The sequence below is a fragment of the Miscanthus floridulus genome, chromosome 8 (genome assembly GCF_019320115.1).
Source record: "Miscanthus floridulus cultivar M001 chromosome 8, ASM1932011v1, whole genome shotgun sequence".
In the NCBI taxonomy this organism is placed as follows: Eukaryota; Viridiplantae; Streptophyta; class Magnoliopsida; order Poales; family Poaceae; genus Miscanthus; species Miscanthus floridulus.
Window position 1 is genome coordinate 155,377,668 of NC_089587.1, and position 72,089 is coordinate 155,449,756.

General features: G+C 43.1%; 2 protein-coding genes across 8 annotated transcripts in view; both read right to left on the bottom strand.

Moving 5' to 3' along the window:
- Nucleotides 1-48,967: 48,967 nt before the first annotated feature.
- LOC136477410 (inositol polyphosphate multikinase IPK2-like) lies at nt 48,968-57,620 on the bottom strand. Of its 5 annotated transcripts, XR_010764011.1 has the most exons (3): nt 56,614-57,620; nt 54,152-56,067; nt 49,808-50,292 (listed from the first exon to the last, which is right to left on the bottom strand). XR_010764011.1 is itself a non-coding variant. In XM_066475565.1 (2 exons), exon 1 carries the CDS (start codon nt 57,618-57,620, stop codon nt 56,649-56,651), a length of 972 nt encoding a protein of 323 aa, XP_066331662.1. In that variant the 3' UTR covers nt 48,968-49,785; nt 56,614-56,648. The 5 variants fall into 5 exon arrangements, 4 of the variants coding, with proteins under 4 accessions (XP_066331662.1, XP_066331660.1, XP_066331661.1 ...); XM_066475565.1 differs by lacking the exons at nt 49,808-50,292; nt 54,152-56,067 and adding an exon at nt 48,968-49,785; XM_066475563.1 differs by lacking the exon at nt 54,152-56,067.
- An 11,485-nt stretch (nt 57,621-69,105) lies between these two features.
- The window catches only part of LOC136473802 (inositol polyphosphate multikinase IPK2-like), a 4,341-nt gene continuing 1,357 nt past the window's right edge, over nt 69,106-72,089 (bottom strand). The window contains exon 2 of one of the 3 annotated variants that reach the window (XM_066471438.1): nt 69,106-69,431. The gene's annotated coding sequence lies outside the window, so the exon portion shown is untranslated. Of the gene's footprint in view, nt 71,896-72,089 lie in introns of all 3 variants that reach the window. The other 2 variants (XM_066471436.1, XM_066471437.1) reach the window with 2 other exon arrangements.

Below are 72,089 nucleotides of genomic sequence, written 5' to 3' on the forward strand. Positions count from 1 at the left end.
AGTTAGCAAAGTTTAGTCTTTGGAGTTTTCAAAGTTGTTTATGAAAATTTGAAGTAATTGAAAAAGGCGTAGATTCGTTAAATTTTCCTTGAATCAATTCAAAAGTTGCATTTCAAAATCTAGACCGAATTAGGAGATGGTTATAAAAGCAAAGTTGTAGAACTTTTGAATTTTGAACAACTTTTATTTTTGGAGATTTTTGAGTTGTTATACAAATTTGGGAGTAATTTGGGATTTAAAGCGAGTGGCAGTTCTGTAATTTCGGTGAACAGTACCCGCGGGCGACACCTCCTCGCCGGCGTGCTTCGATCAGCTTCTGGGCGCGACTGTGGCCGCCCTCGGTGTCGCGCTGGCGCGGAGAGGACTCCTACGTGGTTTCCTCTTGCTTCCTGGCCGTCATATATAGCTTGTGCCGTCGCCGTTCTCCTCCTTTTCATTTTCCTCTGTTCGCCGTCGCCGTCGTCCATTCTTGCCGACGCACACCACCTCCACCGCTCATCCTCTGGCCGAATTGAGCGCGCTGAAGCTTCGCCACATCCATGCGCAGCACTTTGACTCGCTCCCGCCGTCCAACGTCGTCGGAGTCATCAGCGAGCCGTTTTCTTCCTCGCGGCCGTCCGTCAGTGGCCGTCGAGCTCGCCTCCGCCGTGGCCGGCCTACTCCGGCTGCTCTCACTCATTTCTCTCTCTTGTTTTGCGCTTACCTCTGTGCCGTGATGCTCACAAGCAAACCGGTTGCTCAGTCTTGTCCACAGGACACGTCGGAACACAGCTTGCCGCCATGTCCACCACTGTAGATCACCGGTGCACGTGGGCAGCCCTTCACCGGCCATCTCCGGCAACAATTCAGTCCACACACGGGTGTGCACAGGTCCTTGCTTGCTCCAGCACCTCTCCTTTGCCGCCTGCGAGCATCATCCGTCCGAAAATCGAGTTTCTCCGGCGTCCTCTGTTCTTTAAAATCGCGACCAGGGACTTCGTCTTAGAATTCGAGATTTGTGAGGGGCTTTTCTGTGAACCGCAGACTCATGTGAATAGTGTCTTTTGGACCTGTTTGCTTTGAAATCGGCTGGAACTTTGAAAATTCATAGTAATTCATAGGAAATTCGTATCATAGCAAATGAGGACTTTTTGGAATCCTTGTAAAATTGTCTATGCAGTAGATCTATAATATGGCATGTTTTAGTTTAAAGTTTTAGCTGCAAAAATAGATTTGTGCAGTAAGGTTGTAATGCTAGTTGAATTTGTTATTTTCCATAACTACAAATCTAGGGCTCCAAATGAAGTGAAATTTTTGTGGCATGCTACTCATGTGATAGTTGATGTGTGGTAAAAATTTCATGAGTATTGGATGAAGTATGAGTGAGTTTTTGGTTTATCTCGCTCTCACATGATTTCTTGCAATAGCAAATTGTCTTTTTCATAGAGGCAGCTATACTTATGCAAATGGTATGAAATTTGTACAGTAGACTATTGAGAGGATATGTGAGCTACTGTAATTTTTGTAGAAGTTATTGTGCATTTTTGGTATATGTTCATAAATACACCTTAATGTCTAAATAAATTAAGAAATGCTTTAAGAAAATTTATTTAGAGGTGAGCACCATGCTTTCTGGTGTTCTTTAGGTCATGTGTGAAATGTTGGTAAAGTTGGTTTTGCCCAATTATGTGTTTGCAACATAAGTTAATAATTATTTTCTTGCAATTGTCGTTTCGGGACAGTTTTTGGGACTGTTTGGATTACATCATGATAATGATGTTTTTCGAGAAACTTGTTAATAACAAAGTTGTAGATAATTCATGTATCTAGCTGCTGTTAAAATTTGGTGGTATTTGGCCTTGTGGTTTGTGAGTTATGCCTGTTTAAAGTTGGGTTTCAGAAATGGCTGCTCTCTAGTCATTTGGGGACCAGTTTCTGTAAATGGGTATAATTGACTTAGTTAACTTGAGAATCATGCTAAGATGATTAAAGATGAGTTGTAGAAAATTTCATAAGCTTTCCAGAATGTCTTGTTGCATGGCTATTGGATTTGTATAACTCTAGTTATGATCCAAACATGAAGCTGTTGTTTCCAGTCCTGAAATAGACATATGTTAGTTAAATAGTAAACCTTGATGACTTAGGTTTTGTTTGAAATTTTGATTGAGTGATGACCTTGGGTCATTAGCATAAGATGATTCTTGGTACTTAAAGTAAGTAGTTGGGTTTATAAAAAAGGTTTAGTTAGTTTTGACTTGTAACTGTACCGTGAAGGAAAGTTGTATTCAAGTTAGTTAATCTTTTATGCTTTCACCAATGCACCTCCATGCATCATGTCATACAATCCATCATGCTAAAGCATGCATTATTTATTTACGTGTAGTGCATACGTGAGTGAGAAGGTTCGCGTTGACTAATCTTCGGATGAGTGTCATCATTCAATGGTGCTCGCAGTTGATCAAGTGTTGGAGAAGGTTCATCCATCAATGGTGATGCTGTCAAGTCTAACTCCGTAATCTCTCTGTGGAACTAACCTTTTCCGTCAACGAAGGCAAGCCCCGGATGCATTTAAACCCTACCTTGTGTTTTACAAATTGATTTCGCTTTTGCTTTCATATACTGCATTAAGTGATTAGGAGTTAAGTGAAAACCTAATTGATGCATGACCAACCTTGTTTTCCTTATCTACCTTGTTAATCGTTTTAATTCGTATATGGCTAGTTATGCTTAGTCATGCTTAGATAAATAAAGGTCGGGTGATTACATGTCACCTGCGAGTTTTAAATGGAACTTTGGTTACTTATGTTATCATGTGATATGGGAATATGGAGTAATAAATCTAGACCGGGCGGACTCGGTGTGTGTGAGCCACAAGACCTGGTAATGTCTTGTGAGTGGGTTCTTTCCGCCTGTGTCGATTAAGGCCCGTACCGTTGTTGAATTGCATGAGGTGAGAATTTGTAGTACTAACCACATACTCCGGTAAGCCTTAACTTGGCGATTCTATTATGAGAATGGCTACTCGCGCACTGGGAGTGGAGAGATGGCGGGAATAGCGTGTACCCACGTGGCTGAATGGGCTGGAATTGAGGTGGAGTACTGTATTCTCGGGTGGCGCGGACCCGTTCTTGTTTTAGAGGATCCGAGGGTAGGTTGATATATGTGAGTCGGGGACCTACATATGTCGTGTGGTCTGGAATCCCCAGCTGGGTTTAATCGGTTCGAATCGTCGTTGCTCCTCGGTTATGGAGACTCAACTCACTGTTCATCATCGTAGTATTAATAACTGGAACTTGAGGATGGTCTGAGAAAGTGTTGGATATGAAGTTTTATGATCTCATTACGGATCGTGTCAGCTTTGTATATGATCTTATGAAGTTTTAAATGTTGACAAAAAGAATTTCGTTAAAGAGCTTTTACGCAAAAGAACTTTGATTATTGCTAAAGCCATACCTTGAATCCCTGAGCCTGCATTCTTGAGTTCTATCAATTTTTATTTCGGTTAAGTCTTGTTGAGTACTTTTGTACTCAGGGTTCGTTGACCCTTGTTGCAGGTGAGCCTCATGAGCAGGTCTGTTTTGGACCGTGCTGCATGACGGTTGTTTGATCCGATGATGATACAGTAAATTTGTGGCCCTTGGGCAGGGCAGTTTAATTGCGTGTTTTGTATTACGTTATAATGCCACTCCACTACTACGGTTTGGAATATTAATCGAACTTAGTTTATAAGGTTTGAAACTACTGTTTTGTAAACTAAGTTATTGTAAGACTTCTGCTATATTACTCTGATGTATCTATTTGAATAAACTGTTGTAATACTGCAATGACTCTGTAATGGGATCCTGCTCGGAAATCGTGGATGATTCGGGGTTCCACGGGGACACCCGACAGTCTTCTTAAGTTACTAGGAACATATGCATAGTCGTCAGAGGTTGTTGGACAGTGACAGGTGCATGTGGGTCCTATAATTTAGGAGGTTCTGCCACACTGGCACACTTAGATAAAATTTCAGATTTGAACCCACCTATATATAAGTGGCTATAAGTTGTCAAAACTGATTTTCGCAAACAAAACCTTTATTTTAAATACACATATGACATGTTTAATGTTGAATCTAGCTCTGATGCCAGCTGTAACAGAACCGACCAATTTATAAGAGCACAAGTACGAAAGCAATCACCGAAGTGATCGAACCATCATACTTGAACCCATATAAACCCGGTAGTCAACTGAAACCATGAAGGATTTCAAACCAACTTGCATACAACCAAGATCACAGTAATTCAACATAACAAGCCAAATGTTACATCCATTTCACAAGTAGTTCACAAGTACCTCATACATCAGAGTTCATATAGTTAATACAAAACGAGTTCACAAATAGTGCAAAACGAGTTCACAAATAGTGGAAGCAAAGTAGTTTGAGACCATCACACACACATAGTTCAAATACAAGCCAGTTCCATAGTCATATCTAGCAAAAGTAGTAAGATAAGATAACATAGATGATCATGCCTATGATCTGGTCTTCATCCCCTGTAGGGTGGAGACAATACTTGCAGTAGCCATTATAGAGCATGTCATCTGCAACAAGGGGGAAATAAACCCTGAGTACGAGAATGTACTCAGCTAGACTTACCCATCATAAACCAAAAGTAAATGACACCAAGGAGTATGCAAGGCTTTATCGGTGGATCTTGCTTGACAACCATTTTGCATAAAAGCTTTAGTGATATGAGAGCATAATTTACATTATTAGTAAGCAGCAAATTATCCAAATTAACATGTCAACTAGATTAGCACCTGTACTAGAGCAAGCAATTGATTTAACTCCAAACATTAGTAACCATATCCGGTATAATGATGTATCATCATCATCATCATCATCGATTTAACCATCAAGTTCCATTAAGTGCATCTACGTTGCCGCTGCTCAGTCAAGTTCTCACTATCCGGGAGAGACGGCGATTTGAATCGATTCCTATCCAGCTGGAGGGGTATTCCTAACACAAACCTAGGCATACCACGTGAAGGCAGCCTTAGGTCACCTTTGGTACATCTCAGGAATCACGTCTCCGAGCAGCGCCGCACCCTCAGGGAGTCCACTCTGCCAGGTGGTCAATCTCACCTCAGACTTACACCAATAGCTCTCCGCACATCCTTACTACCGCCAGGGTGCACACTTTTACTTCTCGGTCTTCCGGCCTGAGTTGAGCTACTCGGCTTCGCCGTCGGAATGAGTTATTCGGCCAACTAAGTGATAGGCATACGTTCAACATGACATGAGGACGTACAGCGAATCGGTCCTTAACCGACACAGATGGGGATAGATCCACACCCAAGACCTCCTTGCCTTGTTGCTTCTCTATCGACATCCCGCCCGGTCACAATTCATTATTAACACATGGTTATTTTTCACGATAGCAAATATAGCCAACCATGACCAGACATTATCCTAACTTGCAGGTGGTAAGAAATCACCTGACTTTTACCAGTCTAAGCAAGGCTAAGCTTTGATTTGCTCCTGGACCTAAATAGGATTCAGGGTACGTTTACTGGACAAGGAATAGATAAATATATGCAACAAGTGTTTGCATCCAGTTCCTATCACTTAATGCATCACAAATAAAGATACTCAAAGTAACCATTCTTCGGGGGCCTGCACCTCCAGCTCCTGAGCTTGCTACTGCTCCTCCGGAAGTACTTGCTCGAATTTCAGAAGCGTGACTCCCTCCGGAACACCTATTGCATGCATATGCATAGTATAAGAATCATGCATGCACAAGAGATGGAAGGTGATGATGAAATGTACAGCCCTGTATGGATGGACGCATGAAAGACATGATGATGCAAGATTAACATCGATTTTACCGAGTAGGTGCATATCTCTTTTAGAAAACAAAAACGGCACACTCACCAAGTTCTAATAACATAAGATAAAGTTGTTCATCTTCAGTAAGAGGTCTAGCACCTGCAACTAACAATTTATCTTAATTAGCCTAGCATCTAAATCATCACATCAACTCATATAAAGCAAACAAGTCATTCACTGCACTCAACAGTTTTCAGGCTGCAAACAGCAGCTACAAGTTTGATCCATAACTGGAGTTCTATAGATCCAAATACCATGATTTAAGACTTTCTGTAAAGCTTATAAAATTGTCTACAACTTTAGTTTAATCACCAAAGTCTAATTCAAACTCAAATTAGGTCACACAGACTGATCTTGCAAAACTGTTCGTGGATTCCAGAGAGCAAGCAGTTGGGAGTGCTGCCTTCCAACTAACATAACTCTCAAACTACGTGGACAAATGTTTTGAAATTTTAACACAAGCTAGATAAACAAGTTTCCTACCACTTTGTTATTGACCACTGTCCCAGCAACCCAAATTATCATGGTGAACTTTATAAAGTTCCCAGAACTGTCCAGAAAGACACAATGCAAGAAAATAATTATTAACTTACGTTGTAAACATACAAACGGACACAACCAACTTTACTAACTCATCATAAATGTTGAAATAACACCAGAAAACATAATGTCCATTCCTAAATAAATTATTTTCATGCCTTTAATAATTTATTTAGAGACTTAGGTTAAATAATAAACATATGTCCAAAGTGTATAGAAAATTCCACAAAAATTACAGTAGCTTATACATGTCTCCCATAGGCTACTACATAAAGTTCACATCATTTGAACAAGTATCACATCCTACAGAAAAATGACAAGGCATAAAGGCTTAAAATGACATAAATAGGAAACCCTAGTGAAAAGTGTCAAGCCAAAAATTTTATATTTTTTAGGTTCATCATAACATAATAACACTATACAAAAAGTTTCATGCTCACTGGATACATATTTTTACCATGAAAAATAGCACAAGAATCTCCTAATTATAAAAAGGGAAATTAATAACTCAAAAACTATCCATGCAATGACTCTCAAATTTTTACCAGAGCTTATACTCATCAAGAATAGCTCACCATACAAATTTCATAATTTTTGGAGCGCTGCAACTCTAGATATGAGTGAAACAAGTTTGCATTCATTTAAAAACACATTTTAAGTTCCAATTTAATTCTCCCAGAAACTTCACTACAAGTGCTCATGTTATATTTTTTCTAAATACTACACTTCACTAAGATCCTAACAAAATTGGAACCCCCCAATTTGGATCTACCAAACAGGAGATATAAATTTTACAAAACAACATCAAAATATGAAATATTGAACTAGCTTTCTGGATCTGGGCCACTGACATTCGGGACCCACGAAACAGAAGGACCCACACGTCAACGACCGAAAAACAAGGCACGGCAGGAATCGGTGCGGGATCGACGCCATCTCACCGGCGGCGACTTCTTCGGCGGACCCGAGGGCACCGGCATGTTCCACATGACAAGCCGTACCTATCTATGTCATTCCTGCAACCACTACCAAGCTCTAGCTACGACGACGACGGCAATGGCGGACGACAGCGAGGCCGCAGCGGAACTCCAGCGACGGCGAGCCCCTATTTCCCCACCCAAGCTCAGTATGAGCTACACGGGTTCACGATGAAGCTATTTGAGAAGAGAAAGGGGAAAGGGGGAGCCTCTAGTGCTCCGGCCACGGTGAGCTCGATCTCCGGTGAGGTCGAGTCATGGCGGCGGTGGATTCGGTGAATGTGCCATCTACTCAGCTCGATAGGTTCGACTAGAGGGTGGATGTGGTAGAGGAGATGGTGGGGAAGCTGTGGGCGAGATAGAGCAAGGCGAGACGCGGTGGCGAGCGTGTGGGAGCTCGACGGAGCTCACGGCGGCAATGGTGCTTCGCCGCGGGGAAGAAGAAATGTGACCTCAACCATGACTCACCAGCTCAATGGTGAGGTGGACGCGCTAAAGGGGACTACGGTGGTGCTGTGGACTAGCTAGAGTGAGGAAGGCATGATGGCGAGGGTGCACGGGCTCAGCGCAGCAATGGCAGACGGCGCAGCTTTGCTTCTGGCAAACTAACGAGGCGAGACGGACGTGGGTGAAGCAAATAAGCAACCAGCAGGCGCGTGGCATTGTCGTGTCCGTGATGGCCTGACCGGTGGGGCAGCGCTAGCGTATGGCCGCCACTTGGCTGCCGCAGCCTGACGGTGTCGGCCAGCTGGCCCGCCTGAACCCGTCCATCAGAGAACGCCGAGACCGACTGACAGCGAGTTTTCCAAGCTTCCAAATTCAAAAACGATGGCGAGTTAGCAGAACTTCCTTGAATAAAAGTTGTAGAGCTACGATAGGGCTACAACATTGATTTAGAAATGATCAGCTAATTCACAAAGGATCACGAGTTAAATCACTCCAAAGTCAGCCACTGCAAACTGGAAACGCAGTAAACACTTAGAAAATTTCCTAAGTGTAGAATCAGCCCCCAAATCTGAATCATGGGCCATGTTTGGGACTATTCCACACATTTTCATGACTTGACCTCTAAACAAAATTTGTTCCATATAAAATTTGCTACAACTTTGCTTTGGGTTGCTCAGACATGCAAACATTCTAAGGCACTGTTCCAGTTCAGTCAAACACAAGCATTCAAGAGGAGCATCTAGTCAAACTAAACCCTAAAAGCATAATTAGGCAAAGTCATTAACATGAACAATGTTCCTAATGACATTCTAAGTGTAGCTAAGGTATTTTAGTTCCCCACATTCATCACTTGCACTCAATCACACATGATCATAAAGCATACATACAATGAAACTTAAAAGACAATAGCATGTTTCACATGTTTCATAGCAATGTTTCATATAGAAATGCTTATGCATGAATGAATGATGCTTATGCTATGTAATGCAAGTGCAATTCTGTGAGCCTAACACCTAGGGTGTTACATTGTGATCATTTCTTGTTGAGTACACATCCGTGGTATGGTAACTAGTTGCCATATGTAAGCATGATTTTGGTTAATGTCAATCGACGGAAGGGGAAGGCCACTCATGACTACTACTACTATTGATACGAATGTTGTGACCGAGTGCACTCTGTACGCAATAGTTTTACTCATAGATTTGTACTATATAGTGTTCGATGAGATCAAATGTGCCGCATTCAGACTTTCTTGCAAGCGCAGTAAAATATGAGAATAAAGCGAATGCGGCAGGAAAGCTGGACACAGGAAGTGAATCGAAAAAAGAACTTTTGACCACTATGACACACTGGAGACATTCTTGCATTCGTAGTAAAAGTCAACAGCTTTGGCTCCTCTGTTCTGTGTTAGATCGAGGCAAGACTTGTTCAGATGAACTTCTCGCTGCATGGTTCTTTCAAGTTCAACAAATTTTATCAAAGACATGAGTTGCCGTTAACAAAGATCAAAGGCCCTCATGAATGTTTAGCAAATTAAGTTTAAGATCAAACACAACCAGAAAGAAATCAGCAGCGAAAAGAAACTAGCTACAAAATGACCAAACGACTTGAGCTACACCATGCTCAACAGAGTTTAACCCACCTAATACAAAGTGCAGCAAAAGTTCACACATACATGTATGTAAATAAGAGTTCACATATTTGCAAGGGCGTCCCACAGATAAAACCTAGTCATGACTACAAGTACTACTGGTATGTCCCATACATCAAGGGTCGAGGCAGGCGTGCACGATCTCATCCACATCCACCTTTGCTAAGACGGCTCTGGCGACCATCTTGAAACTCTCGACCAGATCGACTATGTCAGCGTCCTTCGATTCTAGCAAAAAACCCTGCTCCGCTACTCGGACGTTAACCGCTACGCTAATCTAAAGCTGGACAGTAGCCAGCGCCGTGGTAGCCCCTTGACGAATGGCTTTGATCACCATGGCTTGAAGGTGGGCTAGTAGGGCTTGGAACGGCTCCTCTGATGTGAACAAATTATCCACTGCTCGCATGGGGAAGCCCGAGTTAATGGCAGCTCGCACACACAGAACGAGGGTATCAACCTACGTCCTCAAATCTACAAGAATGTTCATCATGTTTTGGCCCTTCTCTAGGTGGATCTCATAGTCGACTTGCGCCTTGGAGACCTCTATCATGGAAAAATGAAGTGCGTCGCGTGTGGCGTCCAACTCAGTGCGTAGCATCTCGATGTTCAGCCTGGTCGATGACAAATCCGCTTGCGCCTCACGGTAATCATTCAATAATTGTTGGTACTCTACATCATCTGAGGATTCACGCTCTTCTGACGATTCACCCACATCAGAACCAGAGGGTTGTGCGGGGATAGTCGGGCTCGATGGTGGCAAGCGGCAATGGGACGGCTCTCCGGCACCACCGAGGGAAAGCCCCATGACCGGGGATGGCGAGGCCATGGAAGAAGCACTACACAATGCAAGCCAAGTTCAAGACCATATAAGATAAGGGGGAGAGCGATCTGATTGCGAAGGCAAATGACTTTTACCAAACTGACCGGCGCAGCATGGCACAGAATCGTGGGCGGTTGCCTCCATCGAGGGAGCCTCACAGGTCTGGTTTCCAAGCGAGACCACAAACAAAGAATCGGGCTCTAGGGCCAACGAGGCTCGGGACACTATCATGGCCATGTCCTCCTATTGAGATAGTAGGCAAATTCCAAATACTAGTTAAATTAAACAGCATGAACACAAATACTAGTGTGAGCATTGCTCGCATACTCTAGTTAAATGAAGATAAACAATATGAACGGCAGTACGGTGGTGATCCACCTCCAAAGGGGGAATTGGCAGGTGAGAGATTACGCCAACGAGAGATCCATCTATCGGTGGAGGATTGCTAGCGTGGAAGGCCTCTGGGGCCTCTCCATCGATATACGACCTTGTTGGCTCCGCCATGGTCCTAGCAGGAGGCATTAGCGGCACAGTAGGGTGGAAGGCAAAAGCTTTGGGAGAGAGAAGGCAGTAGGTGTATAACCTTCCCTCTCGCCCCTTGTCTCTACTGTTATAGTTTGGGGGCCATCGACCACCTCACGCCTGAGACTTTTGCGTGGGTGATCAGTGGGGCTTCACCCTGTCATGTCAATGCAACGGGCCAAAAGCGACATCCCCTACTGTAACAGGCTACTGATGCCACCCACGCACGCGTGCCTAGGTAAGAATGTAGGACCATGTCGTTTGGGTAGTCAAGATTTTAGATGGCCGAACCTTGTGTGATCCTATAAAGTATAAAAATTCTAAATAAAAATAATCTTTGATGCATGGTTCTTGCAAGTTCAAATCTTATCAAATATACGAAAATAAGATGAGTTGGGTTCAACACAGATCAAAGCCACTCCGTAGGTAATAGTTTTACTCATAGCTCTGTAATGTATTGTGTCCCATGAGATGAAATGTGTCGCATCAGACTTTCTTACAAGCATAGTAAAATATTAGAGTGAAGTGAATGCAGCAAGAAAGCTGGACACAAGAAGTGAACTGAGAAAAAGAGCTTCTGACATGCTTGAGACTTGAATGTCTGGTGCAGTTGTGATAGGTCTTTTCTATACTTATTTGATTCCAATCCAAGCAGTCACAGCAGTCGATGGGCATACTGAAGAGTGAAGAGTGAGATGTGTCTAGCTCGATTAGATTTGGTCTATCAGTGATAAAGTCAGAGTGAGTTAATTCCCAACTACTAGTACTTGCGTCACCATTACTTGCACTTCTCCATCTTCGGCTGGCCTATTTAACCTGAGTCTAGATGCACCTCGTGGGCTCAATCCATACACTCTTGAATCCACACACTTGTGAGCCCATCATCTTTCTTGATCGCCTAGAGGTGCTACTGCAAGTTTTGCGAGGTGCTCCTTCTCCATCCTTTACGAGGTGATGCTATTGAATAGGAGCTTGTCCTAGATGATTGCAGATCTTTTTGTAGATCTTGTGTTAATAGAAGATCTATAATCATCTGGTTCCCTCCTGTTCAGGAGCTCTATACTCGATTGGGGGTACTTCAAGTTTGCGAGGTGCTTGTTCTTCAAGATCGGGTGCTTAGTGCATCTCCAAGAGTTTCTAATAATTAGCCAATTAGTTGTGTTATTAGTCCATACTTGTTTGTATCAATGGCTCCTCTGCTCTAACTTAGACTGAGGCGAACTTGCTCCTCGCTGCATGGTTCTTGCAAGTTCAACAAAGATATTTCATAATTAATCTAATGATATTTATTTGATATCATAAACCATGAAAATGCATTTTGCAAGATTCAAGAGAGATATTTCATAATTAATCTAATAATATTCAACAAGAACCATCACAACAAGAACCATCATCGCATATACACATGGATGGTAGAAAAGTTCATGTCATCCCTTACCTTGCCATTTGGTAAAATCTAGCCTATGTTGTTTCTCAGTGGCTAGACAATCCTACGCGCCAACCTAGATTTAAAAACAGGGCCCAAACTTAAAATTGTAAATGACACAGTAACAACCATCATAGGAAAATGAGGAAAAACGAGACTTGCTCATATGAACTTGTCGCTACCATGGTTCTTGTAAGTTCATCAAATTTTATCTAATACATGCAAATAAGAGGAGAGCAGTGCCATCCCACTACTCAATATCATCCAACTACTGCCAAGACATACTAGTTCTAACTACAGATGATTAACATGACTTCATACTAGTTCTAACTACTAATATGTCCCACAGATCAAATGTCGAGGCAGGCATGCAGGATCTGCTCCATATTCAGCTTTGCTAAGATGCTGTTGGCGGCTGGCTAGAGGCTCTCGATGAGATCATCAATCTCATTGTCGTCCGATCCCAGTGGAAAACCCTGCTCCACCACCTAGACATTCACCGCCTCACCAAACTGAAGCTGGGTAGCGGCCAGCATCATGGCAGTCGCTTGACGAATGGCTTCGGACACCATGGCCACCTTGTCTTCTCGTGCCTAGGTGGCTTCTTGCTGGGCCATGACAAGTGCGGCACGCGCGGCCACCAAGTCACCAAGCAGCATGTCGACGTGTAGCCTGTATGCACACAACAACATTCAGACCTCGTGGTAATGCTTCAATAACTTACAATATTTTTTGTCGCCTAAAGATTTGCCCACTTCAGAACCAGAGGGCTATGTGGGGACAGACGGGCATGGTGGCGGCAAACGGCGATGGGACAACTCTCTAGCCCCACCAATGGGAAGCCCCACAACGGGGGGCGGTGCCGCATGGAGGAATCACTGCACAATGCAAGACAAGTTCAAGCCCAGATGATAAGGGGGAGAGCGATTAGATTTAGAACGCAAACGATTAACCAATCTAACTGGTGCTACATGGCATGAAATCACCAATGGCTGCCCGCATCGGCGATCCAGACCTGGTTCATCGCCAGCACATGATGTCGGGCAATCTTCTTATCGATGGTGTACATCCCGTGTGGGTGGTGGTTGGCCCATGGGAGGACATGCTCCCTAACGACAGACTGTGTCCAACCATGGGGCGCACACTCTAGGCAAAAGCAAGCCATAGCAGATGGCATGTATCATTAGCTTCTAGCTCTTGGGGACAAGAGTTGCATACCCATGCCGATGATCACCCATCGAGTCCATCATAATGCAGCCTAGAGAGTGCTCGGACATGTCCTCAGTGGATGTCGAGCGAGAGCAGGAGGATGCATGAGACCTATTCATGATAGGGGCCAGCAAGAACAAAGGAGTCCACGCAGCCTACGATGATGGTGAAGTGGAGCGCACCAGGAGTGGCGATGGTGAGGGAACCACCGGTGCCACTGGTGCCAGAGTCATCGTCAAGGATGATGGGGAGAGCAATGGCAATCTAGGAGACAATGGACAGGAGCACAATGGGAACACCGGTCTCCCATGACTAGACGTCGATGCCGCCTCCACTAACACCAAAGCAGGGCACCCCATCCGCCCCACCTCCTCCAAAGTGGGGAGAGCTAGTACACTAGAGAAAGTAGGGACTAGATCTGGGCAACCCTTCCTCAAGTAGTGCTTCATGGGCATGGCCTTAGTGGCAAGCGACGGGGAGGCGGAGTTTGGGACTTTACGTGGCGATGCAAGGGTTTTTTTGCACAATGCAAGGTGGAATCAAACAATGGGAGTGAGGCTAGGCTTTATGTATACATAGGGCGGACCTTCTATATGCTATGAAGTATACATGCTTTATGTATACACAGAGCGGCATTTTATGGATCAAGATTCTTGATTAAGCTCATTGTTAGATTCGGTATAAAATGCTATTCTATTTGCATGATTCCATGAGATCTATTGTGATGTTTTGGATTATACTCATGTGATTGCATTCGTGCGAATTAGATAAGATTATGTTCAAATTGGTATGATCTTTTATGTCATAGATGTTGTTACTATTTCCTATAAAGTTAGTCAAACTTAAAATTATAAACGACACAGTAACAAGCATCATAGGAAAAAGAGGAAAAACTATGAAGGATACTGTCCGACACGTTCAAATGTACTGAGGCCCGACTTTCTTACGCGCGTACAGGGGTGCATGCTCATACGGAAAAAATACAATCAGCACCAGCAGACTTTGAACAACAAAAATACACATATAAGTTGATGTGGTTGCCAAATTAAAATAAAGTCACCAACCATAGATATACATGCATATATGTTTAACATAACTTAACATGCACTAATTCAGAATTAATCTACCACATTGATGCAAATAACTTATCGCACTCCCATGAGATCCTACACTCCTCGCTGTAGAACCAAGACCACAACTCCCATACTTAAAATCTGATGGGCTCGCCATAGCTGTCGCCTGTGCACTAATGATGCCCGTCCTGGCGATGAACGGGGCAAAGACCGGGCACTACATCATGTGGCACCATGTCCTGCCACCGCTAGTACACATCTTGGTAGAACTACAGAAAGGTCTGGTTCTTCCATGGCAGTGCAGCCGTCCTCGCTTCATCAGCACCTTCAAGCTCCCTCAATAGGCGTCGGGCAATGTTGTCATTACCGCCGCCGGTATTGGACCTATAGAGCACGAGGGCACAGACATACATACCAAGTTTATACCCTACCTCGGTGGAGTGCTAAAGCCATTCCATCAGCAGCGTCAATGACCTACGGGCTTCCACGAAGATAGGACGCATGCCAACAAGGAAGCAGGCCTCTAAGTTGCCCACACTGGCCAGCCTGGTGGTGAGCAGGGTGCGATAGTCATCGTTGTAGTAGTGATGCTCCTATAAACCTTGACGCTGTAGTACCTGGCATAGTGGTATGCGTCGGCCATATTCGGCGGTGCTACACACCCTGTGCATGAATGTGTAGGTTGCCCATAGGCTAGCAAGGTCATCCATGGGGGCATATGACTGTCCAGCGATGCGGCCAGCGATGTCTATGGCCAACTCCATCAGGAGCTGATCCATCATGACGTAGCCGAGGATGAAGCAGAGTCAGAGCGCGCGCGATGAACGACGATGGATGAGGCGTCAGAGCAGAGTGTGGATGCACGACTACGACAAGGCGCAGAGCACTAGGGAAATAGGGCCAGCAGTTAATGTAGGCAGAGACTCCACATTCTTGAAGGATCACGTGTGCCATCCAATGTCACAGTTCTTTCTCAAGGAACCAAACGGTGCCTCGCTCGAGTTTCAGGCGTTAGTGTAAACGTGTCTCAGGAAAGTGCATCGTAGCAAATCTTGTGTTAACAGAAGATCTATAATCATCTAGTTCTCTCCTATTTAGGGGCTCCATACTTGATTGGGGGTTTTTCAAGTTTGCAAGGTGCTCATTCAGGGGCTCCATGTTCCCTTGTTCTTGGAAAATTAGTAGAGGAGTAAACAAAGTTCCATTCGATGTATATCACGTTGCATGGTGCACTAAAGTCCGGCCCATGTTGTTTCTTAGAGGTTAGACAATCCTACGCGCTGACCTAGATTTAAAAATAGGGCCCATACTTAAAATTGTAAATGACATAGTAACAAGCATCACAGGAAAATGAGGAAAATGAGACTTGCTCATATGAACTCGTCGCTGCATGGTTCTTACAAGTTCAACAAATTTTATCTAATACATGCGAATAAGAGGAAAACAATGCAATCCCACTACTCAATGTCATCCAACTACTACCAATACATACTAGTTCTAACTACAGATGTGTCGGTGCAGAAAGTGACCAACTAGTGAATATTTGTAGTTTTGCTGTACGTTGTGATCGAAGGTGGCCTAGCACTCAATAACATAGGATTTATACTAGTTCAGGCAATGTGCCCTACGTCCAGTCAGGGTCGGTTGGTGACATTATTCCTGAGCCCAGGTGCTTGAAGTTTGCAGTGGGGTTACAAACGAGGAGAAAGATGGGGTGTACAAGAGGTCCGGTTAGCTCTGGTCGGAAGGGCCGAGAGTGACAGGAACTTGGCTATGGTGTTCAAGTGGGTGCTTGAGGTCCGAACCTGGTGGTTTTGTGGTTGTGAGCTATCGATCTAAGGAACTTTGGCCAACTAGAATTCATCCTCTTTGTTGGAGGAAGCGCACCCCCTTTTATAGATGAAGGGGACGGCTTTACAAGTGAGAGGGTGAGGGTACGTATGCTACCGAGCCTTGTTGCCCACGCCTACCGAGCCTTGTTGCCCACACCAACGGGTACAAGATAGTGGTAGGCACCTACAACACTGTTGCTATCACTGTAGAATGTCAGATGCACACGGGAGGTCGTGCTGCCTTTTTCAGGGATGGTGGACATTGGTACTTGCAAATACTGTTTGATGCCTAGAGGCATGTGAGGAGTCTTGCTATGTTCACCCGGTATGGTAAATCCTGGCGCCTATACCGCTATCGATGCCCAGAGGCACGTGGGGGGCCTTACTGTATGGGATTTTTAGCGGCCCCTACAATACTGTAGAGGGAGATGTCGGCACCTATAATACTATTCATGTCAGGGTGGCTGCAGAGTACTGTTTCATGCAGGGTATGGTCCCTGATATAGTGGTTTTGACTTGTGAGCCTTGCCTTGCCTTTCTCCACACGTCTTTTAGTTCCTACCGAGCGGGCGTCCCCGGTCGGATGGCTCTAGTCGGCTCTGAGTGCGCCGGTCGAAGAAGAGCGGTGAGCAGGGTTCCTATGATCCCCGGTCAGAGATGCGGGGTTAGAGCCAGAAGTAGTGTTTTGGGCCAGGCCTTCCAATCGGAGAGGCCATCCGGTGGCGGCTGGAGTCGAAGCGAACGCTCTGGTCAGAGAGGTGGGCCGAAGCAACCGACGAGAGGGCGTTGTTTCTCTTTGGCCAAACCTTCTAGTCGGTGACTAGGCCACCCTTCCAGTCTGTCATTTTAGACTCTTGGGCAGACCCATGAGTTATGCACTGTCTGCTCGGGCCGAGCCTTGGCGTGGAAGCCAGTCCACAAGGGACCCCGAGTTTATGAACCCGACAGGAGCCCCCGAGCAATTCGGGCAGAATCATCCAGGGGATTTTTTGTCTTGCTGGCGGGTGCGTGCGAGTGCACCCGCGAGTGTAGCCCCCGAGCCCCTGGGCGGTTCGGGATGAACTGTCTGGGGGTTTCTTGCGTTATCAATGGGGGAGTTTTTATTTTGAGACAGAGTTTTGTCGCCCAAGGTGTTGTTGTGTAGCCGAGGCGGTTCTTGGTTGTTATGAGAGATTAGGAGAGAGGGAGCTTATGGATCCTGGCATCGGTGCACGCCGTGGATCGAGCGAGTGAGTTAGTCAAGGGTGTTGGACAAGATAGAGCTTCACTGATCCTAGCATCGATGCGCGCTGTGGATCGGGTGAGGCAGTTAGTTTTGGATGAGACAGAGCTTCACTGATCCTAACATCGATGCGTGCCATGGGATCGGGTGAGGCAGTTAGTTTTGGATGAGACAAAGCTTCACTGATCCTAGCGTCGATGCACACCATGGGATCGAGTGAGGCAGTTAGTTTTGGATGAGACAGAGCTCACTGATCCTAGCGTCGATGCGCACCGTGGGATCAAGCGAGGGAGTCAGTCTTGGATGAGACAAAGCTTGCTGATGCTGGCGTCAATGCGTGCCGTGGGATCGAGCGAGTCAGAGTCATGTTTTGGACAAGACTGAGCTCACTGATCCTAGCATCAATGCACGCCATGGGATCGAGTGAGGGAGTCAGTCTTGGATGAGACAGAGCTCACTGATGCTGGTGTCGATGCGCGTTGTGGGATCGAGCGAGTCAGAGTCGTGTTTTGGACGAGGCAGAGCTCACTGATCCTGGCATCGATGCGCTCCATGGGATCGAGCAAGGGAGTCAGTCGTGGATGAGATAGAGCTCACTGATGCTGACGTCGATGTGTGCCGTGGGATCGAGCGAGTTGGAGAGTGTTTTGGAGTCAACGTGAGTTCGGAGTCGTGGTCCCTAGTTTTTTGGAGCGCAGTCAGAAGTGTAGCCAGATGACATGAGTTCGGAGTTGACATGAGTTCGGAGTCACGGTCCCTGGTTTTTTGGAGCGTAGTTAGTTGGTTAGTTTACAGATCGGACGAGGCGGTGCTCGTGGATCCTAGCATCGGTGCATGCCGTGGGACCAGGCGAGTCAGAGTTGTGGATCCTAGCGAGTTCGGGGTCACGGTCCCTAGCATTTGTCTTGAGCCCCCGAGCCCTATTGGGCCTTTGTAGGGGTCGATGTGAGTTGTGTGCATTACCCCATCCTCAGTTCCTCACAACCGAAGGGGCTGAGTCTTATCGCCTATCCTAATCGCTCAGGCTTGAATGACGTTGCTCGGTGAGTTCGCTAATGGGTATGATTGAGTGGAATCTAGGTCCATCATTCATGATGGGGTCGGCATAGCCCTCTTATGACATTCCACTACTCCTTTACCTGCAACCCGGCAGATACCTAGGTCATTCTAGAGACCGACCCGGGTGGCCTAACGGCCTCCCCTCGATGGAGATTCTATGGGCTTGGTGAGAGGTTCAGGATCAAATGAGAAGGTTGACATGACCTGGTCTGCCAGACCGGGCAAGGGCCGCACAGGGCTCATCTATGGTTTTCTCCCCTAGCTCTGTTGGTTGCTCATATCGAATGAGGCAACCGCCGCTTCATGACGCAACACAGAATGTTGTGATGCATTTCGCTGCACGTGCGATGCTTAGTTCCCGAGCCCCTGGGTGGTTCAGGGCCCGAATCATCCGGGAGGTTCGGGCGTATGGAATGAATGCATGTATGGATGTATGAAATGATTATAAGTAAATAGAGGGGGTTGGTAGTGCTCACCTTGATGGCTTGAGTGATGGGGTTCAGAGAGCTTCAGTCAGAAATGTCCGACCGGGACCTACGCTTGTCAATCGTGGGTGAGCCCTTGTGTGAACATTTTTTGTATTAATGAACATATGCTCACCTTGATGACCTGAGTGATGGGGTTCGGAGAGCTTTAGTCAGAAATGTCTGACCAGGACCCGTGCTCATTGTTCGTGATGGAGTCGGCATGGCCCGGATGGGACGTCCCTTTGTTTCCTACCTTGGTGGCTGCGTCCCTACCTAGGAGCTACCTTGAATGCATGAGAAGGTCAGGAGCTCCATGTTCTTCTACTAAGCATCTATGGGTGCGACACCCTTGAGGTACCTGTTGCGCTTGCCGAAGCCGAGGGAGTGGAACCAAGCGGATCCCTTGCGGTCGCAGTAGTATTTGCATTAGTAGAAAATGTAAAAGTTAAGTTTATGGGTGAGTCCCCGTGTGAACAGTTTTTTGTATCAATGAATACCTCAGTATTGCCCTTGTGATAGAACCACGATATCCGTTCTCTGTTTATTTCCTAGCATAATCTTCATTTTATCCCCTCTCTCTCGTACCTACCCGTTTGTCCCGTAGGGTGTGACCTGGGGAGTTCGGGGCATGGCCCACAAGGCTCGGCTGCTCGTATCCATAGGGAAAGGCGGGGTGTGTTTGGTTGGGAGTAAGAATAGAGTTTACATAGGGTAATTAAAGACATGGAATGTGTTTCTGTTCGGGGACAAAGTTGTTTATTATGTGATAGTAAAAAGAAAAGGTGGTGGTTAGACCCAATTTAGGAGAAAAAATGATGTAGCAGTTCAATGTTCCAAGTGTTGGTGAGAGCATTGACATTGTTGTCCTCCAGTCGGTAGGTGTCTGGTCAGATTACTTTGATCACCGTATAGGGCCCTTCCCATGGTGGAGAGAGCTTGTGCTTTTCCTTCGTTGATTGGGTCCTCCAGAGTACGAGATCACCGACTACGAGTATCCTTCCCTTGATCTTCCTTTCGTGGTACCTATGGAGGGTTTGTTGGTAGTGGGTGGAGTGGATGACAGTTGTTTTGCGGGCCTCTTTGAGTAGGTCGACCGCATCTTGTTGAGCCTTCGTGGCTCGGTCCCGGTCGAAAGCCTTCACTCTTGGTGCACCATGGTCGATGTCGGAGGGCAACACTACCTCAGCTGCATAGGCCAGGAAGAAGGGTGTGAATCCCATGGATCAGTTCAGGGTCGTTCTTAGGCTCCAGAGGATCACTGGGACCTCTGCAACCCATCACCCAGCGTACTTGTTGAGTTAGTTGAAGATGCATGACCTAAGTCCTTGGAGGACCATGCCATTGGCACATTTGACCTGACCGTTAGTTCGTGGATGTCCGACCAAAGCCCAGTCGATCCTAACACCGTATCCATCGCTGAAGTCTAGGAACTTTCTTCCAGTGAAGTTAGTCCCGTGGTCAGTGATGATACAGTTAGGAACACCGAACCGATAGATGATGTCGAGGAAGAATTTGACTGCCTCCTCCGACCAGATGTTGGTGATAGGTTTGGCCTCTATCCACTTGGTGAATTTGTTGACCGCTATGAGTAGGTGAGTGAAACCGCCTGGGGCCTTTTTGAGGGGTCCTACCATGTCGAGGCCCCAGATCACGAACGACCAAGTGATGGGGATGGTTTGGAGTTCTTGTGCCGGCAAATGGGTTTGCCGAGCATAGAACTAGCATCCCTCACACATGCGGACGACCTCCTCCGCATCTCATAGCGCGGTGGGCCAGTAAAAACCTTAGCGGAAGGCTTTTCTGACCAATGACCTTGGGGCCACGTGATGCTCGCAAATGCTGGCATGGACCTCAAGGAGGAGCTACCTCCCTTGGTTGGTGGGGATACACTTCATGAGTACCCTTGATGGGCTCCATTTGTAGAGCTCGTCACCAAGCGCGACGAAGGTCTTGGCGCGTCGAGCGATCCATCGGGCTTCAGTCCTTTCAGGCGGGAGAACCTCCTCAAGGAGGTAGGCGAGTAATTGTACTCTCCAGTAATTTTGATCAAGTGCCAGCATGGTGACGTTCGTGGGTGATGTTGTCATAGAGGTGCTAGGATTGGAGCCCCCGAGCACTGGTTTGACGTTGGGGTCGGAGCCCCCGAGCGTCGACCGAGCATCGGGGTCAGAGGCCCTGGGCACTGGCTAGCCATCAGGGTGAGCCTAGATCAGACTTTCAAGGATGTGGGCAGACGGCTCGTGGACGTCGTTGATGAAGACCTCGCTCGGGAACGGATCTCGCTTGGTGGCTAGTTTTGCGAGGAAATCGGTGGCATCGTTGTCCCTTTGAGGGACGTGATGCAGCTCAATCCCCTGGAATTTATCCTCAAGTTTGCGCACCTCCTGGCAGTATGCTATCATGAGGGGGCTTTTGTAGGAGGACTCCTTTATGACCTGATCAACGACTAGTTCCAAGTCACCGCGAATGTAGAGTCACGTAGCTTCGAACTCAATGGAGATGTGTAGTCCGTTGATAAGGGCCTCGTATTCCATGGTGTTATTTGAAGCCAAAAAGTTTAGGCGGATGGCATAGTGGAGCCTACTCCCATCCGAGGAGATTAGAACCACTCCAGCTCTTGAGCCGGGCGCCATTATTGACCTGTCGAAGTACATTGTCCAGTACTCGTGGGTGACGTCCGAGGTCGATAGCTAGACCTCCATCCATTCGGTGACAAAGTTCATGAGAGCTTGAGACTTAATAGCGGTGTAGGGGGTATACCTAATGTCGTGGCCCATGAGTTCAAGTGCCCACTTGGAGATTCATCCCGCTGCATCACGGTTGCGGACGATGTCTCTGAGTGGGTATGAAGTGACGACCGTAACTTCGTGGTCGGTGAAGTAGTGTAGGAGTTTCCTGGTTGCCATTAGCACGGTGTATAGGAGTTTCTGCACCTAGGGGTACCGGACTTTGGGGTCAGTAAGTACTTCTCTAACGAAGTATATGGGTCACTGTATCTTGAGTTGGTGTCTCGGCTCCCCCCTTTCGACAACCAGGGCGGCACTCACCACATGGTTACTTGTCGTGACATAAAGGAGGAGGGGTTCTCCCCGTTTGGGAGCGATGAGGATTGGGGCTAATGTTAGAGACATTTTGAGGCTTTTGAGAGCCTATTGGGCTTCCTCAGTCCAGACAAAGGCATCTGTCCTTTTGAGGTGCTTGTAGAGTGGCATCCCCTGTTCGTCGAGCTAGGAGATGAAGCGGCCCGGGGTAGCTAGATAGCTGGTGAGCCTTTGTATGCCCTTGACATTGCGTATGGGGCCCATGTTAGAGATGGACATGATCTTTTCGGGGTTGGCCTCGATGCCATGCTCAGATACGATGTATCCGAGCAGCTTCCCCTTTGGAACCCTGAAAACACATTTTTTGGGGTTCAGCTTGATGTTGAACCTTCGGAGGTTTGCGAATGTCGTGGCCAAGTTCGCGATCAGGTCGCCAGCTTGAGCTGTTTTAACCACTATGTCATCAACATAGACGGCGATTGTTGGTTTTGGTCGTCCGGCCTAATTAGGCCGATCGGGCGGGTTGATTTGGTTGGCGAAGCATTGCTGCATGCACATTTGGTAGGTGGCGCCAACGTTCTTCAGACCAAAGGGTATGGTCATATAGTAGTACGAACCATACAGGGTGATGAATGAGGTTACAAGCTGATTGGATTCTTTCATCATGATCTGGTGGTAGCTTGAGTAGGCATCCAGAAGGGAGAGGATCTCGCAACCCGAGGTGGAGTCGATTATCTGGTCTATGCGCGGCAAAGGAAAGTGATCCTTTGGGCACGCCTTGTTGAGCCCAGTATAATCAACACACATTCTCCACTTCCCGGTCTTCTTTTTGACAAGAACGAGATTAGCGAGCCAGTCAGAGTGGAATATGTAGGGTTATGAGGATGCTACGCTAGCCGGAAAACAAAAAATTTCAACCTCATAAACCAGGATCTACTGCTAGCTATAGATCACGGGATTACCACTAGACGCGCAGGTGCAGCAGAAGTGACTCGATGTAGTCAAACGCATCGTAGTAGTGCCGTGTAGTTGCGAGGTCGTCCGTCCGTCTGTCCCCTTCATTTGGTTCGTCCTTGTGCTCCAGATGCAGCACCTCCGAGGTATCCACACATACAGGGAGGAAGCATTGCGCCTCTGGACTGCTAGGTCCGCGAGCAGCAGTAGGCATAGGCATAGGATGGGCGGCGATGGCTACCAAAAGGCATGGATTGCTTAGCCCCATTGCCCACCCCACATATTTATAGGCGTCCCTAATGAGCTCCCGAGTTGGAGGCCCATTAGTAACCCTAAGCCTTGTCTAACTCAGATCCAATCCGAATTAGGCTTCTAGCCCCTTAAGTGTGCGACCCTATGGGTTCACGCACACATAGACATGGCCTGAGTACTCCTACTCAGCCATTAGTTGACAACGGCCTCTAGCAAGGCATGTCAACTCCTATGTGTATGCAAAGATCATATCAGACAAACCACCACAAAACCACATACTTGTTATTCCCTTGCCTCATGATATTTGGTCCAACTCACAGGTTAACACTTAACCCAAGCACGACCATGCATTTCTTGATCTAATCATTAGAGTGATCTAGTGATATATCTCTCATATAGAGAGGGGCAAATTCCATCTTGATTGTCTATGTCTCATAGCATGTTTCCCGACAAACCCGAAAACCACCTTTATAACTACCCTGTTACGGAGTAGCGTTTGATAGTCCCTGAGTAGGTCGTTTCACATCTTGAATACATACAACAATCTTAGGTCTAAGGACATAATGTACATGATGTGAATAGAGATAATAACGACATCTCACGTTGGGTCAGTCCAGCCCCATGTCATACATGTGCCCACATTATTAGTTTGACATCTCCATGTCTATGACTTGTGAAACATAGTCATCAACTAATAATGTGCTGATCCATTATTCATGTGTGTCCTCACACGAACTCTGACCAGAGACAACATTAGAATAACCATTCAAGTAAAAGAGTTTCACAAACAATTCACATAATTGCTAATCGATACAGGTTGTCTTTAATGGAAATTCAATGAACTCATAATATATCATGGATACAAGACAATATAATCATCTCTATGATTATCTCTAGGGCATACTCCCAACAATCTCCCACTTGCACTAGAGTTAATCTCAAAGATATCTAATACCCATAGCTCTTATGTGCGCCTCATGCTTAGGCTGTGGAAGAGCCTTTGTCAAAGGATCTGCAACATTCAAATCTATGTGTATCTGGCACATCTTGATCTCATCTCATCTAACGAACTCTCGAATGAGGTGAAATTTCCACAGTACATGTTTTCTCTTTTGGTGATTCCTTGGCTCCTTAGCCTGCGTAATTGTCCCATTGTTGTCACAATGTAGATTCAATGGGCTGGACGCATTCGGAAACACACCAAGTTCAATGAGGAACCTCCTCATCCAAACACCTTCCTTCACAGCTCTAGAAGCTACAATGTACTCGGCCTCTGTTGTAGAATCGGTCACCGTCTCCTGCTTGGAACTTTTCCAACTTACAGCACCACCATTTATTGTGAACACAAAACCTGATTGAGACTGTGAATCATCCGTGTCAGTTTGGAAGCTAGCATCAGTGTAACCATTTACAACGAGCTCCTCCTCACCTCCATAGATTAGGAACACATCTTTAGTCCTTCTCAAGTACTTAAGAATGTTTTTAACAAGTGTCCAGTGACTCTCTCCTAGATTAGCTTGGTACCTGCTCGCAACACTTAGAGCATATGAGACATCTGGGCGAGTACATATCATGGCGTACATGATGGAACCAACTACAGAGGCATATGGAACCTTACTCATGTGCTTCGCTCATCAGCTGTCGAAGGACACTATTTATCGCTAAAGCGCATACCATGTGACATAGGCAAGAACCCTTTCTTGGACTGTTCCATGTTGAATCGTTTCAACACCTTGTCAATGTACGTATCTTGGCTTAATCCTATAAGCCTCTTCGATCTATCTCTATAGATCTTGATGCCCAAAATGTATGCTGCTTCTCCTAAATCCTTCATAGAAAAATTATTATTCAATGAAGTCTTTATGGATTGCAACATAGGAATGTCATTCCCAATCAATAATATGTCATCCACATACAAGATCAGAAATAAAACAGCGCTCCCACTTTCCTTCTTGTAAACACAAGGTTCTTCTTCATTCTGACGGAAGCCAAACCCTTTGACCACTTCATCAAAATGAATGTTCCAACTCTAAGATGCTTGCTTTAACCCATAAATGGATTTCTGAAGCTTGCAAATTTTTCTAGCATTGTTTGGATCAACAAAAACTTTGGGCTGTATCATATACATGTCCTCATCCAAATTTCCATTTAGAAAGGTTGTTTTAACATCCATCTGCCATATCTCATAATCGAAATAAGCAGCTATTGCTAGAATGATCCAGATAGATTTAAGCATCGCTACCGGCGAGAAAGTCTCATTGTAGTCAATTCCTTGAACTTGTCGAAAACCCTTTGCAACAAGTTGAGCTTTATAGATGTGAACATTTCCATCCATATCCTTTTTCTTTTTATAGATCCATTTGCACTCTATGGGTCTAACCCCATCAGGCAGGTCAACCAAGTTCCAAACTTGATTGTTTCCGATGGAATCTATCCTGGATCTCATGGCACTTTGCCATTTCTCAGAATCTGGGTCCATCATTGCTTCCGCATAAGTCACAGGTTTGTCATCATCTAACAATAACAAATCCCCATGCAACTCATGGATTCTTGCTGACCTTCATGGTTGTGGCGGTGTTTCTATTGCCATGGGTATCTCAACTTGTTCTGCTACATTAGCATCACTCATAGAGTCCTTCCCAACTGGCTCATCTTGAACTTCTTCAAGATACACCATCTATCCACTTTTCTCTCTTTTGAGAAACTCTTTCTCTAAGAAAACACCATTCTGAGCAACAAATACTTTGCCCTCTGATCGGTTGTAGAAGTAATACCCTAAAGTTTCCTTTGGATATCCCATGAAAAAGCATTTGTCTGATTTGGGTGTTAGTTTATCTATCATAAGTCGTTTGACATAAACTTTACAACCCCAAATTTTCAGAAAAGATAAACTAGGACACTTACCAGTCCACATCTCATGTGGTGTCTTAACTACTGACTTAGATGGTACCCTATTCAATGTGAAAGCGGCTGTTTCTAGAGCGTATCCCCAAAATGATAATGGTAGGTCTGACTGGCTCATCATAGACCGAACCATGTCTAACAAAGTCCAATTACATCGCTCGGGCATGCCATTTCTCTGAGGCATTCTAGGTGGCATAAGCTGTGGAACAATTCTACAACTCTTTAGATGATTGCTAAACTCGTGGCTCAAATATTCGCCTCCATGATTAGATCGCAAAGCCTTAATTTTCTTGCCATGTTGATTCTCTACTTCACTCTGAAACTCCTTGAACTTTTCAAATGTCTCAGACTTATGTTTCATTAAGTAGACATAGCCATATCTACTAAAGTCATCAGTGAAGGTTATAAAGTATTGGAATCCGCCTCTTGCTGTCGTACTCATTGGTCCGCACACATCAGTATGTATGAGTTTCAGCAAGTCTGCCGCCCTCTCAGGAAAACCTATGAAAGGCATCTTGGTCATCTTGCCCAGCAGGCAGCCTCACATGTCTCGTAGCATGCCTCAATGTAACCCGTGGCCATGATGGGCCATACCTGAGGATTCACATCAAGAACAGCGTTGGGCGTGCCGGTGCTATTCTGCCTAACCGTCATACGAACGCTGATAGGCGCGTCAGTTCACCATGACGTCCGCCGGGATGAAATGGAACGCCATGACCGGTAGATGATGCCTACACGTGGCACCAGTGATGAATAGGGCCACAACGTGGAGCCATCCCTATTGACATCTACAGGATCGGTAGGACCTACATGAAGAAGAAGGACCCAGCAATCCTAGAAGCCTTCTTCTCTCTCTCATTCTTCTCCTTTTCCTTTGTTGTAACCCATGCTTTCCCATTGCCTATTAAAGGGGAAGCAGGGCACCCCATGAAGGGGATCCAGATCTACACGAGACCAAGCCATGATATAAAAGCACAAGAGTAACGATCGAGCTCTCGACACCCATTCACTCCTTTCACCAAAGACTTGAGATCCTTTCCCTCTCTCACCTATTTGTAACCCCTACTACAAACCAAGTACCAGTAACATGAGCAGCAATAAATTGGACGTAGGGATGTTTTGCCTGAACCAGTATAAACCTTTATGTCCTCTGAGCACACCATCTGAGCCAGACAACACCGACACAGCTTCATCTACAAGGTGTCCACTCAGGGCGATCAGCCGTCCCCTGCCTTCAAATTCATCTAGCACTTGTTCGCGCCACCAAGGGTAAAGTTCTTCCCTGGCTAGTCATAAAGAATAGGATCAACTGCAAGACCTGCCTCATTCCTAAGAACCTACTTCAACATGCTACCTGTGAGATTTGTGGGGCTACGGACGAGTCGACAGACCATATTTTTTTAGGTTGTAGCTTCATTACTACCTTCTGGCATACTATAGGCTGGGCATTGGAAGGGATAGCTCTAGTGACATAGCTCTAGGAGACGCTCACACCACCGAGGATTCATCTTGACGTTGCCCACCCCATCATCATCCTATGCTGCTGGGAAATTTGGAAACACCACAACGAGGTGGTCTTCAGAGGTTTGGAACCAAGCGTGGGTTGTCTTGTGGCTACTTGGAAGGAGTCAGCACACTCCTAGGTCTGCTGCATACTGAGGAAGAATGCTTCCCTAGCCACCAAATGGAGAAACACCTTTGACATGTAATCGTTCCATTAACTCAAATCTTTGTAAGACTTTGTAACTTGGAGGGCTTTCCCCCTTCCACCAACCGATTCTACCGGCATCTGTGGAATGAAATGCAGGTGGGGATTTCTTTGATCCCCCTAAAGCTTAACTCAAAAAAAAGTATCCTAGTGCTACAGTCTGGGGTACAATAACACAGCAACAACAATAGTTTCAGCACTGATGATTCTGTATTTTTGGAAAACCATTGTGGTCTGTACAACCACGCCACCTAACGCACAATAGGGTGGTAGCCAATAGGCGACGAGGATGAGGGGCGCTCGGTCATGAGATATTGAGAAGGCTTCTATTATAAAATATGTTGCCAGCGGTTAGGATCTTCCCCTCTCTGTCTCTCATGATCAACATAGCAAATGAAAGTAGAAGAACAAATAGACACAAGATAGGGAGACTATTCTTTATTTCTCTGATTATTGATGATTACAACATAGAGCTCCCACGTATATATAGTCCTATCAAGGTCTAAGAGTTTGGTAAGAGCCCATATATAAACAGACTAGGATTAAGATTTCTCCTTCTCCTTTCCTTTTAGGATATAGTCCGTATATTTTACAACACTCCCCCTTGAGCTATTACCACGATATGCACATGCCTCATTAAAAACTCTATCCGAAAACCCAGTGGGAAAAATGGTTCTTGGAGAAAAGAGTACATTGCATTCGTTAATTGTAATGCACATGTTGTCTTATTAAAAACCTTGTGTGAGAAACCTTCAAGTAAAAACTCACATAGGAAAAATGAGTACAATATTTAACCTTCTTGGTCATGTATTCTTCAGGATATTCTATTCTTCATGAATAGATATTTATCTTCATGATAAATGCATAAACTTCATCATTTTTAGCAAATATGATCTACTTGATCTTGATAATTCTAGTGGTTTAATTACCCTCAAGGTAGATTCAAACAAATTGCTCCCCCTCATAAAGCCATCCTTTGAACATCATTGTTCAAACCACACTTTTCATAAATGTGTGCTTAATAAATGGTATGTAGTACCACAATGCTATATCTTTCAAAAAATTGGCTCATAATTCTTCTATGAATTATATGGGAATAAACAAGAGCAATATGCTTCATGCATAATAACCACTTATTAGTTGTGCAAAACAAATAAATTTTTATCCTTCAAAGTAATAAATCCTTTTAGAGAATTATGGGGTAAATAAGTTATAATATTCAACATCTTCTAGATAATGTATCAAACTTATACTAGAGTTTGAGTACTTATAATTCTTTCTTAGTTGATTTTCAAATTATATGTTCTACAAATCTTCAGGACTTTGATTGTACCACTAAATAATAAATCCAGTCTTGTATTTGGCATTTAGGGGATAATTCAGTTGCCAAAATCACCATTACTCTTATACCTTCTATGGTATTTAGAGGATATAATCACTTTATTTCTTGTTTTTCAATATGCACTTTCTAAGTGTTTATATGACACCTTCATGGTGTTTATGATTCCTCATTTGCTTTCTCTCGGGTTAATATCACTTCAGGGATTGATGGTGTTTATTTAATGATCGACTGGTAAATCCTTCATGGATTAATTCTTTCAAAGATGTTCTCATTCTTAGCGAATAAAATTTCTCTTCTACAAGATATATTCTCTAATACATCAGAGATTATTATGTGATATACATAATAAAATAGTGTTATTCACTACAAAGTCATTCAATGACTTTTTTCCTTCTAGGACATGCTCTTCTTGAGACTTCAATATTCATATAGGAATATATATTCTACCTTAGACTTCTTAATACTTATAGTATGAGATTTAATTTCCATATGTTGTGATTTCTATTCTTCAAGAACTGTATGGATTTTTATAATCCACTTACTAACTGCATATTTCATAATCATTAATTTCATTTGCCAGAGATATAGCAGAACATTTATTTCTTTTTAGTAGGAGATTCAACCTCAATTGCTTTCTTCATTGACCCAATATAATCGCTATAGGTGACTTTGCCATGGACTTTGTTTTCTGAATCTAGATTCTCATAAAAGAAACATTTATAATTATAGAGGTAGCGTTGTCGACAACTATTATTTTCTCCCAATTATTCTCATAATATGAGATTATTCTGTCTCTTTGTTATTTTCCAAACAAAAGATGATTTGTTGTTCTGCATACCCAACACTAATGATGTGCACGCTTAGTGTATTGGATTTCATCTTCATGATGATCCTCTTTATGAGGTGCTTAACCTTCTTCATGAGGTATTCGCTTCATGAGAATGGAGGAGTTTGTTCTTATTTTATTTGACAAGTATACACTAAACTAGAATCCACAGGCGTCCCCATAAATTTTAGCTTAATAGTATACAATACTTAGTTTACTACTAGTAAACACAACTTCTGGTTTATAACTTCAAGTTACTCCTCCCATTTTTAAAAAATATCTGGCATATACTCCGCTTCATGCTTCACAAGAGCATTTGTCAAACTATTGTTTGATTTAGTGCGTGATACTATTCTTGCTTCAAGCTTCAAGGAATATTTTTCTCTTAAGATCATTTTCCTTCTATGAAAATAATATTTGGCATTCAAAATAGGCTTTCTCTCCTCCTAATGCCAACATTAGATCTTTAATAGCACACTTCAAAAGATATCCCCTATTATAGGTTTAAAATAATTCAAATTCATGTATCTCCAACTACAAGTGGAGGCTCATTCATGTATGCTATGATAGAGTTTAATCAAAAATATTCACGCACATATTTAAACACGGGGGGTTATTATTCATTAAATGCAGTGAGCTAGTATACATAAAGTGCACTTAAGAATGTTCAGCATTTCTACAAACTTAGGGATGTTCTCCCCCTGATTTGCACATATCATAGTTTATAAAACTATTTTATTATCTAGCTTCTTTATTCTTTAGCCAAAAAATTGGTCCAAGTACTCATACATTAAAAAAATGGACCATATACTTCAAAAGTATAGAATACACAACATTCAAACTCACATGGAATTTCTTCTAGAATTTCTAATTGCCATTAATGCAAAATTCCCTAAATGCCTTTTCTCTATAAATCCCAAATCATCATAAGTGTGTTATCCACCATCATAATTCCACAATTGTTCATCCCACCAATTGGGTTATTAGTCTCCATTGAGCTAATTTCATATTAACTCACTCCCCCTGATCTTAGGTTGCTTAGCCTTAGCCCAATCGTATTGCTTATGCATGCAATGCATTAAAAAGCAACATATTCATTACTTCAAAAAAACTATTTTGGCATAACATACTAGCTAACCAATATGATTACAAGGGGAAAATTAGTAGCTACAAGCTACGAATATAACTTCTATGCTAATATTGATGCAGGAGTGGAGATAATTGCAGCTCAGTGAGAGCACACATAGTAATACACATTCACGTGTAATGTGGAATGTTGGTATTCAATCCAACGTAATGGATTACAGCAAAATGCAAAGCTATAAGCTTGCTTGCAATCAGTGTAATTATAGAGAAAATTAACTTGGCTGCAAGGGACGCAGCTAGAACTTCAAGTCCTGATACATGCACTTGAAGATAGATTTAGGAAGGCTATGCCAATTAAATATATATTACCCATGTTTTCTTATGCCTTTACCCAAAATTCCTCAATCTTTTCATTCCATAATTACTTCAAGTAGTAATATGCTTCATGTATCATCTATGAATAATCATTTCTAATGTTCAATAGAGTCCAATCATACTTCTAGTATTCATTGGTTGTGGCATGAAATTCATAAATCAATGTATTGTTCAGTGTACAACAACATATTCAGAGTAGGACACAAACTTCTAGTTTTCGGGATAAAGTATTAAATACTTAGTTTTAAGATTATACTATTTCTTAGCTAAATTGATCCTTCTAAGATCAGTTCATATGCCAGTATAGTCCAATTGTTCATATGCTTCTAGGAAATCTAGTCTCCTTCTACTTACATGGTAGTAGTGCACAAAGTACTATAACCTTCATGGTTAATTGAGGTTCTTAGTGGATAAAATCATTGCAAAAAATATTTAGATAGACAAAAAAAGGCAATTGTTTATATGTGAAACATATAAATCTATAATTCATTCCATGCAAGATTAACACATATTGCTGCAAGTAAGAATTGCAACTAAGAATATAAATGCTTTATATTAGTCTTCAAGTAAATAAAGTAACCATTAACTCTTCTATGAGTTTGCATAATCTACTTAATTCAACGGGAACTAAAACTTAAAGCACCATCACCACTTACTACTAATACTTCAGGAAAGTAAGTTTAAAGACATACAAGTCAATAAGCACATAGTTAAGCTCTTCTTCAAGAGAACCTTTAAATATTCTAATTCTCATCCATTCTTACATGCCTTAGCTTCTATGCTTGACATTTAGCTGCTTTAGGCATATTTTTTTCATAGTGGTGATATCTAATCGTGATCCTTCTAGGAGTGCAACATATGCAAGTCATATATCCTGGTTCATAGAGATGTCTAAACATTCTAACCCAACTTCTATTTGAGTAATTTCTGATGATAAATTTAAATACTTCATGTATTACATTGCTATTTGATATTCTATATATAAGAGACATTTCTTTGATAATGATCGATAAAATCTTATTTGCCATCTTGTCTTTTATGACATTTAATATAAAGCTTCAGCCATTGTATTTGTTTATAGAGCAGCGTATATATCTCGTATGGTCATGTAAGCCTAAAAATTTCAATTTTCAATATTTCTAACATTATACAATCATAATATGGGATATCTTCTAAAATTTCTCATGCAGTAAGTCCCACAAGACCTTTGAGATTTATTTTGACCACATACTCATTCTTGAGAGTAATAGCAGGAACTATAGTGCCTGAGTCTACTCCACTTCAGTGGTAGTAGAATATCCTACTAGAATTTAACAATGACCATGCTATATAATTCTATCATTCAGGGCAAGTCCAGGATATTTCTTATTCATGAAGGTATGCATATATATCATTATAACTGGAATCATCATGTGCTTATAGGTTTACTGCATGTAAACACGCAGCAAGGTGCAAAAAGATAGTGGACGGTTATACAAAATATTCTTAGAAGCATCGTAGCATTTTTCAGGATTATGGTATATGCAAATTTTTAGAATTAATACCAATCATCCATTCATCCCAAAAATTCATTATGCTAGGAAAACTAAATATGAGCCTCTCAAAGGTGATAAGTCTAAGGTCTGTAGGATTTAGAGTGTTCATAAACTTTATACCATGTTTTTAGTGTAATCATTCAAGATATTATTTACAATTCATAACATGGCTGCACTAGCATTTTTCAAAATTAGGAATAGGCAAAACAACAATTAAACTGCAAATTTAATGTTGTATACAAACTTTTATATATTTAATTCAAAATATAAGATGGTACAATAAATATGCATAAACAGAGAGTCTAGGGTTGATTATTCAGAAAATTGCTGTAAAAACTGAAATTTCGTGGAGCTACACCGTTGTTCCATAATTTTCAGAAAGCACGGGACATGTTCTACAAGAACAAAAGACCTATACAAAGAATCTGCAGGAATGCAGGATTCATGGATGTAATGTAAAAATTTCATATTAATATGTCCTTTTTTATTTTCTAGATTTCTCAATTTTCTCCCGTAGCCCAATTTGGCAATTCATTACTAGCCTGCTTTTGCATGAAGCACCAAGCGTCAGTGGCGTGCTAGCGACAGCTATATACATACTGTGCATCAGCAGTGTGCGTAGCTTCGGGCGAGACACGAGCGGTATTCAATACGTGTGCTCATACGGGATGACGCGATAGGCTTATATTGGCATTAAGGCCTCGGGTGACGGCGTGGCAACCAGACAGTGCAGCTGCAGGTTGTGATGCTCGAGAGGATTGCAACAATGTGGATGACACCGTGAATCTCAGCCACGACATGTTAGGTGTAGGAGGACATGCGGCGAGCCAGCGATCGTGCAGCGAGCAGGCGATTTGGCTTGTGGGGCATGCGCTCTATTTGTTTGGCTTATAAGCTAGACTTTCAGTCATGATTTATAAAGCGATGGCTTCGTGCTAATGCCGTCTGCCAGCACTCCGCACTTGATACTTTACTGGTGTGCTGGCCATCAACGTTGCGATGTGACTTCTCTTCTTTTTTTCACACCATTGACCGATGAGCGGTGGTTGAGCGCTTACATGTGCATGGCCTGCACGGCTGTAAGAGTAAGGCCTGCACTGCTTCTTGTCGTGACACGCTGGTGCAGGAGCGTGTTGCTTTGATGGCATGCAAGCCAAGAATAGTCCAGATGCTTTTTTCCTTTTTTTTATTATTAACCCTAAACATAACTCATGTGGATGCAAAATTACATGCACGTACTTACTGCATGTGTGTCTGTACTTCGTGTACAGATCTATACGTACTGCATATGTACGACGGTAAAATGATTGTCCAACTCGATAACAGGGACAAATGAATCTGCTAGATATAATTCTTTTATATCTTGTAAATGATGCGATCTATGTCACTTGTCGTATAGGACAGTGATTAGTAGATACATACTACGTAGGGCGTTTGGCATTGTCGTAAAACTGCCTGCTTGACAGTGACGGTGTATGTCGATGTAGTGCAGATCAGTTACAGGTAAAGGTAGTAGATCCGTTCCGCTAACAACGTCCAGATGTCGACATCATCGAGATAGTCACGGCAGGAACGTTGGTGTCGATGATCGGTGGCAACTTCAACAGCGATGTTGATGTAGAGCTTGTCGTGCTGATAACGTGTTATAAAACATGTTGCCAGTGGTTAGGACATTTCCCTCTCCGTCTCTCATGATCAACATAACAGATGAAAGTAGAAGAACAAATAGACATAAGATAGGAAGACTATTTTTTATTTCTCTGATTATTGATGATTACAACATAGAGCTCCCACCTATATATAGTTCTGCCATGGTATAAGAGTTTGGTAAGAGCCCATATATAAACGGACTAGAATTAAGATTTCTTCTTTTCCTTTCCTTTTAGATAGAGTCTGTATGTTTTACAACACTTTATACGTTCAACGATGATGGCGAAGGAAGTTGCGCAGACATTTGGGGGCGTCTTTTGGGTTCGGCTGACACGCGTACACGGGGATCTCATGGCCTGGACCCAGGCACCACCAATGAAGCCTAACACTCTTAATGGTTCTAGTACAAATAAAGTGATCTACATAGACTAGTAAATGTTGAGACTACTATTTACACAATGTAAACTATCACTACTTATAGTTTATATAGAAACCTTTTGCTTTCATCATGCCTTACCTTTATTTCCTCTCCCTCTTCTTTTTTAGCATGGATCGCCTTCTCTCCCTAAGCATACATAGTTTGTGTAAACCACTATGACAAATATAAAACACCTAATTTTTTTATTCAATCCTACGTATCACTTGGGCCTACAAGTAACAGCATAGCGATGGGCAAGGCCTCATTCAGGAGCCGTGCCGCCAACGGAGTACGTAAAAGTTCCACGTACGACGACAGGCTAGGTTCAGTTAGGGCACGTACAACGCCTCTCTTCGACCCGTCTCCGTGATGTATTTTTTGCAAAACGAACCCCGCCGACACTAGAAGACGGAGGCCTCGTCGTCTCACGAGGCGACGGGAACGACTCGTGGCCCGAGGCCGAGACGCCGGCTCCAGCAGCGTTGTACAAAGACTCAATGGCGCGTGGATCCCGTGTGCCTTCGCGTCGGTGTCCTCACCTTCCACAGCCTGCCGACGAGCGCCCGGTGAAGAATTCGCACAGGAGATTTTGGGAAAATTTGCTGAAGGGGTGATTGAAAAATTCGGTGAAGAATATCTACGCCCTCCAAGAAGCGATGAACTGGAAAAAATATTACGAGAAAATGAGGCTCGTGGTAGTGGAAGATGAGAAGGATTCAATTAGAGAAGTATTGGATTTGAATGAGAATCCAAGTGCGACGATAGTGCTCTCACTTGAAGTGCGTATAAGTGACAACCCTAATCCTACCTTCGCAGAGGTACTACGTAGAAATTCCACTATCAAAGCTCGGCCAACACATAGGAAACTCAAGAAGAATCTAATCGAGCACATATGGCAACGCTATAGAAACAAAGAAAATTAGATAAAAGACGTTGCATCTATATGAAATATAATTATTATATTGATTGTTTTTAAAAATATTGTAATCATGTTGCTCTTATTTATCTTTGATATATTTTCTATCAAATAGCCACATAATGGTATACAAAAATTTATTTATAGTTAATCCTAACTACATACAAAGCATTAAACAGTTTAGAGACAGATCTCCTGTCTGTGGGTTGTATGATCTATCTTTATATATACCTGTACGATAGATTCGCTTAGAGACAAACACCTATACGTGGGTTGTACATGACCTTAGAAGTTGAGGAATCGAGGCTGGGCGGCTGGCGATAACTCCTATGCTACGCAGAACGCCAGAAACCGAACGGAAAGGAAGCAGAGGACCTGAGACGGCCATGCTGATTGCTGAAACGAAACGAGGTGACAGGCTGAAAAGGCCGCGAGAACCGCGACGTCAGAGCAGCACGCCAAATTTGTGTGCTCAGATCTGAATGAATGAAATTAAAAGCGGAGGCTTGAGGTGAGCAGCCACAGCCAGGAAAGAGGCAACTAATCTAACCCAAACGGACGGCGACTAGAAAAGATTTTTGATGACGCAAGCCGTGTAGGAGTAGCCGCCCCTGTCCACACCCACATCCTCCACCTCTGAACACTGGCTTAGCACTTAGCAGCATCCAGCAGCTGCAATTGCGGCCTCTGAACGCGGGCATTCGCCAGTTGTGGCAATCGCATCTTCATAGGGCTTCCGGCAATGGTAATTTGATCCCTAATGAGTAGCCAAATGGATCTGCACTTGCATCAACTTCTAGTGTTAGGGCCCATTTTGATACCAAGGGTTAATTGCTAGCTAGCTAAAAATTAATCCTGATCCATCCAAACAGAACGGCTAATAAAGTGATCTAACTTTTTAGCTAATCCTTCAGCTATTATTATCCAATTAGCTAGCCAACCCAGCTAATTAGAACTAATTTTGAGCCTCAACTAGTAACTAACCTTAGCTGATCCAAAGAAGAGCTAATAGGTGGTCTAATTTTTTAGCTAATCCTTCAACTAATTGTTAGTGTCGACACGGAATTTCATCCCGTGCCGAGGACATACGTACCAAGCTAGAAGTGTCCGCTCGATGGAGCTGGAGATCCGCCTAGCTTCAGCGCAGGGTGGTCGATCCTGCGCACTCCTCCCGAGACATGCCAGTCAATTTGACCCTGCAATTGACAAGGAGAGAAAGCTTATCAGTAATTAAGGGCGGAACATGCCAGTGTTACCAGACAGTCCCAAATGTGCGGCTCTGAGAGCCAATATAAAAAGAGATCGAATAAATAGCCGATTCCAGCATATTTATAAGAATAAATTGGTTAAAGCTCATGGGGTTGTGTAATAAGAATCGGTTATCATTCAGGATGAATATCATTTTTTAGACAAATATTGGTCAATGGCAATAAGATATTAACGATAATTAGTTCATGCTAAGTCAATGACTGCAAGTAACCGAACTCCTTTATAAAAGAAACAGTTCATCATCATTTAACCATTTAATAGAAATAAGTCTAATGAACATATTAGATCTCATCTATCGCTATGACCAGTGGGGCATGAGGCAGAATTATGCAGGCCGTAGAAACAACAATAGACTCGATGACCCTAACTTATTACTAATATCAGTGGGGCATGAGGCACAATCATACAGGCCGTAAAATAATAATAAGATCATGGGGCTAACACATCTTTCAACCCATCGCTACTTTAACGATCTTGTGATGTGAACTGCTCGTGAAAGCGTTCGATATCGGCTAAAACAGTTGATTCAGGCATAGCGCACAGTTAAAGGCATGCCCTCTCAGGAACAGATCTACCAAATAACGATCCCCGCTCCACGGTGTTAACAGTGGAGTGTGAGGCAGAATCACACAGGCCATGATAACGGGCCATGGATCAGTTTTCACTAGCCAATAGATCTACTCAAGATCAAACACGCCTTAACCGCACGCTATGCACGATCAAGATTGATGTAAAACAGTCGATAAAACATAACTCATCGTTTAAAGTACATATTAAATCAGTTTTAGATTAACAAACGATGGGTTAAAAAGGATATAAGGCCGATTTAGATCAATCCCAATCGGGCGAAGTGATATTGCTGTAATTAAGTAAATAATGGAAGCAACAAGCAATATCAGAGTCGATAACTAACTCATACCAGAGTCGCAGTGGAGGTTGACCGGATCGATGTAGCCGTACGAACAGAGGTACAAGCCATGACGGTACTTACAGACCAGCAGTGGAGGTCGACCGGATCGATGCAGTCGTACTTGTTGAAGAACTCGTCGAGATCTACTCTACTCCTACTCCTAAGGGATGGCCAGAGCTGAAAAAATAAGTAACTTGTATTTGATTGATTGTGTGTTTTTTTACAATAGCCGGGGTTTGGTATTTATACCCGGAGCCTAAAAACAAATCCTACTCGAGTACGACTTAGTACAATCTTTGGTATGAAGAAAACATTCTTATTTTAAGGTAACTTGGACTCTAATATTTCTCCTTTTGTAGAGTCCGATATGTATCTTCTCGATGCCAATCATATCTCGTCATCGTTATCTGCTGACGTCATTCGGAGAGAACCGATCCCAGTGTCGCATTCGACCCGGTAGATATCAATCCTTACTCAATCGACTCCTTGATTGGCACAATCTTGGAAGCCAGCGAGTTCTCGCGCTCTTCTCCTAAATTTTGGTGTAAACACATGTCCCCTAATTTTGGGATAAAATAATTTTATCCCAAAATTCTAGTTCATTGGTTTACCATGCCGCAACTGTACTATCCCGAGATATACGCACGACTCCTGACTTTTCGGCCCGAGTTTTATATAACATCCCAACAGTATCTTTTGCAACCCACTCGGCCTATTCGCTTTCTCCTTCTTCCTTAAGCCAACTTTAACAGCCGACGCCGTCATCGCCAAGACCCCAAACCCTAGCAAACCATCTGTTCTAACAAGCCGTCATCCAAGCGATCCTCGCTAGTTTTAAACCAATTTTCGACCGTGATGGCAACCATCGACCACGTCCCTAAGGTATGTCTCCAAGTTTCCATTCTCCAATTATCAGCCGCTACCTTGTATTTCTTTTCTTTTCAAACTTATTTCATCCGATTTCTTAGGAAATGAGGAACGAAATCTTGATTCCATCAGCTGTTTCAGCTGTTTCCCCCAATATCTATTTTCTTTGGCCTATGGGTGATCCTGATCCAATTTCATTCGCCAAGAAACCAACCAAATCCCCTTCAAATACTCTGCAGTAGATTTGTCCTCTTGGAATACCAAAATTCTCTTCAGAAATTAGCCAAAGATGCCTAAGGGGTGAAGAAATTGGTTCCGTAGGATGTCCGAGAAAAAGGGTGGAGATTGGGAACTTTATGATTTGAATCAATGCTTGACTCTTTCATTGTCCGGGATGGAGAGGAACGACTCACTTCTAATTGTTGTATCTTATTTCTGGTCCAATGCCTTGAATGCTTTCATCTTTGGTCACGGCCCAATGACCATCACCCTGGCAGATGTTTACATGTTGACCGGCCTCAGAATAACTGGATCAATGCAGCCTTATGAGTACTTGAGTGCTGGCTCCAAGAAATTAGCCAAAATAGCAGACTGCATAGGATGGGTCAGTTACATTCTGAACCACGTTGAAGATGGATCAGCTGTCAGCGAAAGGGAATACGTGGCTTTTCTGAACATGTGGTTGGAAAATTTTATTTTCTGTGGGTTATCTTGTGGTCCAACCTACAATCACAAACTCATGGCAGAGCACCTAGCATTAGGCAAGGATATCCCTCTTGGAAAATATCTGCTAGGAGCTACTTATCATCTAATGTACCAGGTGGCTGCTCAATTACTGAAGAATAAACCAGTGCATACTATTAGTGGCCTCTGGTGGCTAATACAACTATGGCTTAACTTGTATATGCATAAGTTTGTGAGGCCTGATCTCAAAAGCCTGAGTTTCTCTTCTTCCAATTTTGATGAAGAATATAGAGGTGAAGAAGGAAGAACTCGACAGTGCATGAGCTATGGTGAGGCTGCATCGGCCATAACAATTGATTTTGATATTGGCCATCTCTTCAAGAAGTTTTACAGAGGATTTGGTGTAGACTTCCTGACTTGGCTACCATATGATGATGAAAATGATGAGCTGGCCTTCCCATTCAAGTTTCGATTTGAGTCGGGTTGTTCGGACGATGTGGCGGCTGTAATCTTCAATTGTTTCATCAAGCCCTGTGTTCTTCCAGCTGAGTTTCATCATGGCCGTGGCAAAATGGCCACAAGTTCTTTTATTCCAGGCAATCTTCCAACATATGAGTTTTACAACTCATCCTTTGTAGCTTGTCAGTTTGGTTTTGGTCAATTGCCTACTCAGCTATTCTTCAAGGACATACTGAAGCCTCAGGAAGATATCAGTGAAGTGCTGGAAGCCGGTAGAGTTTTTCAACTAGGATCAGATCTCCCTTCCCTCTGTTTGCATGATTGGATTAGAGACAACCTTTCTTCTACTCCCTTCGACTCTTGGTGGCAAGAATGGTGCTCCCATCTTTTCTGTGGATCGGTCCATCCTTTGTGTATATCCTTGGATGGAAAATTTACTTCTGACAGAGAGGTAATTTGCTATTTCTCTTCAAGAAAACTGCTTGACGAATTCCTCTGTTAACTATCCTAATCGACCTTTTTAGGATGTTGAATTTGATCCTTCGAGCTTGGATAGGAAGGGGCGTCCTATAGATTACTAGCCACCATGCCCGGTTTCAAGAATGGGATCGGCTGCACCTTCACTGAAGAAATTGATGAAAACCCCTGCTGCCCCCATAATTGTGACATATCAATCTTCAAAGCGCAAGGTGGTCCAAGGGGCAACCTAGAAAACCACTACTGGGAAGAGACTCCGTAGAACGAGACCATCAGCTACTCAGGTAAACAATTCATCTCCTTCTCAAAATGATATTCACTTGCTGACTTCGTCCCTTCACAGCTATCGAGCATTGCATCCCAACCTGTTCTAGGTGCGGAACTGCCATTCTAGGCGTTCGACTCAGCACCAACTGAACTCCCATCAGCTATTCCACAAAGGGAGCCGATCTCGGTTAAAATAACCGATACTTCCACAACAACAGAAAATGTGAGTTTTATCTTTGATGTTTACTGGGATATTCTCTTTAACTTCTTTCATTTAGTCTTTTACCCTTCATCTAACTTCCTGCTGTGCTAGATACTTCCTAACGAAACACCTGTGCAAGATCGGGAGCCTGATAGTCCGCTCAATGATCCTGTTGACGTTGAAGGTGGTCTTGTTGACACCAACACTCAGACTGTTGATTCCCTAGTCCGGCAAACAACTGATGGTGAGGGAGTTATTTGTTCAATTTATCTCTCTGCAGTAAACATGAACTAAAAATCTTTCGATGTTTACAGATGCCGATGTTGAGATTTCTAAGCCGATTCAACCAGATATTACTGGTGTATCGTCAGTTGTTCCTTCCCTTCAAATATAGGCTACCATAGAAAAGGTGGTGTACCTCATTTTACTTGTTCATTCTATTATAAACTAATCCAATCATTCTAATCAAGTTTTCCCTACATAGGCACTCAATCCTCCAGCCCGGAGCTACTCTTTCAATCTTGAGGAATATTTCAATGAAGATGAGATCAAATCATCAACCACTTCCTCTAGCGAAGCTCTGCCGGAGGAGACCAAAAATTGGCTAAGAAATATACTGCCAATATTTGAGAGGAATATAGCCAATTTGGTCCAAGATACTGATTCAATGCAGATAGTCTTCTTGGCTATTAAGGGTGATCCATCCGCAACTCTCTCCAGAGTCTTGTCATCTTTGTCTATCTTTGAAGATCAGGCCTTGAAGGTGAAAAAGACTCAGAGAAATTTGTCCAACCGCGAAGCCCTGCTGGCCAGGGGGAACTCCAACAAGCAAGAGGATAAAGAGCTAGCGCAGTTGATTGATGACTTGAAGAACTCCTCCCTTAGGACCGATCTAGGGTTGTCCCAATTGGAAATCAAGCGTGCAGAATTGATAAGGAGCTGGAAAACGTGAAGGCTGCCATTGATCATCGCAATTCCACTTTGGCCCAAATACCTGATGCCATCAAATAGAAGAAACATGCACTGTTGGCCAAGGTGAAAGAAGGCAGAGCCATCCAAAGCAGCCTTGAGAGCACTCCTAGAACAGCCAAAGAATACGAGCAAAAAGATTGCAGAAGCTGATGCTATCTGGCTAGAAGTACTAGAAGTCATCCAGGATGTCCTAAACCAATAATCTGTATGTTAACACGTGTCTCATGTAGGATCAATGATAACTATATCTTTGTTGCCTTGTTGCATTTCTCATTTTGGCTAAAGAGCCGATTTGAAAACAACCGACTTCATATTCCAATCTCAATCCAATTAAGTCTAAAAACCCGGCTTTACCAAGAGAGCCCTTCGATTTTTCTGCCCTCAGTCATCCAACACCGCATTCTCATTGGCATCAGTGAAGCAGTGCTTCACCTTCTATTAATTGCGGTCCGCCTCTTCGCTTCATGTCTTCAAATACCAGCCGATGCCCTTGGTCTTGAACACATCTCCACTCGCAACTGTTCCTTTGCTCCTCTCTGCCTGCCAAAACCCTATAGCGGTTTTATTTCTCCCTTCCATAGATCCAATCATTCTTCATGGCCGGCGAGGACAACCGAGGCAAGCGCATGGTAGAGAAAATCTCGAAGGAGAACATGCTGATGAACCAGCGTCTCTGACGCATGAGGTGAGATTGACATTTCTTATTTATGATGATGAATTGCTCTGACTCGCCTATAGGTTTCTTGTGAATGATAGCCTCCATCCTCTTCCTAGGGCCAGCGGGCCCTCTAATGCTGCATCTTCCACGCCAGCCTCGTCGTCGAACTCCTTCGATTCGTACACTGGCGACGACGCCCGGTGCTTTCTCCGAGAGTGGAGGGCGGCCTAGAACCGCTACTCCAAAGCGACTTGGGAGAATGGCTAGCTTGAGATCCATCTTAGGGTCTCTCAAGCGGCCCTTCATGCCGCCAAAGAGGAGGCTAGTGCCATTCGAGCATGGCTGGCTGAATCCGACACCATGGTGGCGGGAAAGATGAACTCCGTGAACACTTTTACTCTGACTTCCACTATTTTTTATGTTGACATTCCTTCCGTCTTCTATGATCATCAGCCCTGACAGTGCAGTTGGAGTCTCTCCAACTAGTGGTGAACGCGGCCGTGGATGTCATCAATGCTCGGGGTCCCCTTATTGACGCTCGCCTCCATGACATTCCGGCCCGCGTTCAGGAGATTGCCCTTCATGGAGTTTGTCATGGTGCGGCGGTGGCGCTGACCGCGGTGTAGGTACAGACTGGGTACAAGCTCCACTCCATGGAGACTGGCTTCCCAATGGGTGACGGTCCTGAGGAACATGAAGACCTGCTCGAAGAATTCATCATGGCAACGGAAGCCATAGTGGATATCACATCCGCTCAGGATGTGGTGAACAAGGTCTTCGATTAGGTTGTATTTAGGGCGAACTAATGAATGAAATCTTCTGCTTTTCCATGATTGTCTTAGTGCAATGCCCTTGTGTATGACTGTTTTTATCTTTGTTTTATAAACTAAAGGCGATACCTTTCTGGTACCGGCTGTTAGAGCCAATGACTAAACGAATCGGCTATCAAGTGTTGATCAGATGTTAGGATAACGTCTCGCAGAACTTTTCATATCAAAGGTCAAACGATTAATCAACCCAGGTCATGCATCCTATTAAGCGAAACAGAACTTATTTAAGAAATCCATTAATTCTAAATCACTCCTACAATTTGACTCAGCATCCACATACGTCGGCCTAAACCCATACCCAGGGCTAATGCTTATTTTTCCTTAATCCAATGACCGACGTGAAGCCGTGACTTTTTACTAAAACAAACTCTCAAAGCCGATCGCTTGCATCGGTTGTTAGCTTTCATTGCTGATCTTAATGAAGCCTCCTTCCCATGACTTGCCAGAAAAACATTCGAAGTCTCCTAGTTCCCAAAAGACTAGATCAGCTGTTGCGATGCTCACGGACTCATCAGCGTGAACCAGTTCGACATCATCTCTATGCCATTGAATCAAACACTGATGCATGGTCGATGGTATACAGCAGTTCGAATGAATCTAATCATGACCGAGGAGCAAACTATACGACCCTTTTCCATTGATGACAAAGAATGTGGTGAGCAGAGTCTTGCTTCCGATTGTTAGTTCGACGTTTATTGCCCCCTGGGTCTTAGACGTATTACCTCTAAACTCCTTAAGCATCATATCAGTCTCCATCAGATCTCCTAGTCCTTTGCCAAGCTTATGAAAAGTGGTGTAAGACATAAGATTGACAGAAGCACCTCCATCCACCAACATTTGGTTCATCGGCTTTCCATCAACAAGACCTTTCATATATAAAGCTTTTAAGTGCCGATGTTTGACTGGTTTGTCAAATATTGCTTGTTGTACAACTGTTAACTTGGCAACTATCTCCTCATACTCCGATTCATCTAAATCTGAATAAACTTCTTGATCTGTCGGAGCTTTGAATTATGATGGCAACAGAAAAGCCATTTGGATATTAGCTGATGGTTGCTTTCTATCAGTTGTTTGCTTGGTATGCCATACTTGAGGTTTACCGGATGCCTGAGCCTGTTCCATCTCTTTATTCCTTAGGCGTTGCACCCTTCTCTTTTGGCTTCTTGTTAAGCCTCCTAGACACCATTGGCCTTCCTGCCGAACATAATCTCCTTTGTTGCCTTCTTCTTCATAATCAGCCCAGTCTTGATCAACAGCTCGTTTTCCAAGCCGATCATGAACACTTTTATTTTTTAAGCACCGATCCATGTTATTATGATGATATGCATCTTCAGTATGGATAGATCGATGGTTGGTTTAAGATTGCGTAAACTCTCAATATTGATTGCTGCATTCTAGACAGTCATGTCTGATAGGCAACTTCAAACCTTCATTCCAGCAATATTTGAAGAAAGTACAATTTCAATGTAATTCGGCTTGTTTCCTTTCATACCTCTCTTCTTTCAGTTGATGCTAGTATGCTTGATCTTTTAACCAATGCTGATAATCCTTTTCCTTCTGCCGCTGCCCCTTATTCAACAGGATCCGAGATGTAACTCACGGCTTTGCCGCCCCATCTTTTGACGTCTCCCCCTGCTCATATCAGCTCTTTTGCTCGGCGTGACGTCTTCTAATCTTTCTGTATTCGTCAGCCGATATTTACATCTTGGGGTCAACTGTTCCAGCTTCTCTTGATTTGGTCGATGTTAGGACCTTAGCTTTTCCTTTGATTAGTCTAGCATCAACCATATTCTGATCTCCTGGGAAAGGATGATCACCAACTTTCATTTTTTGAGGACAGTGTCAAATTTGAGCCTCCCCTATTGAATAGCCCTCTGTATATGCTGCCGAAAAAATTCTGCAGTCATTGGTGGAATGAGAAGTAGCATTATGGAACTTGCAGAACTTCTTGTTCTTCAATTGATCAGGGGTAACATAACATGACCATCGGGCAACTTGATCTGCCCCTTCTCAAGTAAGAAATCGAAGAGCTTGTCTAATTTGGTGACATCAAAGTCATAGCTCTCCTCGACTTCTCTTCCCCAAGGATTTGGCACCATTACTGTCTTCTTGCTCCAATTCCATTCAGTGCACAACAACCTCTTCTTCTTCATCTTCATAGCCATCATCGACTGAGTATGGATCATAAGCTTCAGCTACTGTGGTACTCTTCTAAAATCAGGTATCTCTGCGCATACTCTGGAATTGGCTATTGAGCGCCTGCCACTCGTTGAGCCAATTGACCCAAGTTGTCAAATTATTGTCCCAGTAGCTTTTATTTCCACATTGGCAGCATTCCTTCAATAGCTAAAGCAGCTAGTTGATCATCAGTCAAGTTTAAGGAGAAGCACAAATTCCTAGTCTCCCGGAACCTCTAAAGAAACTCAATGCCCGATTCATTAGTCTTTTGTCTTATAGTTGTCAGATCGGTAATTTTCTTTTCTCCAGTCCTAGTGTAAAAATATGTATAAAATTTTTTCTCTAGGTCAGCCCAATTGGCAATGGAATTGACTAGTAGTGATGAAAACCAAGTGAAGGCTGGCCCTGATAAGGACAAGGAGAAGAAACGAACTCGATGGGCATCCTCAACTGATGCTTCGCCCAATTGTGTAAGATACCAACTGACATGTTCTATCATGCTTATACTGTCTTGGCTAGTAAACTTAACAAACTCTGGGAGCCTGTAATTTGTGGGAAGAGCGATCAAATTATACCATTTTGGATATGGGCGTTTATACGAAAAGGTCAGCCCTTTTGGCTTCAGACCAAACTGATTCTTCATCATCTCGGTCACCCTCAGCAGCAACTCATCAGCATTTGAATTTGGATTTCTCTGCACTTGCTGACTCATCTGTGGATTGAAATCCCGTGTGCCTTGATATCCTAGATTTGACATCATGTGAAGGGTGTTATAATCCGTGCCATAGTGATACCCTTGTGGAATTTCAATCTGCTAGGGTTCTTTGCTAGCTTGCTAGCTTGAAGTCTCTGATTATAGACATAAGGATCTATATCTCTACGGATCCTTTGAATTAATGGTGCTATTTTTTGAGCCGACGACTGGTATGTGGCCTGATGTGCCAAAATTGATCACCTGGTTCTGACCTTGCCCCCGTCGGCTGTTGCATATGCTGTACTGGCTATCCAGGATTATGCTGTATCCTGATTCGTAGTAGTTCCTTGAGCCTATTCAGATGAACCCTGAACTGCCTTGGACATCACCATTACCAGCTGGTGCTGCTTCTTGATGGTTGGTACCGACTTGATTAGTCCCTTAGGGTCGATAGATCTGGAATGTTGTAATAAGCTAGCCCACCTTGACCAACTGGAAAACCCATGAATCGCCTCTCTCATGGCATTGTGGAATATGTCCAAGAAAGCTTCATTATGGCTTGATATGGCATCACGAACAGATTTGTCTATAACTTCGTTAAAGAAACGTCTAGTCTTCATCTTTAGTTGTATCTGTCTGCCTGTGTAGTAGAACTCTTGGTAGTGGAAATTTCTGAATAACTTGTATTGTCACGTGTTTTGATGTAGGACAACAAACACTTATTCTGAAACTCTTCTGTAGCTTTGCTGATGATACCCTTATCCCCATCAGATAGATCTTCATAATGCAAGTATAAGGATGTCGTTGTTGTTGTGAACATGTCCATGACGATTGTGGTGTCCCACCGGGCGTGCTAGAAACGCGTGTCGACACAGAATTTCGTCCCGTGCCGAGGACACACATAGCAAGCTAGAAGGGTCCAGCTCGATGAGCTGGAGATCTGCCTAGCTTCAGCATAGGGGTGGTCGATCTTGCGCACTCCTCCCGAGATGTGCCAGTCAATTTGACCCTACAATTGACAAGGAGAGAAAGCTTATCAGTAATTAAGGACAGAACATGCCGGTGTTGCCAGAAGTCCCGAATGTGCGGCTCTGAGAGCCGATATGAAAGGAGATCGACTAAATAGCTGATTCCAGCATATTCATAAGAATAAATTGGTTAAAGCTCATGGGGTTGTGTAAGAAGAATCGGTTATCATTCAGGATGAATATCATTTTTTAGACAAATATTGGTCAATGGCAATAAGATATTAACGATAATTAGTTCATGCTAAGCCAATGACTGCAAGTAACCAAACTCCTTTATAAAAGAAACAGTTCATCATCATTCAACCATTTAATAGAAATAAGTCTAATGCACATATTAGATCTCATCTATCGCTATGACCAGTGGGGCATGAGGCAGAATCATGCAGGCCAGTAGAAACAACAATAGACTCGATGACCCTAAATTATTACTAATATCAGTGGGGCATGAGGCAGAATCATGCAGGCCATAATACAATAATAAGATCATGGGACTAACATATCTTTCAACCTATCGCTACTTCAACGATCTCAGTGATGCGAACTGCTCGTGAAAGCGCTCGATATCGGCTAAAACAGCCGATTCAGGCATAGCGCACAGTAAGGTCATGCCCTCTCAAGGAACAGATCTACCAAATAACGATCCCCACTCCACGGTGCTAATAGTGGGGTGTGAGGCAAAATCACACAGGCCGTGATAACAGGCCATGGAACAGTTTTTCGCTAGCCAATAGATCTACTCAAGATCAAACACGCCTTAACCGCACTGCTATGCACGATCATGATTGATGTAAAACAGCCGATAAAACATAACTCATCGTTTAAAGTACAGATTAGATCAATTTTAGATTAACAAACGATAGGGTTAAAAAGGATATAAGGCCGATCTAGATCAATCCCAATCGGGCGAAAGTGATATTGCTGTAATTAAGTAAATAATAGAAGCAACAAGCAATATCGGTAACTTAATGAATCTATACAGCCGTACTTGAACCAGACAAGAGTCGATAACTAACTCATATCAGAGTCGCAGTGGAGGTCGACCGGATCGATGCAGCCGTACTGAACAGAGGTATAAGCCTATGACGGTACTTACAGACAAGTAGTGGAGGTCGACCTGGATCGATACAGCCTGTACTTGCTGAAGAACTTGCCGAGATCTACTCTACTCCTACTCCTAAGAGGTGGCCGGAAGCAAAAAAAAAAAGTAAGTAACTTATATTTGATTGATTGTGTGTTTTTTTACAATAGCCGGGTTTGGTATTTGTACCCGGAGCCTAAAAACGAATCCTACTCGAGTACTGACTTAAGTACAATCTTTGATACGAAGTAAACATTCCTATTTTAAGGTAACTTAGGACTCTAATCTTTCTCCTTTTGTAGAGTCCGATATGTATCTTCTCGATGTCAATCATATCTCGTCATCGTTATCTACTGACGTCATTCGGAGAGAACCGATTCCAGTGTCACATTCGACCCGGCAGATATCAATCCTTACTCAATCGACTCATTGATTGACACAATCTTGGAAGCCTACGAGTTCCCGCGCTCTTCTCCTAAATTTTGGTATAAACAGTTAACCAATTAGCTAGCTAACCCAACTAATTGGAGCTAATTTTTTAGCCCCAACTAGTAAAACCCTAGCTGATCCAAACACGCTCTTTAGAGTTCACAGATCAGATGCGTGCCTTCGCTGTAAGCGTCAACAAGTCCCCGTATCAAGCACCATGGGTTTGAGGTGGCAAATCTAGGTGCACTGCAGCTGACAGATGGACCCAACAAATGGTCGTTGAACTCGGGGCCACACATCACCACTACGGGCTGCGGGCATCCCAGTACCTTGGATCATGGCAATTTCACCTAATCAGGCAAGCGTGACAGAGAGAGTTTTATAACACTGCCCCCATCAGACAGTAGCAGTAGGTCAGAGAGTTTCAGAGCAGAAATGCAAATTGCTACTCAAAGCTAGCACTGCCCCATCAGGCCATCACATGCATGCAATCTTCGTCGCAGAAAAGGAAACCAACAAAAAACAAAAAGAAAAGAAATCTGCTCACACATGAACGGCAAGCATGCAAATGCATGCGTGTTGCCGGATCAATACGCCTGCATCTTCATGCTTACTAGGCAACCTCTGACGGAGTGGCAAGCTTTGGCCCTTGTTAAGTTTCTCCATCAAAACTTTACACCCTATCACATAGAATGTTTGACATATACATAAAGTATTAAATATAGAATTAAAAAATAACTAATTACACAAATTATGACTACTTTGTGAGATAAATCTTTTAAGTCTAATTAATCCATGATTTGACAATAAAGTGTTACAGTAACACATGTGCTAATGACAAATTAATTAGGCTTAATAAATTCATCTCACGGTTTACTGACGGATTCTGTAATTTATTTTTTTATTAGTATCTGAACACCCCGTACGACACCACATGTAACATCTGATGTGACACCCCAAACTTTACACCCTATATCTATACACCACCTTAGTTTTTTTCCCCTCTATGCAATCAGATCCAACGTACTCGAACCCCAAAGTGGCAAACTTCAGAAGAAAGAAGGGTTTCAAAAAAGGAACAGGTTGCCGTATGTTTCCAGGGAAGGCAACCAGGTGAGCTGGAGCCGATCGTCACAAACTTCCACACCCAGCAACTCGGAGGTTTCTTTTCCGGACAACTTTTAGGACTGCAAGACAGCAACAAATCAACAATGTAAGTTCAATAGTGATCACCGAACGATAAAAAAGGCATAAAATATGATATAATGTTCTACTTATGAACGATAATAAAAATGGAAAATCAGGATAAAATGTTCTGCTTATGACTCATGTGCATAGTTGTGCTGCGCCGACCCTGTTCGAAAATTAGCTAAGCAAGATAATGATTGATTGACATGGGTAAACCTGTTATAATTCATCGGTGTAGATAAATACAAGATGCCACAAAGCCACATTTTAAGTGTTAAATCAACCAAAGTGTTACTAAATAATGCTGAACAAAGGTTGCTATCCTAGTCACCTAGATAAACAGGTTACTTCAAATAACTGAGATTTCACACAGAATAGATTATGCAGGGAAAATCACAATCAAGTGTCCGGAATTTCTTGGGTTTGCCACTGACATTTGGATGGCAAATACAGAAATGACAAACGGTCACGAGTTCCATCAATCACATTTCAAAGGGGGACAATAAATGAAGTGCACCATAAAAGACAAATGCACAAACACCTAAATTGACAATATGGCATACTCTAATTCTGGCTTCTATTTAGAGTCAGGACTTGCTTGTTGCTTCAGCAGCCTTTTGCTTTCTAGGCATTGATACTATCTCAAAAGACCTCATAGCTCAGATGTAAATCTACCTAATTACTGTCGAATTCATTAGTGCATCAAAGGGATTAACAAGCTTATCCAACTTAAGTCTATCATTTGTAAATCAACTGAAACAAAAAAAAAACAATTATAATAGGAGTGTAGGACTAGGGCATTGCGCCTAAGCTTACATTTCACAGTTTTATGTATTATAGGAAACACAGTCCATTAGCATCACAAAGAAGCAGAAACGGAGGAAATAACATCGAACACCAAAGCTTTCCGCCAAAAAGCATCACCAACATCATCTTTAATGAGAAATGTTACTGGAAATGATTTAACATATACGCTGTGATGACAGTAAATTATCAAAGAGAAGTAACTATTCATGGTGTGATAACTTCCATACTGACACAGTTGCTGTATAATAACCTGATGGAGAGAATGGTGCTGTAGACTAATAGCTAGCAATACCAAGGTAGATGTAATCTCAAGAGACGTATGGTATGAATAAGTACCTTTTATTGTTTCTATAAAAACATAGTATTTTTCAATAACACAATGGTCTTCTTTCTTTGTGCAGAAATAATAAGAAAATAGGATAGGATCTACGGACGGTCTCTCCCTCCCTCTGTATAGACGAAAGGATTTATTGAGGTTAGCTATAAAGATTGTAAAAAAAAGGATAGCTTTCATAAGCCCATATATATAGAAGTGACACAATGATCCTGTTTGCCCTAGCTCGATAAGATAAGTGTGCAAGTGCTGAAATAAAGATTGTGAAAGCCGCATCAATGGTCAATGCAGCATGGAATTGGTCATGAAGAGTGTGGCATAAAAAAAGTAGGGAGTTATTTGACTAGAACTTAAGTGCAATTTACTTTAGTCCAAATCTGTAGGCATACAGGCATACAGCCACTGAGATCAAGAAGATATTCTACACACAATCTTTATCCTTCTTATTGAATAAAATCATGTGCTAAGGGATGAAGCCGGATTCAATTCCTTTATCTAAAGATTGAGTAAAAGCATGAATGACTCGAGCAGTAAATGCCTAACATAGCTAGATTGAAATCATTAGATTGCTGCCTTGCTTAGTGATCAACACCGCATCTACCCCAGATCTCCTGTCTAAATATCCCATACCTAAAAACTAGCTTTTAGAAGATAGAGGTGCTGCAACAGATCTCCTATGTTATCTCCCACCTATAATTTTTAAGACATCTCCTAAAAACAGCCCTTTCTCGCCTAAAGAATGGAGAGAACCCCCTCTCCCCTGTTCCTAAAGAAATATAGTAGACAATTTAAGGTAATTTGCTGCAGCAGTGCTCGCCTATATGCTGAAATGGTTTTAGGGTACTCTCCTACAAAAACTTACTACGTAATATAAGAGATCTGATGCAGTTGCTCTAAAGAGGCTTGTCTTCAGTGTATAACAGATCCCAACTTCAAAGGGTAAAACATATTCGCGACCCCAATCATCAGGAATACAATCTCTCCCTCTAAACCTGAGCCAAGCTCTGGCCAGGGATTGGGCCACGTCGCCTCCAATTTCTCGCCGTCAGATCATGATCCAACCGTCCAATTGCAGGCAAATAGCTTGCACTTTTCTAGAGCCTTCTTCCCCAAGGCCCGACGCGACGAAACGCTGACTGCCTGACTCCCGTCCTCACGTCACCCACGAACAGCCAAGCCCGCCGCACCGCACTGGCTGTACCCAGTTCCCACGGAGAAGCCGATCCGGCGAAAAAAGCACTCCCCGAGCCAACAGCTTCGTGACCAGGATGTCTGGGCTAGGGAGCAGTCCGTAGCCAGGTAGCCCGCTTGGAACTCCGCCGTCGCCGGCGCGCTCGAGCGGCAGAGCAACTGCGACGGATGGCCGCACATGCACGGGGCTGGCGCATCCACCGTACCTCTCTGGCCCACTACCAGACATACTGCCCCCGTGCCTCGACCTACATGGCGGCCGGTGATTCCATACCAGGAGTCGTAGGCATGACCGCACGATGCAAGGGATCATGCTCGCTGCTTGTTCGACAAAATGCCAAGCACACCATGGGGAGTCCCGCCGGCCTGCTGCGCGTCGCAGTGTCTACTGTCTCGCGGCTCGGGGCAAGCCACGGCGCAACTGTGGAAAGTACCCAACTGCCCGCCGTGCCATTATGCAAATGCCACAGTGTGCAGTGTGCATGTTTGCATGCTGTGGCCCTCCTGTACGCGCCGCGGATAGCCATGGCAAGCTATGCACTGCACATGCTGTGCTTTGCATGGCTGGTGTATCCCAGCGCCGCGATCAGATCGCCAGGTCTCGTGCTTGCCATCACAGATCGCCGAGTCCGAGCCTTAACTCTGTAGCTATTGCCTATTGGGTATGGCACATTTATTTATTTTTCAGCAAAGCCGAACAACAAAAATAACCCCTGATATAGTAGAACCATCTATAAATATTATGCTTTTAGAACACTTCTGTAGCTGCAACTAATAGATCGTTTCACTGAAAAGGTTAGCTAAAAAAATAGCATTTTCCATTTCTTGATTTAATCTGATTAGCTCCCATAATTGTTACTTTTACTGATACCATTTCCGGCTTTACAGAAGCTCAAACTTGCTCCAGCTTATAAATGTAATAAACAAGGCTGTTCATTCACTCGGTTTGATACTTTGATTGGAGGTAAGTTCATTCTGCACCTACATACACTTAAGCAAATATTAGTTATATAACATATTAATCACATTGATCAACCATTTGCTGTAATTAACAGGTACAAGACACCACATTCCTTGTACTGATGAAACCTACAGAATTGAGTTATGTTCCTCCAAAACATAGGAACACAATTGATTGGAAAAGAGTTTAGCAGGATCTTTTCCTATATTTAGAACCTGTTATAAAATGAGATTTATGTATATTTTTCCTTGTACTGATGAAACCTACAGAATTGCTAAGATTTTTCCTTAGATGATATTTTTCATACTGATAACAGCCTCTACTATATTTACTACAACCACCACAACAACTATGTTCACAATGTTTGTAGCCCTGTTGTTTGCCGTGTTTACAATGTTTCTAGCTCCAAAATATATCCCCCTTCTGTTGCCTTGCATGTATATACTGTAACCTACTACACTCACAATGTTCCAAGCCCTGTTGCTATATGAATGGGATTAAGATATAAGAAGAAATGCAAGGCAATGTATGAATTGAGCGTTGATGAGGAATGATAATACTTAACCTTCTCTGAATTGCATGCCATAAAGCAATTTGAGCTAACCCCACTGCCTCTTCAATTGTGCAGCAAGAGGTAAGAAGGCTCGTTTTTATATGATTGAGCAAACGTGAAGCTCAGCCCTCTTAGTGCTATTTCCATATTGACAGCCTATGTTACACGGATACGTCACTGGGAGTGCGTATCGCGTATCCGATACGTATCGGATAATGGATACGTGTCCGATACTCCTCCGATACGTAACCTCGGAGTATCCGATTTTTTGTTTTTTTCACGAATATTGGATACGGCTATTGATACGTATCTGGCTTGTGGATACGACCCAGCCCAATAACAGTCGACTCCCTTATCCCTCTGTCCCCGACGCCCTAGCCTCGGATGCCCGCACGCCCGCGCCTCGCGCCTCGCGCCGCATCCCCGCGCAGTGACGCAGCATCCCCGCTCACTGGCCACCTGCGACGAGCCTCTGCTCGCCTGCACAGCGCTGTGCCAAGAGGCAGCCACCCGCTGCGCCCTGACGTCGGGAGAGATATACGAGGGGAGGAGGGTGGGCGGTGCGGAGGCAGCGGCGTGGTGGGAGCGGCGGAGATGTCTAGGGACGTAGGAACGGGAGAAGTGTATGGATTGGGAGGGAGGACAGGGGAGACGTGCGCTGTCGTTGGGAGGCTGGGAAGAGGATAAGGTCGACGGCAGAGTGGGGCAACCAGGACACTTGTGATTTGCGAATTTGATGTCCTGTTCAGTTGTTCCTGTGGGCTGTGGGCCTGTGGCTGTACCTGTGCTCCTTTGTCCTCTTCCTCTCCTTTCTACTTCAGAGTTCACGGTGATGTACTGAACTGCTACTTGTACTGATTAGTGGTTACTGAACTACTTTCACAATTTTAATATGTGCCATTATGTATTTATTTAAAAAAATAGTAAAACGTATCCGCGTATAGGTTTTTTTTAGGAAATTGCCGTATCTGCGTATCCGTATCCTTCCGATACCGATACGCGTATCCGTATCCGTGCTGCATAGTTGACAGCGTTCTTTTGCTCCACAGCTAAATATTGTATATTTTTCACTTTTTCATATTTGAAACTATTGTCAGGTCCAAAATTTTCTAATGTGGGAAAATGCTTACATTATGAGGTCAGAGCTCAGTATTAGGTACTGCTTTTCCATAGCAACAGCATCAATCAAAAGAGGAGAAAGATGATTCCCTTTTTTTTTCTAAACTTAGACAACAAAGAGTCAAAGACTATTTATTCTAATCTGACATAGAATGGCAATTGGTAGATCGATTACAATACTAATTTACACCTTACATTGGCTTTGCCTACTCCATGGATGTCTCCTGGCTGATTGGCCATGAAATGAATTACTGGATCTTTTTGTTTCCATACAGTTGACAAGTCATTAACATGGTTATTTTTCTTAAGAACGTTGTCAACATACAAAGGTAGCTATGCTACAATAGACCTCCAAGTTTCTCTTTTTATTCTCTCTGATTCTGTGTTGATCTTCTATGTCAGATGTACTAGCTGTGGTCTTATTTTAAATGCATTGGTCATTACAGAATATGTAGAACCCAGCCACTTTACAATTTTTCATGATAATTGGTTTACAACATATCACCCTTCTTATAAAATACTACTAATCTCTGTTAAACTCATCCATCTAGCATATATATGCAGTTCTTTACATGTGCACTAACTTGCAAGCTGACATTAAAGTTGCTCTACGAACTTTTGCTATCAGGTTGAAATAATTGGATAAAGCAATCTAGGCAGCTATGGGTTCTCTAATTTAATCTAACCCTGTCCATTATTCAAGGTTTAAGTAGGATAGAGTCTGCAAATTGCAGAGCAAGAGATGAGAGTGCTTATTTTGCTTCATAGTCAACATTTCTTTCGGCCATTCTCAGTGATCCCTGGCTGGCCTGCTCCAAGAAGGGCGCGGCATTTTAGAATCATTTAACAAATTCGGAGGCTGTAATTAATAAAAATACATTCCAATTCCAATACCTTGATTCCCTTGAATTATTTTAATGCTACACATACCACTGAACAATCAAGTAAAAAAGTATTCAGAATAAATACCTTCACTTTTGAATAGCATGTTCCTATCATCATTTAACTTTTATACAATTCTGAATCTGCCTAAAGTTACCAGTCTACCATTAACATCGCCAGATGCATAATCAATTATTTCTTTTGGTACTTTTGCTGAGGTGACAATATTATAATCTTTTATTCAGAAGATCAAACATCCTAGCAGATTTGAGGACCACAGTGACGTGAACAAATCTTTCCATCTACTTTATCCCCTGATCCCATAGCAAGACAACATCTAAGCCATGAGCAAATTTCCCCTTCTACTTTACATCCTTGAACCGATATCTACTATCAATACGACGTTAACTCCATATAAAGCAGCAAATCTAACAAACAAAAAGAACAATTAACATATCCAGGGTGAGCATTACCTTTGTTATCAAATCGAAAATGCCATGATCCTCTCTTAAGAAGGACCCAAAGGCTGCGTCTGAGGGGTCTCTGGAACAATGTCAGAAATGAACTTGATCAGAGAGCAGAGCCCGCCCAGGAAGTTGTGGTCAATCACCCCATCACCCTCGGCCACATGGGCAAAGTCCACCAGCTTCACCCTCACCCCACCCGCACCTCCGCTTGCTGCAACTGCACTAGCATCATAGCCCAGAAGAATCGACGCCGAGTAGAAGTGGAACAGAGTCTGCTCCTCGAACCACGCCTTGAGCTCGCGCAGCTGTGACAAGACTCCTCCTTTCCCGGCGTACACCGCCGCGGCGAGCGCGCAGTCCATCCCCTCGTCGGCAACGGATGACACGTAGCGCCGGAGCACGCGGCGGACGCCGGCGGTGTCCAGGGCCTTCACCTCCGGGCGCTCCGTCCGCCACACGGCGCCCTCGGGGTCGACGACCCGGACGCCGGAGACGCGGAATCCGAGCAGAACGCTCGTGGTCCCGCGGTCCAAGGCGAGGCACTTGGCCACGTAGGGCTCCGGCGAGCTCGGCGGCCACGTGATGGCGCCGATCTTGATGTCGGCGACGCAGGGCGCCTCAAACCCCGCGAGGAGGTCGTCGAGGACGAGGTGCGGATGCGGCTCCCCGGGCCGCGACTCGGTGGGGAGGAGGCGCGTGCCGTGGAACCGCGGGAAGAAGGTGTCCCGGATGCGGGCCGGGACGGCGGCGTGGGTGGAGAACGCCTCGTAGAAGGCGAGCTCGTGCTCCCCGCGGTCCCCGGCCTGGAGCGGCTTGTAGAAGAGGCCAGAGCGGTCGATGAGCGGACCCAGCTTGTTGGCAGAGGCGCGGTGGCCGGCGACTTGGTGCTCCGGCGGGCGGAGGTCGGACATGGTGAGGGCGAAAGGGGGCGACAGTTGGCGATGGTGGAAGCGGTGGTTTCGGCCTGCGACGCCGCGGTACTTAAGAAAGAGATTTGGGAATCTCGAGATCATTGATGGCCTCTGTTGTTTTCCCTCTTCGTTGGTTTGTTGTATCTGCAACCTACACGCCTGTAGGCGTAGGACCCATTGGTAGGGATTCTACCGCAGCTCCCGGAGCAATCTCACAGGAGACTTTTATACGTGTGTTATTATAAAATTTGATAATTATATATAAATTATTAAAAGTGTTGAGTTCTTATAGGTGCTACCGAACTTTTTTTTTTCTTCACGTCACTTTCAGTAGATTTGGCTTTAACGGTGTCAAACTATAGGTGTGAAAAGTCAAAAATACCTTCAGGTCTGAATATGTAATTAATTTTTTTGAGTATTTTAATGAGCTCAAATGAAAAAACTTAAAACTAGAAAGTTGTAGACCTCAACAATATATATAATTTTTGTATAAAAATTATCTTTATTTAATTCCGAACAAAAAAAGATATGATTGATATGTTTTAGAAAAATCATATTTTTTTGTACGGAATCAATTGAAGATAATTTTTATATAAATATTGTAGATCTCGACAAGATCTACAACTTTCTAGTTTTGAATTTTTTAATTTGAGATGGTTAAGATGCTCAAAAAAATTAATTGCATATTAAGACCTCAGTGTATTTTTAACTTTTCACACATGCACTTTGACATCGTTAGAGCCAAATCTAACAGAAATGACACAAAGGGCAAAAGTGTTTAGAGCAATAGCACCTGTGAGAACTCAACTTTTTTAATGGCTCGTGAGTAATTACCAACTTTTATAATGGTGAAAGGGGACCGTAACGCCTAAAAGGGGTGAATTAGGCAACTTAAAACCATAACTCTAAACTATAGTCTCCTTTTCTATTCTTAGCAAAATCTATACAAAAGACAAACTATCTAAATGTGCAACTTCAGTTTTATTAGTGTGTTGCTATCTCTACTGCAAAAAAGGAGTTATGCAAACAATATAAATGCGGAAGCTAAAGAGTAAGGTAGAGATATACAAACTCCCGTCGACGACTCCGGTATTTTTACCGAGGTATCGAGAAACACACAAGCTTCTCCCTAGTCCTCGTTGAAACCCCTCGCAAGGAATCCCTCGTAAGGGCCAAGCTCCCGGTCGAGTAACTCCGTGGATAGCCCCGGTCCTTCCCCACGCGTAAGTGGATCTCCAGTGTGCCTTCCGGCAAGCCTTTCTCGGACCGCTCCCGCCGTCTTCACTATCAAGCTTCTGACTGAAACGGTGCGGGTCTTGTTCCCTCTGGTACACGCTGACGGTGAAAGGTCCTTGTGTGGTTTTAGTAATTGAGTGATAACCTAGGTGGACTAATTGCGTTTATGTGAGATACATAGATGATTAGTTCATAGGTACATATGTGTGAGCAACATATGACATGAAGGTAAAAATGGCTTGGAGATGTTGCAAAGCTCACACATGTGATGATGAAGGAGCTCATTGCACATAAGACATGACATTGAGTCATGTGATCAAGGTGGAGATTGAGATTGTACAAGAGGGAGAGAAAAGATATAAAAGCTCAAAGAAGTAGAGGTTGGACATGGACATAGACAAAGAGAGAGCAACATTAAAGAAAAGAGATGGATCAAAATTCTTGGATAAAAGAAGCACACAAGTAGGGGGAGCAAGCTCATGAACTTTGATTGATTGCATTTGATATGTGCATATTCATGTGCTTGCTTGCATTGTATAAGCTTTAAAATTCAATATACATGCTTGTGTGGTGTATGCTAGTTGTAGAACTTGAATGATGATTTGATAACTAGCATGCATAGGATGATAGCTAGACACTTGGTATGCTTTTCAAAGTAATGCTAGTACCTTGCTTTTAATATTGATCTCACGAGGTATTTAGTGATTTTATGTCCAAGTGATATCTAGCTAACCATGGTGCTAAGGATGAACTTAAAGGTGCAACTTCGATTGGTACACGCTTCAAAGGTTTAATCTATACACCTTAGCATCATTTTTTAGTAATTACACTCCCATAATTTTAATCTATGCATATGTGCGACCTTCAAATCAAATACTCTAGCACATATGTAGGGGAAGCTAATACTTCCATCTTGGGTTTGTGGTACTTGTCCAAAATCATTTTCACATGGTAAAATTGCTTGGGCAAGCAACATAAATCCAAAAGAGCTTAATTTCTATATCTTTGTAGAGTTGTCATCAATTACCAAAAATGGGGAGATTGAAAGGTCCATGAGTGGTTTTGGTAATTGAGTGACAATCTAGGTGGACTAATTGTGTTTATGTGAGATACATAGGTGATTAGTCCATATGTACATATGTGTGAGCAACATATGCCATGAAGGTGAAAATGGCTTGAAGATATTGCAAAGCTCACATATATGATGATGAAGGAGCTTATTGCACATGAGACATGACATTGAGTCATGTGATCAAGGTGGAGAAGATCAAGACAAGACTTGGCTTAATGGACTGGTTGCATGCGTGAAGGGCAAGTCAGAGGCTTTGGAGCGATCGACCACATAGCGGTGAAGCTTAAACAAGACTTGGCGCCGATGGACAAAGGCAACAGTGAAAAGCAAGTGATGTCAAGATCGATGAACCAATATGATCACATGATGATATGAAGTGGATCATATCATTGTTGATCATGTTGGTGCATGTGTTGCATCAACATTGGAGGAGATGGAATGGAATGCGCAAGGCAAAGGTATAACCTAGGGCATTTCATTTCACCGATCATAGGTGTGTAGAGAAGTTGATAACCGGATTTAGGATAGATGGCCATACTATCAAGAGGGACAAACTTGTTTTCATATCGGTCATCTAGTGCCACTTGAGTGATCTAACTTTGCATCGTCGCTAGGATTGAGTGGCGTGGCAAGTTGAGTGGCTAATCCTTTGAAAAATGATTGTGAAAATGCTAACACACATACACATGGTGGTGTACACTTGGTGGTGTTGGCACATTTACAAAGGAGATGAAGTTGGAGTAGATGTGGATCAACTTGGTGATGGAACGGAGATAAGAAGGGTTTGAAACTCCACCGGCGCACTAGACAGAAAAGATAGGGTCTCATAAAGTGCACCGGACGCTGGTTACGTAGTGACCGAACGCTAGGGTCCTACATCCGGTCAATGGTGACAGACAGCGTGCAGGCATCGATCATCGACCGGACGCTGGCGCTGGAAGTGACCGGACACTGGCCATATACATCCGGTCATGGTGACGTGTGATGACATAGGCAGAGCAGTGTTGCTAGAGGTGACTGGAAGCTGGTGCTGCGTCCAATCGTGACCGACCGGACACATCCGGTCATGTCCGGTACCTTACTGGAAACGACTGGACGCTGGGGTTGCTGTGTCCGATCAGTTCAAGCTGGGGCGTCCGGTCGTCAGATGATCGTTGAGATCGGATGAACAGCATTTGAAGAAGGGGACATGTGGCATGCATCGCACGACTATACACCTAGGTCCAGCGTTCGGTCGATTGGACCGGAGTGTCTGGTCGTCTCGACTTTTGCCTAGTTAAGGGGTAACGGCTCTATTTGTTTGTGGGGCTATAAATAGAAGCCATGGTCAGCCTTGGGCCATGTGGAGAGCACACTAGAGCCTTGGTGGCTTGTGTAGTAGTGCTTGGGAGCCCTCCATCTCACATATACTTGATAGTGATCATTCGATTGTGTGAGAGAGCAATTCTAGTGCGATTGCATCGTGAGATTGTATCGAGTGGCACTAGGTGATTGAGTTGCAAGCCAGTGGTGCTTGTTACTCTTGGAGGTTGCCACCTTCTAGACGACTTGGTGGTCGTCTCCGTCGAAGCCCGCAAGAAGTTTGTCCGGTGCTCCGGAGAAGAGCTTTGTAAGGGGCATTATGCTCGCCCTGCGGGAGCCACGAAGAGCAACTCTAGTTGAGCGTGTCATTGAGCTACCCTCACTTTCGGGGTAGGTTCTTGTGGTGCCCGACATGCGGGCTTAGCGGGTGATGCCAATTAGCTGCCAAACCACCAAGTGAGCGATCGACACAACGGGGACTAGCGTGTTGGCAAGCACATGAACCTCAGGAGAAAAATCACTATGTCAACCTTGTTCTTCCCATTGGTTTGCATCGTTGTTACACAAGCTTGTAATTACTTTCATATACATTGTGCTTGTGTAGTTGCTCTTATAATTAGTTAGCTTGTGTAGCTTACTAGTTACCTTCTTGCTTGTGTAGCATAGAAGTAGCTCTCTTGCATGGCTAATTTGGTTTGTGTAACCTTGTTAGTCACTTTGCTTAGTTTGTGTAGCTAAGTATTTGCGCTCTCTAATTTGGCATTGGTTGCCTTGTTATTGAGCATTGCTAGTGAGCATTAGGTGGCTTTGTGCTTTTGCTTACTAGCATGTGTAGGAGCTCCCTTGTTGCTTAAAGTACTAGTGGCATAGGTTTATGTGACCTTACTCCTAGAATTGGTTAGGTGAGCTCTAGCTAGCCCAGCACCTTTGTTGCTTGATTAGTATCTTTGGAAGGTGCTGGAGAACATAGATACAGAGGTGTAGTCTTAGCTACACCGATCGTTTTAATTCTGCATTTGTTTCGGTTAGCCGACGCGATTAATTTTAGAAAAGACTATTCACCCTCCCTCTATTCCGCCATCTCGACCCGACAAGTGGTATCGGAGCGAGGTCTCTTATTTGTGGTCTTCACCGACCCAAGAGGATGGCGTCTAATGGGCTAGATGTTTGTGTGGCACACATTTTTTTATGGCACAAACTTTGCACTTTGGAAAAATCACATGCTTGATCATTTTCGTGTAAAGGGACCTAAATTTTGGTGAGTGGTCATAAGTGGTCTCACCCATGTCTTGGACCATAGAAATCTCACCAAAGCTTAAAGAGTTCTCTATGAATTTGATGCACATGCTTGTTGTTTTCTAATGGATGCTTTAAGCTTTGATTTGATAAAATAAGTAAACATCAAGGGAACCGCTCGTGAGATATGGGAGTCCATCAAGGAAACCTTCGGTGATTCCTCCACATGGGATGATGGCAAACTCAAGAAGGAGGATGAGCCCAAGAAGGAGGTCCATGAGTGTGTTGAGCATAACCACAATTTGGTGATTGTGGAAGATTGCTCCACCTCATGGTCAATTGATGATGATGATCGATCTACTACAAGTTTACTTGACAAGGTTGATGATGATGCCACAAGTGTTGCAAGTGATGATGCTACCCCATGCACACTTGATGGTGATGATGGTTCATGCTCAAGCTATGATGAAGATGCTACTACAAGCTCTCCAACTACATCGCCACATTGCTTCATGTCACAAGGTGACACCAAGGTAACAAATGATAATGTGGTTGATCATGTTGATTCATATGATAAGCTTGTTAGTAGACTTACTAGTATGACCATGTCTTTAGAAAATGAGAAAGCTAAAACATTGAACTTAGAAAATGAAAACTCATTTCTAAAGAACTCTTGTGAAGAACATAAGAAATTACTTGATGCTTATAAATCTTCACATGATGAGCTAAAATTGAATCATGAGACACTACTTGCATCTCATGATGAATTATTAGAACAACATGCTTCTCTCATTAAAGTGTTTACAAAGAAACTTAAAAATTATGAGAGCTCATCACATGCGTCAATTAATCAATCACATATTGTTGCTAACCCTTGTGATGTAGGCAAGAAGCATATATCCACCTCTTGTGATGATTTATTAGATAATGCCATGCTCTTCACATATAGATGCTTGTTCTACTTCTATGTCTTGTGAGACTAACCTTTTGAAGGAGAATAATGAGCTCAATGAACAAGTGAAGAAATTGAGCAACAAGTTAGAGAGGTGCTACAACTCTCAAGTCACCTTTGAGCATATGTTGAAGACTTAAAGAAACTTTGGTGACAAGAGTAGAGTCGGCTTCAAGACTAGCAAAGTCAATCATCAAGAAAGCCGCAATGACACAAGTGGCATTAGCTTCAACAAGAGCAAATCAAGGGCAAAAGATGGGGCAAGAGAAGATATGAAAGAGAAATGAAGAAGCAAGAACAAGAGAAGCTCTCTCATTTCATGTGCTTTAAGTGCCATGAAGTGGGACATCTTGCAAATGGTTGCCCCAATGAAGAAAAGCTCAAGTTGAAGAAAGAAGAAGAGAGGCTAAGGCATGTGAAGTGCTTCAAGTGCCGCACTTGGGGTCATCTTACCTCAATGTGCCCAACCAAACAATTGGTGAAGCAACAAGTGAAGCCCCAACCAAAGCCACAAGTTGAGCAAGAGAAGACACTCCTAGAGCAAATCAAGATCAACCATGAAGATGGTGGTGATTTGATGATAAAGAAGAAGAAAATAAGAAGGGGTGGAAAGGCAAGGCATCCAATGCAAACTCAAGATGCCAAGATGATGAGCAAGAATGAAGATGATAAGAAAGATTATGCTCACATCAAGTACTTCAAGTGTGGAAATATAGGACACTTTGCCTCTAAGTGTCCTACCAAGCTTGAGAAGAAGGCTCAAGCAATTCATGAGAGGCAAGGCAATGAGAAGCACCACATGAGCAAAGAAGAGAAGGCTCAAGCAAAGAGAAAGTGCTACTCATACCGGGAAAAGGGACACATGGCACATTCATATCCTATAGGTGACATTTCTAAGCCTATTTCAATTGTTAATGATAACATGCTTAGAAAGGATGGTAATGGTACCTCTATGGTTGCTATTGCAAAATATCCCGCTATTCATACTAAGGCTATACCCAAGTATGTTGCACCTAACTTGAGAGGACCCAAACTTGTTTGGGTAACATCAAAAAGTGGATGATTGTTTGTAGGTACCATCGGCATTGAAGACTTGATTCAATTGATCTCACATTGTTCATCATATGTTGAATCAAGTTATGAAGCTTAGTGCTCATCCAAATCCAATGCCAAGTGAAAATTGAGTGAAGTCCAAATGCTATCAATATACAAGTGCTATAATTCAAGTTGTTGGTAATTCATTGGATATATTTGATGACTTGCAAATGATTAAGTTGAAGCTTGCTAGTTGGATGATCATGAGCTAACCAAGGTATATCTCTTGTTGATCATTTCATTTGGGTGCATATGAGTTGATTGAATTGGATAAATAAGCAATGTTGCTTGCTATGAGATGATTGAATGGATAATTGATTAGTAGTCAAGTTTGGATTGATTTGTGTTGGATAAATTTATAAGATAACATTTAGTAAGTGGTTTGAATGGATATATGTCTTATAGAAGTATTAAAACAAGTTAGCTTCAAGTTTGATTCATATTTGATGAAGTATAGCTCAATTTTTGAAATCTGTCCTATATTAAAAATCTGAGCTGAGCTATGATCTTAGCCATGTTTGAGTAATCAACACTTATTGGATTGGCATAAAAATTGGTGTGCATGCTCTAGACTTATGGTATAAGATGCTGTACAATTTTCATGAGAATTGAATAAGAAATGCTTCAGTTTTGGAGTGGATCTTGTCAGCTATAGTGCAGCTATTTTCAGCATATAGTAGTGGTGGAAGAATTAAAATCTGGTAGCAATCTAGAAGTCAAATGAATCTCAAATTTTTACAGGTACTAGATAACTTAGTAATGCACACCTCCACCAAATTTCGTGGTATTTGGATTAGTACTTTGGGAGATATGCTTATTTCTTTGAAGGGTACAAAATCTGTCAGAAAAGTGACAAATGTTGGATTGATCTAGGGTCACTTTGATTGAAAGGTCCTCAAGTTGGAAACATGTTTACAAGTATTTGAGATACCTAAGTTTGGTTTTGAGATGATCTAGAAGCATAACAAGCAAAGAGTACAAGGCTATTTGATTGTGGAGTGTACTTTGCACACATTCGGTACTCAAATTGAAAGATCAAGATCAAACTCAAGATGAAGTTGAAGTTTAAGTTCTAGTGGCTATTGGAAATCATTTGGTAGAAAGAAAATAACTTAAACAAGAAGAAAGAAAAGGACTTAAAGAAAGGAATCAAGGTTACTCACCAAGTTAAGTCCATCACTTGGATCAATCAATCAAGTCATTTCAAGTGAGTATCAAGAATGATTCTTGGAAAGAGGACACTTCTCTCTAGTGTAGGGGCTTGCCGCCTATGTGTAGGTGAACCAAGTATGGTACTTGGAAGGCTTACATGGAAGTGATGATCCAAGAAATATTTGAGATGCTTAGTTGAAGCAATCAAAAGGGTTGATCAAGAAAAGTAAGCAACACCTAAAAGAGAGCTAGTCATGATATTTCAAGTGGTATTCTCAAATTGATGCTCTCATGCAAGCAAAGATCAAAAGATAAAGCAAGCCAACCACAACAAGAAAGTGCACTTAATCATAAGTGGTATTCATTTCATATGGGTGAAGAATGAAATTCAACATGGTATCTATTGGTCTTCACTAAGCTTATAATTGGACTTCACATTGCTATTAGAGTAATGAATTGGAATCTATGTGACTATCCTCTACTCCAACATAGCAAAGGTATCATTGTAATATGCATGATCATTTCATCCCTTACTAGTATGTGGTTAGTGCATATAGTACATGCTTCATAGGATCATGCATAACAAATGAAATGCTTAAATTCATAGCCTACCACTATTGTTTGAATGATTACTTGATCTAGTGGTTAGTACATGAATTTGTTCATAGAGCTAGTGAACCCAAGTACTTGACTCAATTTGGATTGCTAACAAGTGACAAGTACAACATTGGCAAGATAACCCTTGCAAGAGGTGTGAAGAAGCTTGTCATTGGTTCAAACCAGACTTGGAAAGCTTAGGCAAATCAATTTAGTTCAAGTCAATCTATAGAAGCTCATGATAGTGATAAGAGTACAAGCACAAGACAACAATGCAAATGGATATCTAGTTTGTTTGTTTCAAATGGTATCTAGACTCAAGTATTTTATCAAGAATCTACAAATGATGTCTAGATTAACTCACAAGTGATATCCTATAAGTGGTACTCATGAAGATAGCAAATGTTCAAGAAATGAGGTTTATTGAAAAATCCAACAAGTGGTTCCATACTAGAAGATTCTGTCAAGTGATATCACATCTACACATAATATCAATCATGCAAGAAAATGGTTCCACAAGTGATCCTCAACTTTAAGTGATCATCAAATGAAGAATGCATCCCTCACCTACAAGAGCTCAAGTGTATCAAATGGATGACCCATGCTATCACATAGGGGGAGGTGTCACACAAATTGGTATCAAGATCAAAGATCCTATGTGTGGTATCTCAAGAAGCCTTACACAAGATACAAGTGGTATGAGTTACAAGTGGTATCTACAAGTGGTGTCATTCCAACAATCAAGTGATGTCCATAAAAAAGGCAAGATTCAAGCCTCAACCATCTACCCCAAACATATACCTTTGCATCAATGAGAAGCTCACCTTTTATGAAATTGATGACAAAGGGGGAGAGATTGTACAAAGATATGAAAGCTTTGAGATTGAGATTGTACAAGGAGGAGAGAATAAGATATAAAAGCTCAAAGAAGTAGAGGTTGGACATAGGACATGGACAAAGAGGGAGCAACATTGAAAGAAAAGAGATGGATCAAAATTCTTGGACTAAGAGAAGTACACAAGTAGGGGGAGCAAGCTCATGAACTTTGATTGATTGCATTTGATATGTGCATATTCATGTGCTTGCTTGCATTGCATAAGCTTTCAAATTCAATATGCATGCTTGTGTGGTGTATGCTAGTTGTAGAACTTGAATGATGATTTGATAACTAGCATGCATAGGATGATAGCTAGACACTTGGTATGCTTTTCAAGTAATGCTAGTACCTTGCTTTTAATGTTGATCTCAGAAGGTATCTAGTGCTTTTATTTCCAAGTGATATCTAGCTAACCATAGGTGCTAAGGATGAACTTAAAGGTGCAACTCCGATTGGTACACTGCTTCAAAGGTTTATTCTATACACCTTAGCATCATTTGATAGTAATTACTCTCCCACAATTTAATCTATGCATATGTGCGACCTTCAAATCAAACACTCTAGCACATATGTAGGGGGAGCTAATACTACCATTCTCGGGTTTGTGGTACTTGTCCAAAATCATTTTCACATGGTAAAATTGCTTGGGCAAGCAACATGAATCCAAAAGAGCTTAATTTCCATATCTTTGTAGAGTTGTCATCAATTACCAAAAGGGGAGATCGAAAGGTCCTTGTTGGTTTTGGTAATTGAGTGACAACCTAGGTGGACTAAATTGTGTTTATGTGAGATACCACAGGTGACTAGTCCACAGGTACATGTGTGTGAGCAACATATGCCATGAAGGTGAAAAATGGCTTAGAGATGTTGCAAAGCTCACACATGTGAGATGAAGGAGCTCATGTTGCACGAGGACATGACATCTGAAGTCATGTGGATCAAGATGGAGAAGATCAAGACAAGACTTGATTAATGGACTGGTTGCAAGCGTTGAAGGTCAATCAGAGGCTTTGGAGTGATGGACAGGCGTGGCGGTGAAGCTTAAGCAAGACTTGGCGCCGATGGACGAAGGCAATGGTGAAAAGCACGTGACGTCAAGATCGCTGAACCATATATCACTGATGATATGAAGTGGATCATATCATTGTTGATCATGTTGGTGCATGTGATATTCGCGACCCCAATCATCAGGAATACAATCTCTCCCTCTAAACCTGAGCCAAGCTCTGGCCAGGGATTGGGCCACGTCGCCTCCAATTTCTCGCCGTCAGATCATGATCCAACCGTCCAATTGCAGGCAAATAGCTTGCACTTTTCTAGAGCCTTCTTCCCCAAGGCCCGACGCGACGAAACGCTGACTGCCTGACTCCCGTCCTCACGTCACCCACGAACAGCCAAGCCCGCCGCACCGCACTGGCTGTACCCAGTTCCCACGGAGAAGCCGATCCGGCGAAAAAAGCACTCCCCGAGCCAACAGCTTCGTGACCAGGATGTCTGGGCTAGGGAGCAGTCCGTAGCCAGGTAGCCCGCTTGGAACTCCGCCGTCGCCGGCGCGCTCGAGCGGCAGAGCAACTGCGACGGATGGCCGCACATGCACGGGGCTGGCGCATCCACCGTACCTCTCTGGCCCACTACCAGACATACTGCCCCCGTGCCTCGACCTACATGGCGGCCGGTGATTCCATACCAGGAGTCGTAGGCATGACCGCACGATGCAAGGGATCATGCTCGCTGCTTGTTCGACAAAATGCCAAGCACACCATGGGGAGTCCCGCCGGCCTGCTGCGCGTCGCAGTGTCTACTGTCTCGCGGCTCGGGGCAAGCCACGGCGCAACTGTGGAAAGTACCCAACTGCCCGCCGTGCCATTATGCAAATGCCACAGTGTGCAGTGTGCATGTTTGCATGCTGTGGCCCTCCTGTACGCGCCGCGGATAGCCATGGCAAGCTATGCACTGCACATGCTGTGCTTTGCATGGCTGGTGTATCCCAGCGCCGCGATCAGATCGCCAGGTCTCGTGCTTGCCATCACAGATCGCCGAGTCCGAGCCTTAACTCTGTAGCTATTGCCTATTGGGTATGGCACATTTATTTATTTTTCAGCAAAGCCGAACAACAAAAATAACCCCTGATATAGTAGAACCATCTATAAATATTATGCTTTTAGAACACTTCTGTAGCTGCAACTAATAGATCGTTTCACTGAAAAGGTTAGCTAAAAAAATAGCATTTTCCATTTCTTGATTTAATCTGATTAGCTCCCATAATTGTTACTTTTACTGATACCATTTCCGGCTTTACAGAAGCTCAAACTTGCTCCAGCTTATAAATGTAATAAACAAGGCTGTTCATTCACTCGGTTTGATACTTTGATTGGAGGTAAGTTCATTCTGCACCTACATACACTTAAGCAAATATTAGTTATATAACATATTAATCACATTGATCAACCATTTGCTGTAATTAACAGGTACAAGACACCACATTCCTTGTACTGATGAAACCTACAGAATTGAGTTATGTTCCTCCAAAACATAGGAACACAATTGATTGGAAAAGAGTTTAGCAGGATCTTTTCCTATATTTAGAACCTGTTATAAAATGAGATTTATGTATATTTTTCCTTGTACTGATGAAACCTACAGAATTGCTAAGATTTTTCCTTAGATGATATTTTTCATACTGATAACAGCCTCTACTATATTTACTACAACCACCACAACAACTATGTTCACAATGTTTGTAGCCCTGTTGTTTGCCGTGTTTACAATGTTTCTAGCTCCAAAATATATCCCCCTTCTGTTGCCTTGCATGTATATACTGTAACCTACTACACTCACAATGTTCCAAGCCCTGTTGCTATATGAATGGGATTAAGATATAAGAAGAAATGCAAGGCAATGTATGAATTGAGCGTTGATGAGGAATGATAATACTTAACCTTCTCTGAATTGCATGCCATAAAGCAATTTGAGCTAACCCCACTGCCTCTTCAATTGTGCAGCAAGAGGTAAGAAGGCTCGTTTTTATATGATTGAGCAAACGTGAAGCTCAGCCCTCTTAGTGCTATTTCCATATTGACAGCCTATGTTACACGGATACGTCACTGGGAGTGCGTATCGCGTATCCGATACGTATCGGATAATGGATACGTGTCCGATACTCCTCCGATACGTAACCTCGGAGTATCCGATTTTTTGTTTTTTTCACGAATATTGGATACGGCTATTGATACGTATCTGGCTTGTGGATACGACCCAGCCCAATAACAGTCGACTCCCTTATCCCTCTGTCCCCGACGCCCTAGCCTCGGATGCCCGCACGCCCGCGCCTCGCGCCTCGCGCCGCATCCCCGCGCAGTGACGCAGCATCCCCGCTCACTGGCCACCTGCGACGAGCCTCTGCTCGCCTGCACAGCGCTGTGCCAAGAGGCAGCCACCCGCTGCGCCCTGACGTCGGGAGAGATATACGAGGGGAGGAGGGTGGGCGGTGCGGAGGCAGCGGCGTGGTGGGAGCGGCGGAGATGTCTAGGGACGTAGGAACGGGAGAAGTGTATGGATTGGGAGGGAGGACAGGGGAGACGTGCGCTGTCGTTGGGAGGCTGGGAAGAGGATAAGGTCGACGGCAGAGTGGGGCAACCAGGACACTTGTGATTTGCGAATTTGATGTCCTGTTCAGTTGTTCCTGTGGGCTGTGGGCCTGTGGCTGTACCTGTGCTCCTTTGTCCTCTTCCTCTCCTTTCTACTTCAGAGTTCACGGTGATGTACTGAACTGCTACTTGTACTGATTAGTGGTTACTGAACTACTTTCACAATTTTAATATGTGCCATTATGTATTTATTTAAAAAAATAGTAAAACGTATCCGCGTATAGGTTTTTTTTAGGAAATTGCCGTATCTGCGTATCCGTATCCTTCCGATACCGATACGCGTATCCGTATCCGTGCTGCATAGTTGACAGCGTTCTTTTGCTCCACAGCTAAATATTGTATATTTTTCACTTTTTCATATTTGAAACTATTGTCAGGTCCAAAATTTTCTAATGTGGGAAAATGCTTACATTATGAGGTCAGAGCTCAGTATTAGGTACTGCTTTTCCATAGCAACAGCATCAATCAAAAGAGGAGAAAGATGATTCCCTTTTTTTTTCTAAACTTAGACAACAAAGAGTCAAAGACTATTTATTCTAATCTGACATAGAATGGCAATTGGTAGATCGATTACAATACTAATTTACACCTTACATTGGCTTTGCCTACTCCATGGATGTCTCCTGGCTGATTGGCCATGAAATGAATTACTGGATCTTTTTGTTTCCATACAGTTGACAAGTCATTAACATGGTTATTTTTCTTAAGAACGTTGTCAACATACAAAGGTAGCTATGCTACAATAGACCTCCAAGTTTCTCTTTTTATTCTCTCTGATTCTGTGTTGATCTTCTATGTCAGATGTACTAGCTGTGGTCTTATTTTAAATGCATTGGTCATTACAGAATATGTAGAACCCAGCCACTTTACAATTTTTCATGATAATTGGTTTACAACATATCACCCTTCTTATAAAATACTACTAATCTCTGTTAAACTCATCCATCTAGCATATATATGCAGTTCTTTACATGTGCACTAACTTGCAAGCTGACATTAAAGTTGCTCTACGAACTTTTGCTATCAGGTTGAAATAATTGGATAAAGCAATCTAGGCAGCTATGGGTTCTCTAATTTAATCTAACCCTGTCCATTATTCAAGGTTTAAGTAGGATAGAGTCTGCAAATTGCAGAGCAAGAGATGAGAGTGCTTATTTTGCTTCATAGTCAACATTTCTTTCGGCCATTCTCAGTGATCCCTGGCTGGCCTGCTCCAAGAAGGGCGCGGCATTTTAGAATCATTTAACAAATTCGGAGGCTGTAATTAATAAAAATACATTCCAATTCCAATACCTTGATTCCCTTGAATTATTTTAATGCTACACATACCACTGAACAATCAAGTAAAAAAAGTATTCAGAATAAATACCTTCACTTTTGAATAGCATGTTCCTATCATCATTTA

Bases quoted from the DNA above. Each gene is read 5' to 3' on its own strand.
- LOC136477410 (XM_066475565.1), bottom strand. From the start codon at position 57,620: ATGATCTCGAGATTCCCAAATCTCTTTCTTAAGTACCGCGGCGTCGCA.